We start from the raw sequence: 69,530 nt of genomic DNA, 5'->3' as shown, positions 1-69,530 counted from the left end.
CGTAGTGCAGGGGCTTACAGATGGCAGCATAGCGGTCATAGGACATGATGGTGAGAAGGAAGTACTCTGCTCCAACAAAGAAGAATAAGAGGAAGACCTGTGCAACACACCCTTGATAGGAGATGGCCCTGGTGTCCCAGAGGGCATTGGCCATGGCTTTGGGCAGAATGGTGGAGATGCAGCCCAGGTCGAGGAGGGCGAGGTTGAGGAGGAAGAAGTACAGGGGGGTGTGGAGGTGGTGGTCGCAGGCTACGGCGGTGAGGATGAGGCCGTTGCCCAGGAGGGCAGCCAGGTAGATGCCCAGGAAGAGCCCGAAGTGCAGGAGCTGCAGCTCCTGCGTGTCTGCGAATGCCAGCAGGAGGAACTCGCTCACAGAGCTGCTGTTGGCCATTTCCTGACTCTGGGCATGGGGTCCTGCCGAAGGAACAGCAATACAGCAATAACATACCACAGTGATCTGAGAAAACCATTCCCATTTCTCAGTTAAGTCCCTCAAAGCACTTGCCCAATTGCACGCAGACAGTTGGCAGATCCCTTTCCTGCGTTGGTTTCAGCTGCTCTCGGCTGGCATTTCATTGACTGCTGGACAATTGCACTAAGGAGGTTCTCCTGAGAAGAGCTTGAAGACTGTTGAGGGCAGAAGAAGCCAGGCTCCAAGTGCCCATCTCCAGACCCCTCACCCTGTCCCCATACTCCCCTTCCCCCAAGCACCCCGAGGGCTCACCCCATGGGCAGGTGAAACCCCCATCCCCAGGCAGCCTGGGAACAAGAGCAGCAGCAGCACGGCCAGGTGGAGAAGCCAGGAGGAATGGCAGCGTGCTGCTGCCAGGGGAGGCAAGGCCAGGGAGGGACAGACGGACACTCAGCACACCCTCCTGTGCTGCAGCTCTGCCTGCAGAGGAGGCAGCTCCTGCTGGGGACAGCGGGGGCTTGAGGGCAGAGGCTGTGCTGGTGGCAGAGGAGAGCAGGGGGTGTCCCAGGGAAGGCGCCTGCCCTGCAGGGGATGGCAGGGAGGTGCCTGAGCCCTCCCTCACGCAGCATTTCTGGCAGCAGCTCCCTCTCACCGCCTGCTCATGTCCCTGCTGCCTGCCCGTGTCCCTGCTGCGAGCCGCTTATGTGTCCCCACGTCTCCTCCCTGTCTACACTCACAGAATCCATCCCACAAGCTGTGTACTCAGATTTACTCAGATTCCCCTCCACTGCAGGAATCTGAAAGCACAGAATCCAAAAAAGCCTTTCCCTTCAGATAAACTAAGCCTCAGTCTTACTCTTAAAATTTCCTCTTATAAATGCCATTCTGTACAGCTTCTTCTACACTTTGCTGGAGAAACAGAGAGACCAACCCAGACTGACGTTATCAGGCATCAGATGTGTCAGCTGTAGAAGACCCTTCTGGCAACTGTAGCCGCATGGCCCTGCTGCCAGAGACGTACCTTGTCAAGGGCTGTGCAGATTTCTCCTGCAGGCAGCTCTCAGCATCCTCCCACTGCCAACTGCCTCCAAGCCCTCTCTCCTTCTCTCCTGTCCCCGTGCCAGCTGCGGTCAGAGCCCCCAGCCCTGCTGCGCTGGGCACAGGAGCTGCTCCTGGGCAGAGCTGCCTTTCTGCACCAGGGCCCTCTTGCCATGAGCTCTCTCTGTCCCACGAGCCCGGCCCAGCTCAGCACCAGACGCCCAGCCCAAGGCATTGGAATCCCCCCTCGGGGGGCTTTAGTGAGGAGCCCACGAACCTCAGGCACTGAGAGACAATTGCAGACATCTCTCAACAAGTCCAAGTCAGAGGCAAGTTTCCTGCAGAGTCCCCCTGAGGACCAGCACTGACACAGCCTCCCTTGGAGCTTGTTAGAGCAGAGCATTGGAGGCAGGAAGGACAAGGAGACAAAGGCACTGTGAAGGTGACCCTGATGTCACTTTTCCGAACTGGATGTGTTTCACCAAGCACAAGGGCCAGGCCTTGACCCCCAGCCCCTGGGAAGGGAGATCCTTTCCCTTCACACACTGCTCAGGGCTCTTCGTGGGGCAGGAGGAGATGGGGATGGGCATGGCCAAGTGCAGGAGAATGGTACGAGCCCTGCCTGGTTCATGGGTGGGGGCGAGGAGGCAATGAGGCCCTGGTGCTTTACCGAGAAGCTGTCTCCTCCTAGGCCTCAGTGGCAGAGACAACAGCCAGAGCCATGGACACAAAGCCCTGGGTCCTGTTGGGACTTTCAGCCTTGCCACAGCCCTTGCTCCTCTCCACACCAGGCTGTCCTAGGGACTCCCACACCTGTACCTCTTTCCCTGCTGGTTGTAGACCCTTATCTGTGTGGTGTCACACCGGATCTGAGCTGAGTCTGATACCTCAGATCTTCTTGGTGGCCATGCTCCTCGTAAGGCAGCCCTGGTGGAACTTGGCCTGGTTCCTGGTGAGCAGCACCATTGCTTGTATGGCATCCCTCATGGTGCCTAGGCCCTCCTCCTCCTGAGGAGCATTGGACCTCCTCCTGAGCAGAGCATTGGATGCAGCGAGGACAAGGAGACAAAGGCAATGTGAAGGTGACCCTGATGTGTAGGAAAACTGGATGTGTGTCACCAAGCACAAGGGCCCAGAAAATAATGAATGATTTAACATTTGAAAAGAGAGAAAAGAAAGTTAAAATATTAATAATAACAATAGTAACAATAACAATAATAACAATAATATGTACAAAGCAGGTGATGCACCACGCAATTGCTGAGAAGCCCCTCACCGATGCTCAACCTGTCCCTGAGCATTGGTCCCCCTGACCCTGGCCAGCCTGCAGCAGGATCTCTTGTGCACGTCCCTTGACCTTCATTTCTTTTAGTGCAAAATCAGCTTGCAGAGGAATTTGGAGTATTTTCTTCCCTTTCTCAAACATTTCCTCTGCTCTGTCACCCCACACAACGATGCCATCAATGTACTGCAGGTGTTCAGGAGCTTCCTCCTCTACCAGGCCAGTCTGGATCAGTCCATGGCAAATGGTAGGGCTGAGTTTCCTGCCCTGGGGCAGTCGACTCCAGGTTGAAAGCAAGCTGTGGCCTTCAATCTGCTGGCAGATGCATGGAGAAAAATGCATTAGCGATATCAGTTGTGGCAAAATGCTTGGGTGCCTTTGATCCCAGTTTGCATGGAAGCTCTACCGTGTCCGGCATGGCAGCACTCAGCACTGCATGACTTCCTGCAGGCCATGACAATCCTCTGTCAGCGGACTCGGTTGGTGCTCTACTGACTCAGGTGCACGGCTGTGGCAGTGATTGGCACCAGCTGTCCTTCAGCCCTCATCAACCCCACAACAGAAGGGTCCTGTGAGAGACCAAGGCAAGTGTCCTGGTTCCAGTTAGGACAGAGTTAATTTTTCCTCCTAGTAGCTGGTGGGGTGCTCTGTTTTGGATTAGGATGAGAAGAGCGCTGATAACATGCTGATGTTTTAATTGTTGCAGAGCAGTGCTTACACCAAGCCAAGGACTTCTCAGCTTCTCGCTCTGTCCTGCCCACGGGCAGGCTAGGGGTGCAGCAGGAGCTGGGAGGGGACAGACACAGGACAGCTGACCCAAACTGGCCAAAGGAGTATTCCATACCATCTGACGTCATGCTAAACAATATATAGGGGTGGCTACCGGGGATGGGGGGGCCGGCTGCTCGGGGATAGGCTGGGCATCGGTCAGCGGGTGGTGAGCAATTGCATTGTGCATCACTTGTTTTCTTACACATTATTATTATTAATACTATTATCATTATCACTATTATTATTATTGTTATTATTATATTCCTGTCTTAATAAACTGTCTTTATCTCAACTCACTGGCTTCACTTTCCCGTTTCTCTCCCCCATCCCAGAGAGGGAGGGGGGAGGGTGAGCGAACGGCTATGTGGTGTTTAGCTGCCAGCCGGGTTAAACCACGACAGTCCTTTTGGCGCCCAACGTGGGGCTCGAAGGGTTGAGATATCGACAAATTTGTCCAGAGTGTGTTAAACTAAAATTGGTATAAGTATTGGACCTGCTTAATAGTTGCTAGTCATGATGTTGATTGCCTTAATCTCCAGTCTGCTGTGCCTGTTTTCCAAATTGAGTTTTATAGCGCGTTACTTTCTGTATGTGCTCCCTGTCATGCTGTTTATCCTTTCCGGGCCCTGGTTTAAGATTGTTATGGTACTGTGCAGTGTAACAACGGCTTATGAAATGATGAAATTTCTGGTCATGACTCTAACCATGTATTTGTACTCAGCACTGATGTCGGCTCTATACTTTGGAAACCATATCTCGGAAACTATTAGCAATTACACCTATTGTCTGTTTTCGTTAGGGAGCCAATCTGTGAAGGGGACAGGGGAAGACATGTTTCCCTCCCTGTTCACTCTCCCTTTCTCCTTCACCACCCTCTTATCCCCCGAGCTAGTTACGGTGGTTCTCCGAGATGTTGAATATCCTTGGGATACTCAGACCAGCCTGCTCGTGTTGTTATGTCTCCTGAATGCGCTTCAGGTTTTGTGGAGGGTTAAACAACTACTTAGGAATCTCATCCGGAGATCTGTCTTGAGGCGGGATAGTTGCGAGTGGCAGGGAGTGTGGGAGGATATGGGCAGGTTTCTAGAGCAGTGGTCACCTCCAGTGTTTTGGACATTCACCCCTGAACAACTGCAAAATCCTAAAAAGCTGGCAGAATGCTTGAAAAAAAGGTGTCATGACTCTGGCAGTTCCAAAGTGACACAAATCACTGTAGTGTGCTGGGGTCTGGCTTGTGCCTATCGAGCTGCAATTGATGCTACTAGAAACCTAGTAACAGCTCCTGCAGCTGCTCCAGCTCCTGCAGCCACTCCAGCTCCTGCAGCCACTCCAGCTCCAGCCCCTGCAGCCGCTCCAGCTCCTGCAGCCGCTCCCACTCCTGTGGCTGGGTCAGAGAAACGAGCTGTAGCAGTGCAAGTTGACCCCGCAGAGGGTATTCCAACCCCTGTGGCAGACCCTGTGGCTGGGTCAGAGAAACGAGCTGTAGCAGTGCAAGTTGCCCCTGTAGACAAGGTGAAAAAATGGTATAGAGGCTCAGGTCGTTTAGAACGCAGACAGTCTTCTGCTAAGTCTGGGCATAGTGAAGACGAGGCTGGGCCATCAAAGGTGCAGGAGACTGAAGATGAGGATGGGGATGTCGAAAAATCAACAGTAACTACCCGGACTCTATACCAGCGTGAGCTACGAGATGTGCGAAAAGATTTTGGTCGCTGTATAGGTGAGCAGCTTGTCACCTGGCTGCTCCGGTGCTGGGACACGGGAGCCAATTATGTGGAATTAGAGGGCAAGGAAGCCAGGCGGCTGGGATCCCTTGCTAGGGACGCAGGCATTGACAAAGCAATTGGAGATGGAGCACGATCTCGCAGCCTCTGGAGGCGTCTCCTGTCAGCTGTGCAGGAAAGGTATCCCTTCAAGGAAGAACTTGTATGTCTACCAGGCAAATGGACCACCATGGAGAAAGGAATTCAGTACCTGAGGGAATTGGCCGTACGGGAAGTAATTTATAAGGACCTAGACGACGCACAAACATCCGCAGATCCAGATGCAGTCCGGTGTACACTACCCATGTGGCGGAAGTTTGTACACAGTGCACCATCATCATATGCCAGCTCATTGGCAATACTAGCCTGGAAAGAGGATCAGGAACCCACAGTGAATGAAGTGGCTAAAATACTCCGGCAGTACGAAGGAAATCTCTCCTCTTCCCTACAGGCCTGTGTCTCAGCTGTGGAGAAACTCTCTGAAGAGGTCCACCAACTTAAAGAGAATTTATCTTCCCCTCCACCTGAACGAACCAGTGTCCACCAGCTAAAAGAGAATGCTTTGGAGAAACTTTCTGAAAAGATCCACCAACTTGAAGAAAGATTATCTTCCCCTTCACCTGAACGAACCAGTGTCCACCAGCTAAAAGAGAATACTTTGGAGAAACTTTCTGAAAAGATCCACCAACTTGAAGAGAGATTATTTTCCTCCCCACCTGTACAAACCAGTGTCTCAGCTATTAGGGGTAAACGTTCATCTATGCAAGGAAGACAATGTGGTGGGCACACACACCGCGCCACCCTGTGGTTTTACCTACGTGACCATGGAGAGGACATGAGAAAATGGGATGGAAAATCTACTGCAACCCTAGAGGCACGGGTACGTGAATTGCAAAGGAAAACAATTGGGAAAAAGGAGTTCTCTGAAAAGTTTGCTGCTCCAACTTCCAGCAGGCAGTCCTTTAAACACAGAAACGAAGATTCTGACCAGGACTAGAGGGGCCCTGCCTCCAGCCAGGGGGAGGAAAGGGACAATCGAGTTTATTGGACTGTGTGGATTCGATGGCCTGGCACGTCAGACGCACAGAAGTATAAAGCTTTGGTAGACACTGGTGCACAATGTACTCTAATGCCATCAAGCTATAAAGGGCCAGAGCCCATCTGTATTTATGGTGTGACGGGGGGATCCCAGCAGTTAACTGTACTGGAGGCTGAAGTGAGTCTAACCGGGAATGAGTGGCAAAAGCACCGTATTGTGACTGGCCCAGATGCTCCGTGCATCCTTGGCATAGACTATCTTAGAAGAGGATATTTCAAGGACCCAAAAGGGTTCCGCTGGGCTTTTGGCATAGCTGCCTTGGAGACAGAGGACATTAAACAGTTGTCTACCTTGCCTGGTCTCTCAGAGGACCCTTCTGTTGTGGGGTTGCTGAGGGTTGAAGAACAGCAAGTGCCGATCGCTACCACAACTGTGCACCGGCGGCAATATCGCACCAACCGAGACTCCCTGAGTCCCATCCATAAGCTAATTCGTCAACTGGAGAGCCAAGGAGTGATCAGAAAGACTCATTCACCTTTTTATAGTCCTATATGGCCAGTGCGAAAGTCTAATGGTGAGTGGAGACTAACAGTGGACTATCGTGGCCTGAACGAAGTCACGCCACCACTGAGTGCTGCAGTGCCGGACATGCTAGAACTCCAGTATGAACTGGAATCAAAGGCAGCCAAGTGGTATGCCACAACTGATATCGCTAATGCATTTTTCTCCATCCCTCTAGCAGCACAGTGCAGGCCACAGTTTGCTTTCACTTGGAGGGGAGTCCAATATACTTGGAATCGGCTGCCCCAGGAGTGGAAACACAGCCCTACCATTTGCCATGGACTGATCCAGTCTGCGCTGGAGCAGGGGGAAGCTCCTGAACACCTGTAGTACATCAATGACATCATTGTGTGGGGTGACACTGCAGAGGAAGTTTTCGAGAAAGGGAAGAAAATAGTCCAAATCCTTCTGAAGGCCGGTTTTGCCATAAAACAGAATAAAGTTTAAGGACCTGCACGAGAGATCCAGTTTTTAGGAATAAAATGGCAAGATGGACGTCGTCAAATCCCAATGGATGTGATCAACAAAATAACAGCTATGTCTCCACCAACTAGCAAAAAAGAAACACAAACTTTCCTAGGTGTCGTGGGGTTTTGGAGAATGCATATTCCAAATTACAGTCTGATTGTAAACCCGCTCTACCAAGTAACCCGTAAGAAGAATGCTTTTGAATGGGGCCCTGAGCAACGACAAGCCTTTGAACAAATTAAGCAGGAAATAGTTCATGCAGTAGCCCTCGGGCCAGTCCAAACAGGACCAGATGTAAAGAATGTGCTCTACACCGCAACCGGGGAGAATGGTCCCACCTGGAGCCTCTGGCAGAAAGAACCGGGGGAAACTCGAGGTCGACCCCTGGGGTTTTGGAGTCGGGGATACAGAGGATCTGAAGCCCGCTATACTCCAACTGAAAAGGAGATATTGACAGCATATGAAGGAGTTCGATCTGCTTCGGAAGTGGTCGGTACTGAAGCGCAGCTCCTGCTGGCACCCCGACTGCCGGTACTAGGCTGGATGTTCAAAGGAAGGGTCCCCTCTACACATCATGCAACTGATGCTACATGGAGCAAGTGGGTTGCACTGATTACTCAGCGGGCTCGAATAGGAAACCCCAGTCGCCCAGGAATCTTGGAAGTGATTATGGACTGGCCAGAAGGCAAATACTTTGGGATATCATCAGAGGAGGAGGTGGTCCGTGCTGAAGAAGCCCCACTGTACAACAAGCTACCGGAAAATGAGAAGAAATATGCCTTGTTCACTGATGGGTCCTGTCGTATTGTGGGAAAGCATCGGAGATGGAAAGCTGCTGTTTGGAGTCCTACACGACGAGTTGCAGAAGCTGCTGAGGGAGAAGGTGAATCGAGTCAGTTTGCAGAAGTGAAAGCCATTCAGCTGGCTTTAGATATTGCTGAACGAGAAAAGTGGCCAGTTCTCTATCTCTATACTGATTCATGGATGGTAGCAAATGCCCTGTGGGGGTGGTTACAGCAATGGAAGCAGAACAACTGGCAGCGCAGGGGCAAACACATCTGGGCTGCGGCATTGTGGCAAGATATTGCTGCCCGGGTAGAGAACCTGGTTGTAAAGGTACACCATGTACCTTTGATGCTCATGTGCCCAAGAATCGGGCTACTGAAGAACATCAAAACAACCAGCAGGTGGATCAGGCTGCTAAGATTGAAGTGGCTCAGGTGGACCTGGACTGGCAACATAAAGGTGAATTATTTATAGCCCGATGGGCCCATGACACCTCAGGCCATCAAGGTAGAGATGCAACATACAGATGGGCTCGTGATTGAGGGGTGGACCTGACCATGGACACTATAGCACAGGTTATTCATAATTGTGAAACATGTGCTGCAATCAAGCAAGCCAAACGGTCCAAGCCTCTTTGGTATGGAGGACGATGGCTGAAATATAAATATGGAGAGGCCTGGCAGATTGATTACATCACACTCCCTCAAACCCGCAACGGCAAGCGCCACGTACTTACAATGGTGGAAGCAACCACCGGATGGCTGGAAACATATCCTGTGCCCCATGCCACCGCCCGGAACACTCTCCTGGTCCTTGGAAAGCAAGTCCTATGGTGACATGGCACCCCAGAGAGAATTGAGTCAGACAACGGGACTCATTTCCGAAACAACCTTATAGACACTTGGGCCAAAGAACATGGTATTGAGTGGGTGTATCACATCCCCTATCATGCACCAGCCTCTGGAAAAGTTGAACAATACAATGGACTGTTGAAGACTACACTGAAAGCAATGGGTGCTGGGACATTCCAAAATTGGGATACACATTTGGCAAAGGCCACCTGGTTAGTCAATATGAGGGGATCTGCCAGCCGAGCTGGACCTGCCCAATCAAACCTGTTACGCACTGTAGAAGGGGATAAAGTTCCTGTAGTGCACGTAAGAAACATGTTGGGTAAAACAGTCTGGGCTACTCCTGCCTCAGGAAAAGGCAAACCCATTCGTGGAATTGCTTTTGCTCAGGGACCTGGATGCACTTGGTGGGTAATGCAAAAGAATGGGGAGGTCCAGTGTGTACCTCAAGGGGATTTGATACTGGGTGAGAATAGCCCATGAGTTGAATTGTAGTATGTTAATTATTATATAATACTGTATGTCATCACTACCATGATTGCTATATATCATAGATGAAAATGGTGATTAATTAGAATGTATTGGAAAGAGTGTAACCTGAGCATGACATAAATGGTATGGAATAAGGGGTGGATATCTGTCCTGGTTCCAGTTAGGACAGAGTTAATTTTCCTCCTAGTAGCTGGTAGGGTGCTATGTTTTGGATTAGGATGAGAAGAGCGCTGATAACATGCTGATGTTTTAATTGTTGCAGAGCAGTGTTTACACCAGGCCAAGGACTTTTCGGCTTCTCGCTCTGTCCTGCCAGCGAGCAGGCTGGGGGTGCAGCAGGAGCTGGGAGGGGACAGACGCAGGACAGCTGACCCAAACTGGCCAAAGGGGTATTCCATACCATCTGACGTCATGCTAAACAATATATAGGGGTGGCTGGTCGGGGTGGGGCGCCGGCTACTCGGGGATAGGCTGGGCATCGGTCAGCGGGTGGTGAGCAATTGCATTGTGCATCACTTGTTTTCTTACACATTATTATTATTAATACTATTATCATTATCACTATTATTATTATTATTGTTATTATTATATTCCTGTCTTAATAAACTGTCTTTATCTCAACTCACCGGCTTCACTTTCCCGTTTCTCTCCCCCATCCCAGAGAGGGAGGGGGGAGGGTGAGCGAACGGCTGTGTGGTGTTTAGCTGCCAGCCGGGTTAAACCACAACACATGGATTAATATTAACACAATTATTTTAAATTTCCTGTTAATCAGTGGAAAATAGATCATGTACAGTCATACTTTTGGGAAGGTAAACATCACTGGAGACAACAAAATGAGGAACTTGAACTTTGTTTTATTTTATTTTGAAAATAGCAGCATGATTTCCTGTTGGTTTTACATAGGAAAAACCCTGCTCTTCCTACCTAAGCAGGGCTTCAAAGGAGTAACACTAGACCAATATCTATGGGAAAATGATGCTCCAAACTGAAATGCAACAAAGTTCAGCCTTTAAAATGAGGAATGATTTTGAGTAGATTCTCTTTGAAATCTCCCTCCTTAACTACACCATGAAAGCTCTCCAATTAGCTGCACAAGTCTTGAAGACGTGAAGAAAATCATGGGAGAGATATGGTTGCTTAGGACTTTCTCTGTTTTAATGAGTTCCGTAGTGTATTTTGGTGCTGAGTCAATGAAACTTGGGTACTGAGAGGAGAATGATGCAACTGCTTGAGAAAGTAAAGTCAGAAGGAAAAGTTGAAGTGACTTGGAGTATTAATGGGCCCCACTGAGGGCTCTTACTAACAAAGCCTCCCCAGGGACTTGTTAGGGCAGATAACTGGAGGCCATGATTGCAGACAGGCAAAGCGCTGTGCTGAGAAAAGTCTTGGTTGGTTTTGGTGAAGCAGAAGGGCCAAGGCCTGACCCCAGCCGCTGGGAGGGGAGATCCTGCACCCCCCCGTCTGGCTCAGGGCTCTTCTTGGGGTCTGTATGATGTGGTGGGCAGTGTGATGCCACTAGAAGAACTTCATTAGGACACCTCCCCACCCCTGCACAGGGTATCAAGGAAGCAGTGAGGCCCCATTGCAATGACTATATCTCGTCTCCTCTGAAGCTCTAGGCAAAGGGACAAAAACGTCAGGGCTGTTGGGGCCTTCCCTTATTGTCAGCACCCTCTGCCTTCTCCTCTGCAGGCTTTCCTATGCTGTTCCACACTGTGCCCTATTTCCTTGAAGTCTGCAGACACTCATCTCTGTCCACAACCTTGCTCTCATCCCAGCATTTCCATCATTTCACCAATATCTCGTCAACAGTCACCAGGTGTTCCTTGAAACACAAAGCTAGAGTCTGATTTTTGGGTGACCTCTGACACCACAGCACTACCCTTTGAGGGACATTTCTTCCTCCTTGTGGCCAGTGCCAACCTTTCAAGGTGCATTTTGTGGCAGTTTTTTCTCTCCTGCTCATTCCTACTACCAAAGAAAACTCCATCAGGATGGAAACCACTCCTGAAGGAGGCATCCCAACCCATCAGGCTCCTTACGGCCTGTCAGCCAAGCACACAGAAGTCACCTCAGCAGCATCTCCCAAGGCCAGGGCCTGCTGCTGGCCTTGCAGCTTCTTGGCTAGACACAGCCAAGCCTTGTGCCTCCTGCTGTCCAGTCCTGGCCTCAAGCAGAAGGGACAGGACAAGCCCTCTGCGGGCCTTCTTTGTGTCTGGGTCCTCCTGGGGATGGAGGCAGAGGGGATCCCACAGTCGGCATGCCAAGCAGGGGCCTTCTGCTGGCCTAGCAGGGCCACTGGCAGATGTCGGCCCCAAAGTGCACATCCCAGGGAGAAGCCAAGGGTGAGCTGCCACCTCCAGACACAAGGGACGTCACAGTCCCTTTGCGTGACACGTTCCTGCTGCTGCCCTATCAGCTGCAGAGACAGAAGTGACCTCCCAGTCCCTGCCCCAGTCACATTCCTCCTGTTAGTGTTGGGGAGAATCGAATGGATGTTTTATTAATGTCTCTTAGGTGATGGGTCATACAGTATAATTAAGCATTGCCAAATGTACTTACATTATCAATTAATTTATGTATACTGGGAAGTTTAGGGAGTATATTATCAAATACTGGGAAACTTAGGGAGTATACTGAACAGTCAAATGAATCTTTGAAGGGGAACCCTGGGAGGGAACAGGTACAACCTGACCTTGGATAAGGGCCTGGAAGTGCTGAAATGAGTTGAAGCAGAACCAAGGAGCGGAGGGAGCATGCGTCGAGTGAGAAAGGTGAAAAGTTTAGCAGAGAGGAAGACTCCTTACTTCATCTGGACGACCACCTGGACGACCACCAGAGAGCATCACGCATGTGCAAATGGGAGGAGAGCTAATTAGAATGGAATGCGAGGCTGATGTTGCAACCTGTAATGAATATGTATGCCTTACGTAATGTTGAATGTATAAATAATGGCTGGTAAGTAACAGGACTTGAAGCCAGATTTGGGCACCTGCCCCGGCTTCCAGTGCTGAATAAAGCACCTGCATATAATCACTTGGTGGTTATGTGGTTGCTACGCTAACACTCCTGCTGGGGCAGGAGATCCTGAGGCAGAGCTGAGCTCAGCAGAGCATTCCCACCCATCTCCTCCTTGTGGCCCACAACCTGATCAGATCCATGGCCCCTCACACTCATTTCTGAATGCCATGTGACTGCACAGCAACCTCACTGTTCCTGCCCTGCTCCAAGGGGCCAAGCACCTTAAGTTAAGGGTTAGGAGAGGGGTTGAAGGTGACGATGTTAATGTACAGGAGGACGGGTTTCGGATGTTAGCTGTTCATGTATGGCATTAGGGACTACCGCGAACCTTTCCGGGTGAGAGGTTAAGCAAATATTGAGTGGGAGGGTTTGGTGTTGGGCTTGGGGTGTCAGGTCTGTGGTTAGGGTATGGGCAAGCTCTTTGGTTTAGTGTTTTATTTAGGTCTGCAAGAATATTAGAGTTTATTAGAGCATTTAAATGCTAGTGTTAAGGGCAGGGATCAGGGTGAGCAATAGAGTAAAGGTAATGTAAATGACATTATGGACTAATTTTGGCTTCAATGGATATTGTGGTCAAAACTTAGAGCAGTGGATTCCTGTCAGGGTGTGGAGTGGCATTTAGATTTAGGAATTAATATTACAGGTTAAAATAGGTTAAGGGCCTCACATGACTGCTTTAAGTCAGCTTTATGGTGGGATCGACATTACCTGAGCATCCTTACCTCTCCAAAATCATTAGCTTCTGCTGGCCAAGCTCTTCTTCCCTCCCCCAAATCTCACATCTCCTGGCCAGGCTTCCCCTGACTTCCCCATATCAGTCATCTTCTCAGGGGCAGCTTTCTGATGGCTTTCATGAACAGATATGTGAGTATCTGTCTTCCCTCTGTTGGCTACTCTGCTCCTGAGAAAGAAGCAGCTCCCAAGCCAGCATGGAGAAGCACACAAAGGCTGTAGGAGCACCCTGCACAATGTGCCCAGCAGCTCTGCCCCACCACAAAAGCAGCCCTGAAAGATGAGTTCAGGCAAATGCTGAAACCTCTGACATGACAACCCGTATTCATGACCTCTTCCACTATGGGGGCTACCATCTACTTAGGAAGAGAGGATCTCACAAACTGTGTGCAGAGCAGACGCATCTGGTGGCCTATCATGGAGACCAGCAGATGTGAGCCTAAAGGCACAGATCCCAGCCAGGAGCCAAGGGATGACCTGTCAGCTGCTTCAGAAAAAAGTCACCTCACAGGCCACTTAACAGCCATTAGCTTCCTCCTGGACTTGGAGCTTCTGAGGCACCACTGAGCTCATAATACCACACCTACAAAACACCCCCTTTTTGGCCCAGAATCTGCCCAGGTAGAAGAGATCTGGTTGTGATCCTTCCAGCCCATGGCACAGCTCTTGGGCTCCCAGCCTCTCTGACACACAGGAGCCAGTGCCGTGCCAGTTCTGGGAGGTGCTAGGGCAGGAGGGACCTTGCAGTGAAATCACTCGCCAGACTCCTTGGCTGGGGCTGCTGCGTGCCCTGGGGCTGCAGAGCTCTCCTCTGCCTGCTCACAGCAGACTGAGCCCTTGAGCTGTGGTGAGTCCACCTTGGAGGAGATCCCCCCTTAGGAGGGAAGTGCTGCAGCGCAGGCCGGCTGTGCCACTGCCGTGCCCACTGCCTGTCCCTGCCTGCAGTCCCAGCACAGCCCCACAGCAGCACTGGCACCAAGCTACAGGAGCAGCCGGGCCTGACCCCACCAGCAGGGCTCAGCACGAGAGGGGGGCAGTGGCAAGAGAGCAGCTCGGCATGCCCCAAGCGCTGGTGCTCCCTGGCCATGCTGCTGGGATGGGACTCTTTTCCTCTGCAGCCCTGCACATGGCACTGCCCCTGCAGAGCCAGAGCAGCTCTCAGAGGAAGGACGTCACACAAGGAAGGCAGTGCAGGCTCCTTTCTTTTATTTCAATTCACAGAGGGCCTGGCTCCTCATATACAGCATCTCTGAGCTATACTCGACAGGTACATACTGTAAAAGAAATCAGATGAATCATACCATTTTAATGGGCAACTTTAGCTCTATTAAAAAAAAGAAAGTCCTGTAACGAAAACACTCATAAATATACAAACACACACAAAAATAATCATATCTATAATATTAGATGTTCTTGTAGTCATTGACATTATTAGTCATCTGCAGAGGTAGAATGGAAATTTATTGCTTCCGAAACACATCTAGTCATCAATTTCCAGAGCACATGATTGAGCTCCTTGTTCCTCATGCTGTAGATGAGTGGGTTCAAGGCTGGAGGCACCACTGAATACAGAACTGCCACCAGCAGGTCCAGGGATGGGGAAGAGATGGAGGGGGGCTTCAGGTAGGCAAATGTGGCAGTGCTGACAAACAGGGAGACCACGGCCAGGTGAGGGAGGCACATTGAAAAGGCTTTGTGCCGGCGCTGCTCAGAGGGCATCCTCAGCACGGCCCTGAAGATCTGAATATAGGACAAAACAATGAAACCAAAACAGCCAAAAGCTAAAGAAACACTAAAGACAAGTGCCCCAACTTCCCTGAGGTAGGCATCTGAGCAGGAGAGCTTGAGGATCTGGGGGATTTCACAGAAGAACTGGTCCACAGCATTGCCTTGGCAGAGGGGCAGGGAAAATGTAGTGGCCGTGTGCAGGACAGCATTGAGAAAGCCACTGCCCCAGGCAGCTGCTGCCATCTGGGCACAAGCTCTGCTGCCCACGAGGCTCCCGTAGTGCAGGGGCTTGCAGATGGCAACGTAGCGGTCGTAGGACATGATGGTGAGAAGGGAATACTCTGCTCCAAGCAAGAACACAGAAAAGAAGACCTGTGCAGCACACCCTTGATAGGAGATGGCCCTGGTGTCCCAGAGGACATTGGCCATGGCTTTGGGCAGAGTGGTGGAGATGCAGCCCAGGTCGAGGAGGGCGAGGTTGAGGAGGAAGAAGTACATGGGGGTGTGGAGGCGGTGGTCGCAGGCTACGGCGGTGAGGATGAGGCCGTTGCCCAGGAGGGCAGCCAGGTAGATGCCCAGGAAGAGCCCGAAGTGCAGGAGCTGCAGCTCCCGCGTGTCTGCGAATGCCAGCAGGAAGAACTCGGTGATGGAGCTTTTGTTGGCCATCTGCTGTTTAGTCGCATTGGGTTCTGCTCAAAGAATAGAAAGACATTAATAATGTACATCCTACTTAGCAGAGGAAAACTCCCACTATTTCTCATTTAAATCTCCCCAAATGATTCCACATCCAGGCAGGCATATGGCAGGTCCCTTTCCTGAGTTCTATTTGGTCCTGCCTTAGGGTGTCCCTGGGAGCAGGAGACTTTGCTGTGGGCAATGGAAGAGTCAGTCCTGTCCTACAGCCAGACATAGAGAGGATTTTGGTGTCATCTCAGCTTTACTTTACTCCTAATATCGAAGACTTTTGCCCCAGTTTGGCTCACATTCAAACCAACTGCTCAGGAGTGCTGTTGGGATTTTTATTTTTATATATATTTTTGTATTTTTTATTCTAGCTGCCCCAAGACACCTGAAGGCTGCTTTTAAGTCAGAAGTCCTGGCATCTCTCCTGCACTCCAAGTAAGACCCTGTGGATCCTCAGAGACAAAGGGACTGTACCCTTACAGCCCAGAGTCCTTTAGAGTGTTAAGACCCTAAGTCCATCAGTCCTGCTATCAGCTGCCTTCTGCTGGCATTTCTTTGATCTACAAGACAGTTAAACTCAGAAGTGCACCTGAAAAAACCTGGACGCTGCCAAGAGCAGAGGAATCCAGGCTCCAAGTGCCCATCTCCAGACCCCTCACCCTGTCCCCATACTCCCCTTCCCCCAAGCACCCTGAGGGCTCACTCCATGGGCAGGTGAAACCCCCATCCCCAGGCAGCCTGGGAACAAGAGCAGCAGCAGCACGGCCAGGTGGAGAAGCCAGGAGGAAAGGCAGCGTGCTGCTGCCAGGGGAGGCAAGGCCAGGGAGGGACAGACGGACACTCAGCACACCCTCCTGTGCTGCAGCTCTGCCTGCAGAGGAGGCAGCTCCTGCTGGGGACAGCGGGGGCTTGAGGGCAGAGGCTGTGCTGGTGGCAGAGGAGAGCAGGGGGTGTCCCAGGGAAGGCGCCTGCCCTGCAGGGGCTGGCAGGGAGGTGCCTGAGCCCTCCCTCACACAGAATTTCTGGCAGCAGCTCCCTCTCACTGCCTGCTCATGTCCCTGCTGCCTGCCCGTGTCCCTGCTGGGAGCCCCTTCTGTGTCCCCACGTCTCCTCCCTGTCCATGTTCACAGACTCCATCCCACAAGCTCTGTGCTCAAATTCACTCACATTCCCCTCCACAGCAAAAATCTGAATGCACAGAAACCAAAAAAGCCTTTCCCTTCAGATAAACCAAGCCTCAGTCTTCCTCTGGAAATTTCCTCTTGTAAATGCCATTCTCTACAGCATCTTCTACACTTTGCTGGAGAAACAGAGAGACAGACCCATCCCGACAGATGCTGTCAGGCATCGGATGTGCCAGCTGTAGAAGACCCCCCTGGCAACCCCACCTGCATGGCCCTGCTGCCAGAGACTCACGGTGCCAAGAGCCTGCAGATCTGTCCTGCCACACGCTGCCCTCTGTTGCTGCGCTCCTCACTGCCTCCAAGCCCTCTCTCCTTCTCTCCTGTCCCCGTGCCAGCTGCGGTCAGAGCCCCCAGCCCTGCTGCGCTGTGCACAGGAGCTGCTCCTGGGCACAGCTGTCTCTCTGCACCAGGGCCCTCTTGCCACGAGCTCTCTCTGTCCCACGAGCCCGGCCCAGCTCAGCACCACACGCCCAGCCCAAGGCATTGGAATCCCCCCTCGGGGGGCTTTGGGGAGGAGCCCACGAACCTCAGGCACTGAGAGACAATTGAAGACATCTCTCAACAAGTCCAAGTCAGAGGCAAGTTTCCTGCAGTGTCCCCCTGAGGGCCAGCACTGACACAGCCTCCCTTGGAGCTCGTTAGAGCAGAGCATTGGAGGCAGTGAGGACAAGCAGAAAAAGGCAATGTGAAGGTGACACCGATGTGTAGGAAAACTGGTTGTGTGTCACCAAAATAAAGGACCAGGCCTTGTCCCCTGGCCCCTGGGAAGGGAGATCCTTTCCCTTCACACACTGCTCAGGGCTCTTCGTGGGGCAGGAGGAGATGGGGATGTGCATGGCCAAGTGCAGGAGAATGGTACGAGCCCTGCCTGGTTCATGGGTGGGGGCGAGGAGGCAATGAGGCCCTGGTGCTTTCACGATAAGCTGTCTCCTCGTAGGCCTCAGTGGCAGAGACAACAGCCAGAGCCATGGGCACAAAACCCTGGGTCCTGTTGGGACTCTCAGCCTTGTCACAGCCCTTGCTGCTCTCCACACCAGGCTGTCCTAGGGACTCCCACACCTGTACCTCTTTTCCTACTGGCTCTAGACCCTTTTCTGTGTGGTATCTCACAGGATCTAAGCTGGGTCTGATAACTCAGATTTTCTTGGTGGCCATGCTCCTTGTAAGGCAGCTCTGTAGGAAGCTGGCCTGGTTCGTGGTGAGCAGCACCACTGCTCGTATGGCATCCCTCATGGTGCCCAGGCCCGACTAGGGCCAGCACTGACATTGCCTCTCTTTGAGCTCATTAGAGCAGAACACTGCTCTATTAGAACACTGGAAGCAGTGAGGACAAGGAGACAAAGGAAATGTTTGTGGAAAGGAAAAAAAGGAAATGAAAAGTGACAGTGATATGTTGGAAAATTGGATGTGTTTCACCAAGTAGAAGGGACCAGATGAGGAAAACCAGGTAAGGGGAAAATCTGCTGTGGAATAGCATCTGGGAGAGAGAGATGAGTGAGAAACAGCCTTGCAGACACCAAGGTCAGTGAAGAAGGAGGGAGAGAGGTGCTCCAGGAGCCGGAGCAGAAGTCCCCTGTGGCCCGTGGTGAGGTCCAATGTGAAGCAGGCTGTGTCCCCAGCAGCCCATGGTGTACCACAGTGGAGCAGGTTTTTAGGGTATGCTGTGCACCGGTACCCACTAGAGCCTTATATCTTCTGTGGGTCCCATGTGCCAGGCCATGGAATTCTCAAAGTCCAATAAACCCAATTGTCCCTATCCTCCCCGTGGCTGGAGGCCAGGTGCCTCTAGTCCTGCTCATAGTATTCATTCATCAGGTTAGATGAGGCCCTGAGCAACCGGATCTAGTGGGTGGTGACCCTGCCTATGACAGGGGGTTTGAAACTTGAAGATCTTTGAGGTCCCTTCCAACACAAACCATTCTATGATTTTATAACTACTCTGTCTGGAGGACTGCCTGATGGAAACTGGAGCAGCAATTTTCTCAGAAGAACCCCTTTTTGTGATTGCATTTCCTTGCAATTCATGGATCCGTGCCTCTAGGGTGGAGGTAGATTTTCCATCCCATTTTCTCATGTCCTCTCCATGGCAGAACCACGTGTTGGCACATGGTGTGTACCCACTAATTTCTCTTTCTTGAGCAACTTTCTTTTACTTACTCCTGGCAGCTTACATATTGGTTTCTACAGGTAGGGAGAAAGATGCATTCTCTTGTTCTTCCTGGACCTCTTGAGAAAGTTTATCCACAGCTAAAATGCAGGCCCATAAGGAAGAAGAGAGACTTCCTTCATACTGCCAGTGTTGGCTAGCTGATTCATCCACTCTGGGTTTCTCTTGGCCTTTCCAGGTCATTTCTGCCAATGAGTTGGCATATGAGGATGGTGCACTCTATACAAACTTCCACCACATGGGTCATGTACACTTTACTTCATCAGGATCTTTGGATAGTTGTTCATTGGCTAGGTTTTTATATATCACCTCCAGCATGACTAATTCCATCGGGCACCAGATACCCAACTCCACTGTTGTCCACTTGCCTGGTTGACATACAAGATCTTCCTTCAGGGGTTACCTTTCCTTCACACCTGACAGGAGTATGTTCCTTCTGCCCATTTTCCAATTGTTTGTCAGTCACCCCTTCCCTACAGGGGGGATCCCAGCTGCTTTGCATCCCTGCCCTCTAATTCCAGGCTATTAGCCCCTTTCTCCCAGCAGCCAGGTGGCAATGTGCTCACGTAGATGGTGGCTGAAATCTTTCCACAAATCTCCTAGCTCACCCTGGAATAGAGATGCTGTGGTTACTGATGTTGTTATGATCTCTTCCTCTTTGCCCTCCTGCTTCCACGATGGCCCAGCTTTACTGTAACATTCCACATCTTCTTCCTCCTTTCTTGTCTGGGTAGGAGTTTCTTTCCTTTTTAAAAACCCTGACTTTCACATTCATTGTTTTCTCTTGCATATAGGAGTAACCAATAGTGGCACAGGTTGGTTCTCTGGCCCAGCCCTGAAGCCCATCACAGCCGTTGGAGTGGCTGCAGGGCCTGTTGCAGGAGTTGCTGGGGCTGCAGGGCCCATCACAGGACTTGTTCAGGCTGCATGGCCTGTTGCAGGGGTTTGGAGTGGTTGCACGGCCCATTGTAGGAGTTGCTGTGGCTGCAAGGCCATTAAGAGGAGTTGCAGCGGCTGTGGGGCCTGTCACAAGGGTTGGAGTGGCACTGACTGCAGCTCAGTAGGCACAGGCCAAGTTGCACATTGCAGTGATTTGTGTCTCTTTGGAATTGCCAGGCTGATGACAACCCTTTTTCTAGAATTCTGCACTTGTTCAGGAATGATGTTCCAAAGCACTGGAGGTGCCCACTGATCAAGGTGCCTGCTCGTATCCTCCCACAATCCCTGCCACTCTTAGCTCTCCTGCCTTGGGGCAGATCTCTGGAGGGCATTATTAATAAGTTGGTTAATGTTAAACAAAGCCTGAAACACATTCAGGAGACATCACAATAGGAACATGCTGGTTTGACCATCCCAAGGATATTCAAAGCTTTGAAGAGCTAGTGTAACTATCCTGGAGGAGAAGGAGGAGGTGAAGTAGAAAGGGAGAGTGAAGAAGTGGGCAAAAGTGTCCCCCCATTGCCCTCTCGGTGTCCTTATCCACCAGCTCTGGGGGCTGAGTACCAGGGGAACAAATGGTCCAGCTGATAAAGACTGAGGCAAAGAAGTCATTAAGTAACTCAGCCTTTTCCTCATCACTTCTCACTAGGTTTCCTCCCACATCCAATAAAGGTTGAAGACACTTCTTAATCTTCCTTTTCAATTTTTTATTTATTAATAAAATCTTTTTTACTGTCTTAGAAACTAATAGCCAGACTGAGCTAGAGTAGAGCTTTAGCCCTTCTAACTTTGCCTTGCACAGCCTCACAACATTTAGGACACCGCTCCAGGCAAAATGAGAGCATGTCTGAGAAGGAAGCACAGAAGAGGTGGAACCTGGCAGCCTTCCGTCCCCTGCCCTTCTGTGACTCTGTGCTGCAGTTCCATTCAGGTGGTTACTCCTGTATTATCCAAACTTCCCTGCAGCTCCTGATGCCGCTGTCTCGTCAGAGATAGCACAATGACGGTGAGTCATCTGCACACAGACATTAACAGCTGACAGAATGGAGCATCTGTCTAGGGGCAAATTGAGACACTGCATGAATTTGCCTAGAGAAACCTCTTGAGAGTCGCAGGAAGAATGAGGTTGTGCAATGGAGGAAGAGGAACCCCACACATCAGGGCAGACTGGGACCCTGCTGAGTGAGCAGTGCCCAGGAGGAGGAGGGCCTGGGCACCACGAGGGATGCCATACGAGCAGTGGTGCTGCTCACCAGGAACCAGGCCAGCTTCCTACAGAGCTGCCTTACAAGGAGCATGGCCACCAAGACAGCCTGTTGTGGAGAGCAGCAAGGGCTGTGACAAGGCTGAGAGTCCCAACAGGACCCAGGGCTTTGTGCCCATGGCTCTGGCTGTTGTCTCTGCCACTGAGGCCTAGGAGGAGACAGCTTATCGGTAAAGCACCAGGGCCTCATTGCCTCCTCGCCCCCACCCATGAACCAGGCAGGGCTCGTACCATTCTCCTGCACTTGGCCATGATCATCCCCATCTCCTCCTGCCCCACGAAGAGCCCTGAGCAGTGTGTGAAGGGAAAGGATCTCCCTTCCCAGGGGCTGGCGGTCAAGGCCTGACCTTTGTGCTTGATGAAACACATCCAGTTTTCCTACACATCAGGGTCGCTTTCACATTGCCTTTGTCTCCTTGTCCTCACTGCCTCCAATGCTCTGCTCTAACGAGCTCCAAGGGAGGCTGTGTCAGTGCTGGCCCTCAGGGGGACACTGCAGGAAACTTGCCTCTGACTTGGACTTGTTGAGAGACGTCTTCAATTGTCTCTCAGTGCCTGAGGTTCATGGGCTCCTCAGCAAAGCCCCCCGAGGGGGGATTCCAATGCCTTGGGCTGGGCGTCTGGTGCTGAGCTGGGCCGGGCTCCTGGGACAGAGAGAGCTCGTGGCAAGAGGGCCCTCGTGCAGAGAGACAGCTCTGCCCAGGAGCAGCTCCTGTGCACAGCGCAGCAGGGCTGGGGGCTCTGACCGCAGCTGGCACGGGGACAGGAGAGAAGGAGAGAGGGCTTGGAGGCAGTTGGCAGTGGGAGGATGCTGAGAGCTGCCTGCAGGAGAAATCTGCACAGCCCTTGACAAGGTACGTCTCTGGCTGCAGGGCCATGCAGCTGCATGTCCTGGAAGGGTCTCCTGCTGGGTCTTGTTTCTGGGAGGGCAGTGGGCAATGCAGTAGGCTTTGAGAGTCCTGCTGGATGGCACTGCGAGGTGAGGAAGTCTGGCAGAAGCCCCTTGGGGTGTCATAACCCAGCTGCCCCTGGTCAGCCAAGATTGGAATGACCAATCCTCCTCCAGACACTGCAGGGGATGCAGATGGGATAGTGGAACAGGCCAGCTTGCAGATATTCATGTCTGTCTGTGGGGTGTTCTTCTGGGCTGGAGGCTGCTCTCCAGCAGGATGCAGCTCTCTCGTGGCATCCTTGTGTTATGCAGGTGCCCCAAGGAGGAGACACCTCTGTGCTAAGGCCATGTCCGTGCTGCTGGATGGCTGTCTGTGGGCAGCTGGAGTGAGGCCTCTGCAGCCCTGGCAAAGAGGGAAAAGCTGAGATCCTGCTCATGCAAGACAAGGTGAGGATTCTGTCCAACTGCACTTGGTCTGGGGCTTCTCTGCTCTCAGCTTTCGGTAGTTTCTTCTCATGGGAACACCAAATAGATGGTTCTCCCTAAACATTACAGGTGTAGCTACCAGAACATAAAGCAAATAAATGCCCCTTGTTCTACACAGTCGTTGGATACTTTCCTTGAAGCAACACTGCAAATTTCCTGGTATGACCAGTCGACTGAACTTGAGTTTCCCCCATGTTCCTGCCTCCCTCCTGCTGCACAGCAGGAAGGACTCCTCTGGAGCCCACAGCAGCCCCTGCTCCCAGTGCCACTCTCAGCGCCACTTCTCAGCCAGCACGAGCCGCAGCTCAAGCAGGAGAGATGCAGAAAGGTTCTCCTGCAAAGAGAGAGGCTTGGGTGGGGGGTGCTCTAAGGCTTGCAATAGGTTTTCCTCAGAGAAGTCTGTTTTAACATTTTTCTGCCTTCTCCTGTTCAACAGACTACTGCGCCCAAATTCAGGAAATGGCCAACAGCAGCTCTGTGAGCGAGTTCCTCCTGCTGGCATTCGCAGACACGCGGGAGCTGCAGCTCCTGCACTTCGGGCTCTTCCTGGGCATCTACCTGGCTGCCCTCCTGGGCAACGGCCTCATCCTCACCGCCGTAGCCTGCGACCACCGCCTCCACACCCCCATGTACTTCTTCCTCCTCAACCTCGCCCTCCTCGACCTGGGCTGCATCTCCACCACTCTGCCCAAAGCCATGGCCAATGCCCTCTGGGACACCAGGGCCATCTCCTATCAAGGGTGTGCTGCACAGGTCTTTCTGTTTGTCTTCTTGATTGTGTCAGAATTTTATGTTCTCACCATCATGTCCTACGACCGCTACGATGCCATCTGCAAGCCCCTGCACTACGGGAGCCTCGTGGGCAGCAGAGCTTGTGCCCAGATGGCAGCAGCTGCCTGGGGCAGTGGCTTTCTCAGTGCTGTCCTGCACACGGCCACTACATTTTCCCTGCCCCTCTGCCAAGGCAATGCTGTGGACCAGTTCTTCTGTGAGATCCCCCAGATCCTCAAGCTCTCCTGCTCAGATGCCTACCTCAGGGAAGTTGGGGCACTTGTGTGTAGTGTTTCTTTAGCCTTTGGCTGTTTTGTTTTCATTGTGTTGTCCTATGTGCAGATCTTCAGGGCAGTGCTGAGGATGCCCTCTGAGCAGGGCCGGCACAAAGCCTTTTCCACGTGCCTCCCTCACCTGGCCGTGGTCTCCCTGATGGTCAGCACTGCCGTGTTTGCCTACCTGAAGCCCCCCTCCATCTCCTCTCCATCTTTGGACCTGGTGTTGTCATTTCTGTACTCGGAGGTGCCTCCAGCAGTGAACCCCCTCATCTACAACATGAGGAACCAGGAGCTCAAGGATGCAGTAAGGAAACTCTTTGGATACATGCTTCTTCAGAATCAGTAATGACTTTGAGTTCCCTTATGATTTCAGAAACTGTGAGGAAAAATTTTGTTATTATATGCCTCTATAAATATCTTCTACTAATTATTTGTTTTCGTTTAAATAATGTTATCCTTTACCTGCTCCCAGATTATTTTTTTCATTTACAGTGACCCAATCATCTAATTACCTAAAGAAGCAGGCTTGCCATGTAGGTAAACACAATAAAAAAACCATCAGAACTACATTGGTCTCAGCTGCCATCTCTTCCCATCTCCTCTGCATCTGGGGGAACAGCCCCAGCATGTAGGAGGGGCTCAGGGCCCCTGCTGCTTCCCTGGAGCCATGGCCATGGCCAGCAGCAGGACATGGCCTTTTTGCTGCTGCTGTCTTCTGGCCTCCAGTGTGTTCTCCTGTGCTCTTTTATTTGGATAAGCCCTCAGATCTCATGTATGTTGGTGACGGTACTGTTCTCTCTGCAGTGACATCCCTGTGGCTGCAGGCAGCAGCAGGCACTGTGCAGCCCTGGGTCACAGCTGGCCTCCGGGCTAGCACCACAGTAACAAAAGGGGCTGCTCAGAAGCCTGGACACCTCTTCTATATGTGCTATCAGGAATAGAGCCAAGGGGTTGCTCCCTGCTCTTCTGTTTTCTGGGGTTCTTCATGGAGGGAAGGACACAGGCTGAAAGTCCCAGGGCGGTCTGTGAAGGAAAAAAGTGATGGACCAAGAGCTCAATTTGTGGCGGCACTTCCCCAAGCAGATGACAACTGGTCTTGGACTCATCTGCGTGGGACTGTGCCCCCTACAGTGGGGCTGATGGCAGATTCCAGCCTGGAGAGGAATCTGGAGCTGGCAGTAGATGTCAGGGGATCTGCAGGGACAATGTGCTCCGTGGGTAGTGATTAGGACCTCTTAAAATGAGTGACCATCCAAGGAAGAGTCTTTTAGGGGGAAAAGCGAATCTGAGGTGTCCAGGGGCTAAGGAGGGCTCTGCAACGCCAGGGGAGGCCGTGAAGAGGCAGCAGGTGAAGGCCCATAAGACTGCATAATAACTGGGGAGACCTTATTTAAAGCCTTGATGAAGACGCAATACTTCATCATCTCTGCAGCCTGCCCCCGAGAAATTTCTACCCTCTCTTGGAAAGATGACCCCATTATTTATTGCTGAGCACCACGTTACTGAGTTCCACCTGGAAGGCAGGGCTAGGCAGTGGGGATGGCAGGAGGAAGACTTGTGTGAAGACTATGAAAAACATGGAAATTGAGGGCTTTAGCAGATCCTTAAAGTCCTGCCTGGGTCCCCAAATGGAAAGCGATGTATGTCTGTGGGTGGAGGAGGAGGAGGCGAGTCCCAGGACAGGGGCAGGGCTGAAGGGCCCTGCGCGAAGCTGGGCTGATGGAGAAGTGTCCACCTTGCGTGTGTGCCTCAGCCTGGGAGAAGGGGCCTGCCCGCGGTGCGGGATGGCTGGGCTGTGCTCAGCCATGCCCCAGGAGCTGACCTTGCTCTCTTCCTCCCCACCACTCCCTACACAGGGCAGGCCCTCAGGAAACACCCCTGAGCCTGGAGATGCACCAACCTGCTCTGGTGAGGTGCCACTACTGCAGGGGAAGAGGGGAGGGTTGGAGAGACACGTGGGGCCTGCGGGCAAGAGTGGTGTGGCCTGGGGAAGTGAGGGCCTGGGAAAAGTTACCCTGGATCCATAGGAGCCATTCTGGAAAGAAAACTTGTAGGCAGGAACAGCACATTTCTGGAGGTGCAGAGCTGCTGGGCACATTGTGCAGGGTGCCCTGATGGACTTTTGTGTCCTTTTCCATCGTGTCTTCAGTGCCACTTTTCTCAGAAATAGAGTAGCCAGAAGAGGTGTGATGGATACGCTGAGATCATGAAAGCCATCATCAACATACCCCTAAGAAGATGACTGATATGGGAAGGTCAGGAGAAACCTAGGACAGGAGAGATGTGACATTTCGAGGAGGGAATAGGGGCTTGGCCAGCAGAAATTAAGGATTTTGTAGAGGTCAGAAGGTTCAGGTTTTTGCTGATGCTGTTGTAACTGTGACTTAAAATAGTCACACGAAGCCCTTCACTGGCTTCAACCAGTAAACTTAATTCCTAAATTTAAATGCTACTCCACACCCTGACAGGAATCCACTCCTCTTATGCCTGACCTCAAAGTATGCACTGAAGCCAAAACTCAGCCCGTAGCCTCTTTCCCTTGCCCTTACTCTCTTGCTTACCTTGATCCCTACCCTTAAAACAAGATTTAAATGCTCTATTTAAGCCTAGATTCTTGGAAGAACTAAACAAAACCTTAAATCACAAGGCTAGTCCATACCCTAACCACAGGCATGACACCCCAAGAAGAACACCAAACCCTCCCACTAAATCTTTTTTAATCTCTAACCCAGAAATATGAGAGGTAGCCCCTAATCCCATTCATGAAAATATAACACATAAAGCCCCTTTTCCTGTGCATTAACCTCCTCACCTTCAGCCCCTCTCCTAACCCTTAACTTAAGGTGCTTGGCCCCTTGGGGCAAGGCAGGAATTGTGAGACTTCTCTGCAGTCCCATGGCATTCAGAGATGGATGTGAGGGGCCATGGATCTGATCAGCTTGTGGGCCACAAGGAGGAGATGGGTGGGAATGCTCTGCTGAGCTCAGCTCTGCCTCAGGATCTCCTGCCCCAGCAGGAGGAATGGGACCGGGGCAGTGACTGGGAGGTCACTTCTGTCTCTGCAGCTGATAGGGCAGCAGCAGGAACGTGTCACGCAAAGGGACTGTGAGGTCCCTTGTGTCTGGAGGTGGCAGGTCAGCCTTGGCTTCTCCCTGGGATGTGCACTTTGGGGCTGCCATCTGCCAGTGGCCCTGCTAGGCCAGCAGAAGGCCCCTGCTTGGCATGCCGACTGTGGGATCCCCTCTGCCTCCATCCCCAGGAGGACCCAGACAGAAAGAAGGCCCGCAGAGGGCTTGTCCTGTCCCTTCTGCTTGACGCCAGGACTGGACAGCAGGAGGCCCAAGGCTTGGCTGTGTCTAGCCAAGAAGCTGCAAGGCCAGCAGCAGGCCCAGGCCTTGGGAGATGCTGCTGAGGTGACTTCTGTGTGCTTGGCTGACAGGCCGCAAGGAGCCTGATGGGTTGGGATGCCTGCTTCAGGAGTTGTTTCCACCCGGATGGAGTTTTCTTTGGTAGTAGGAAAGAGCAGGAGAGGAAAACTGCCACAAAGTGCACCTTGGAAGGGTGGCACTGGCCACGAGGAGGAAGAAATGTCTCTCAAAGGGTCGTGCTGTGGTGTCAGAGGTCACCCAAAGAGTGTCTGTAATCAGACCATGGCTTTGTGTTACAAGGAACAGCTGATGAGGGTTGACGAGACATGGCTGAGATGATGGAAAGTCCTGGATGAGAGCAAGGTTGTGGACAGAGATGGGTGTCTGCAGACAGGAAACAGCCTGAGAAGAAATTGGAGACAGCTGAGAGCAGAGAAGCCCCAGTCCAAGTGCAGCTGGGCAGAATCCTCACCTTGTCTGTGGGTTTTGAGCAAGATCTCAGCTCCTCCCTCCTAACCCGGGGTGCAGAGGCCTCACTCCAGCTGCCCACAGACAGCCATCCAGCAGCATGGACATGGCCTTAGCATGGAGGTGTCTCCTCCTTAGGGCACCTGGATAACACAAGGATGCCAGGAGAGAGCTGCATCCTGCTGGCGAGCAGCCTGCAGACCAGGAGGATGCAGCACAGACAGAGCTGGATATTTGCAACCTGGGGTGTCCCAATATCCAGTCTTCATCCCCTGCAGTGTCTTGGCTGATGAGGGGCAGCTGGGTTATGACACTCCAAGAGGCTTCTGCCAGACTGCCTCACCTCACAGTGCCATCCAGGAAATAGGGCAAAGTGTGGGACAGCAGAGGAAAGCCTGCAGAGGAGAAGGCAGAGGGTGCTGGCAGGAATGGAAGGCCCCAACAGCCCTGACGTTTTTGTCCCTTTGCCTAGAGCTTCAGAGGAGACGAGATATAGTCATTGCAATGGGGCCTCACTGCTTCCTTGATACCCTGTGCAGGGGTGGGGAGGTGTCCTAATGAAGTTCTTCTAGTGGCATCACACTGCCCACCACATCATACAGACCCCAAGAAGAGCCCTGAGCCAGACGGGGGGGTGCAGGATCTCCCCTCCCAGGGACTGGGGTCAGGCCTTGGCCCTTCTGCTTCACCAAAACCAACCAAGACTTTTCTCAGCACAGCGCTTTGCCTGTCTGCAATCATGGCCTCCAGTTATCTGCCCTAACAAGTCCCTGGGGAGGCTTTGTTAGTAAGAGCCCTCAGTGGGGCCCATTAATACTCCAAGTCACTTCAACTTTTCCTTCTGACTTTACTTTCTCAAGCAGTTGCATCATTCTCCTCTCAGTACCTGATCTTCATTGACTCAGCACCAAAATACACCATGGAACTCACTAAAACAGAGAAAGTCCTAGGCAGCCATACATCTCCCACAGTTTCCTTCACGTCTTCAAGACTTACAGAGCTAATAGGAGAGCTTTCATGGTGTAGTTAAGGAGGAAGATTTCAAAGAGCATCTAATAGAAATCTTTCCTCATTTTAAAGGCTGAATATTTTTACATTTCAGCTTAGAGCATCATTTTCTTATAGATATTGGTCTACGGTTACTCCTTTAAAGCCCTGCTTAGGTTGGAAGAGTAGGGTTTTTCCTATTTAAAAAAAAAAAAAAAAAAAAAAAAAAAAAAGGAAATCATGCTGCAATTTTCAAAAGAAAACAAAACAAACAAACAAACAAAAAAAACCAAAGTTCAAGTTCCTCCTTTTTTTCCCTCCAGTGAAGTTTACCTTCCCAAAGGGATGACTGTACATGATGTATTTTACACTGATTAATAGGAAATTTAAAATAATTGTGTTAATATTAATCCATACCATACTAATTCAATGAGAAACAATGAGTTTCTTGCTAAGGAAACCATTAGACAGACTGCTGAGAGATGGGCGAGCTGGAACTCACTGAAACTCAAAGCAACAACTGGGTTAGTGAGAGCGGTCTGAATGATCAAAGAGTAAGGGGAGGGCAAAGCAGGAGAACCATGGGAAGTGCATAGGTCCAGACAGGCAGCTGGAAAGGGGACATTCAGAAGGGTCTGTGTAATCAAGATGGGTTTTGTGCCTGGAAGATGAGGGAGCACACCATGATAGACAAAGTGATGACAATGCAAGTACAGGTGAACACCAGTATTTCTTCTCCTGCAATGAACATATATCCTAAAAATGCATATTTCTTCATGATAGAAATTATACATCACGTGAGGCATTTAACAGAAAGGATTGAATCAATTGGACTGATGAGTAGTTGCTTTATTAGATAAGTACTAAAAAAATTACGGGGTATGGAGGCAGAGCTTTGCTGTCTGACTATAAGGATTACCAGGGAAAACCTCCTGTGGCCCAGTTGTGTTTGAGGCACTTCCCTGGACCAGCAGATGTCAGAAAAGACCTGCAGGAGACCGGAGCCCTTTGGGAAAATGAGGTGGAGCCAGGTGGAGTTCCCAGGGCACCTCCACTGTCAGCAGTGGTCTTTGCCCCTGTAACTGCAGCCCAGCCCAGCACAGGAAACCCCTTCAAAGACAACACCCTAGTTCAGTGGGTTCCTGGGACTAACCTAGATTTGAAATGGCCTTTGGAAACCCATGATATTCTTATTCCTACTTAACCCATGACACCCCTTATTCCTACGAGACACTTGAACATCCATTTACCTTCCTGATTCATCTTTAGGAAATTCAGCCTGAAAATCTGGAGTATGGCACGCTTCAAATGGCTGAGGCAGAACCCATCAGCTTTCCCCACTTTCGAAATAGTTCCCGTCCAACTGAGGTTTTGAAAGTGAAAAATGTGAAATGACCCGTCAGGTCAATGCGCAGAGTAAGGGAATGTAATAGGCATTGTGCTGGAGTGTCAGAAGGCAAAAAGCACTGCATTTTGCCTCAGAGTAATCAAGGAGACCTAATCCAGTTCATCCGTGAGATAAAGCAGAGTGAAGGACGTTGAGTTGTGTCCTAACATGAAGAAGGATGTACATCACTGGTGAAGGAACTCTCTTTTTGTGCCATCTTCAATGCAAATTACACAAAACTATATCAAATAAAGGTAACAAGCCCCACTCTGGCTCTGTCACCCCACAGGGCAGGGGAGAGGGAGCTGACAGCCAAGGGACGCATTTGGGTGTGGAAGGTGGGGCCCAGCAGAGACAAGGAGCCAAGGCAGTAGCTGGGGGAGGCCAGGAGAAGCAGCCCAAGGGGTGGTGCTGCCTGTGAGGACACGTTTGTGCCAGCAGCCTGAGTGGGCAGCAGCTGTGCGCAGGCGAGGGGAGGCCAGGAAGCACATGCCAGGAGTGCTCCTGGCAGCAGAGACAAGGCCGAGGCCGATGGCAAGGAGAGGGGCAGGCCCAGGGCAGGGGGCTGCAAGGGCCATGCTGAGCTCCCTGCCCCTGCAGCAGCCGCACTGGCCCTCAGCAGATGTGCTGGCCGGCACGCACGGGGAGGTGCTGGCGTGCATCAGAGAGCGGCAAGGAGGGCGCTGGAGAGGGCCGGTGTGAGGCGGGTGGCAGAGCCCCATGCAGGGGCTGGCTGGGGGTCCCCTCTGCTGCAGCCACCGCACGCGGCGTGGCAGGAGGAGGGCTCCCTGTGCACCACGGGGCAGAGCCTGGCCCTGGGCTCTTCCTGACGTCCCTGCAGCTCCTGGCAGGCTGCGGTGAGGTGCCCCTCAGCCTTCCCTCCTGTGCTGCCAGGGCACACGGCTGCCTCCTGCCCAGCTCACTGCCCACCAAGAATGTCCGACAGGGCTGCTTCCCAAGCTGGGCCTTGCCCAGGCTCAGTCCCCTGCAGGGGCGGAAAATGGCCCTTGTCCTGGTGGCTTTTCATGGCCTTCCTCTCAATACATGCTCTTCTCATGCTTGATCTCTTTTACTGAATTCAGAGGCCTAGGAGAACTTTTTGGTACAGACTAATACAGAAAATACTTGGAGTCCCTCAGCCACATCTCTGCTTTTCCTCCACATTGCAGCTGGGCTCTTCAATCCCACAGCCTCTGCTGTAACTGAAGAGAAATCATGAGAAACAAGAGTCACAGAAAATGACTACCTGCTGGTTCCTTTATTTCCTTAATTACCAAGAGATTATCAGCACCTGTACATGAGGTCTCTGGGTTAAAAATAAATAAATAAATAAATAAATAAAAGTTAGAAGAAGTGAGATAGAAGTGAGATGAAAAAATACTTTAATTGGAATAATATTGCAAAGATTGAAAGGCAATTTTGAAATACATGAACAAAGGTGTTTCTGCCTTGCCCGGGTATATGTGAGGAAGATGTGCAGGTACCTCATTGATGGGGAAATGCTGTATATTAGAATAACATCCTCAGTGCCTCCTTTAGCTCCTTGTTCCTTGTGCTGTAGATGAGGGTTTCACTGCTGGAGGCAACACTGAGTACAGAACTGAAACCGCCAGGTCCAGGGATGGGGAGGTGATGGAGGGAGGCTTCAGGCAGGCAGCCATGGCAGTGATGCTACACAGGGAGACCACTTTGACCCAAAACACAGCACATCTTTACACCTGCTGAGGGTGCACTCACTCTATTCCATCATCCAAGTCATTGACAAATAAGTTGACCAGGACTGGACTCAGTGTAGATCCCTGGGGGACACTGCTGGCTACAGGCCTCCAACTAGACTCTGCTCCACTAAGCACAACCCTCTGAACTCTGCCATCCAGCCAGCTCACAATCCACCTCACTGACCGCTCATCCATCCCACACTTCCTGAGCTGGCCTGTGAGGATGTTATGGGAGACAGTGCTGAAAGCCTTGCTGAAGTCAAGGTACACAACATCCACTGCTCTCCCTCACCCACTCACCTAGTCAGTCCATCATAGAAGGCTATCAAGTTGGTGAAGCACGGTTTCCCTTGGTGAACCCATGCTGACTACTCCTGATCACCTTCTTGTCCTCCACATGCTGGAGATGACCTCCAGGATGAGCTGTTCCATCGCCTTTCCAGGGATGGAGGTGAGGCAGACCAGCCTGTAGTTGCCTGGGGCCTCCTTCTTGCCCTTTTTGAAGAGCAGCATGACATGAGCTTTCTTCCAGTCTTCAGGCACCTCTCCTGTTCTCCATGACCTTTCAAAGGTGATGGAGAGTGGGCCAGCAGTAACATCCACCAGCTCCCTCAGCCCTCATGGATGTATCCCATCGGGGTCCAAGGACTTGTGGGTGTCAGGTTTGCCTAAGAGATCTCTGAGCTGATCCTCTTCAACCAAGGGAAAGTCCTCGTTTCTCCAAAGTTCCTCCCTTGTCCCTAAGGTCACAGATTCCAGAGGACTGGTCTTAGCAGTGAAGGCTGAAGCAAAGGAGGCATTCAGTAATTCTGCCTTCCCTTTGTCCTTTGTCACCAGGGCACCCACCTCATTAAGCAGTGGGCCCACATTTTCCTTTGTCTTCCTTCTGCAACTGATGTGTTGGAAACAGCCCTTTTTGTTGTCCTTGACACCCCTTGCAAGATTTAACTCCAAATGGGCCTTGGACTTCCCTGTCGCTTCCCTGCATCCTCGGACAAGGTCCCTATATTCTTCCCAAGTGGCTTGTCCCCTTTTCCACATTATATATGCTTCCTTCTTCCATTTCAGTCACTCCAGGATCTCCTTGATCATCCAAGCAGGTCTCCTGCCCCCTTTGCCTGACTTTTTGCTCACAGGAATACACAGCTCTTGAGCTTGGAGGACTTGGAGGTCAGTGCGCTATTGCTGCCGGTGCACCGTTGTGGCAGCCATCGGCACCTGCTCTGCTTCGGCTCTCAGCAACCCCACAACAGAAGGGTCCTGTGCGAGACCAGGCAAGGTAGACAACTATTTGACGTTCTCTCTATTCAAGGCAGTTATGCCAACAGCCCTCTGGTGCCCTTTTGCTTAGTTGTTTACCCTTGGAAAAAGCCAGAAACACAGTCTGGAGGCATGTCGTTAGGGTTACCCAATGATGTTCACGTTACTCACGAGCTATCATGACTGGCCCCAAAGAAAGAAGGGGAAGGTGCCCTGCCTTGTGCCCTCCACCAAGTGGATTCATGAGTGTCGTACCAGTAGCACCTCAAATAGTATTTATTGGTGCAGATTTAGGGAAAGCATCACAAGCCCATATTTGCTTTCCTAGTGGTAACTTAGAAGTTTCTTGCAACATGTAGTTGCTTTACAGGTAGGGATCTGTAGCAATTTGTAATAAAGACGTTCATGAAGACAGAGCAACGAGGTGTCCGTGTCCTTGTGTACTATGGAATCCTACCAACCTCCTGCTGCGATCCATGGGTGGGCTGACCCTCCTAGGTCCTGAGCATCGTTACTGTGATGCCCTTGGAGTGGTCCTCAGAGCTGCAGGAGCAACCACAGACCTGGGGCTTGGTGACAGCCCTTTGCTGCAGAGAACAGACCCAGCCACAGGGGCTGGACCCTTCAGGTGCCCCAGTGCCATGAAAATGGCTTTTTTTCTGCTCAAGTCTGCTGCTCCCTCACACACAGCCAGGCTTGTGGCTCATCTCCCTGTGGAGGAGGACGAGGCATAGCACTGCAAGTGCGCGAGTAAGGGAGAAATACTCCACCTGTGGGAGGGCAGGGCTGGCGGGGAGGTGGCACAGGACAGGCACTGGCCTCTTTCTCCTATTCCCCACCCAGGGAGCCTTGAGACTGCAGGTCAGTGTCCGTACTGCCCACAGGTGCCTGCAGTCCTGTATCCTTAGGATCCATCTTCTCTCCTTCTGTATGTAACATTTTTACTTTTTTCTCAAAGTTTGGGGCCAGCATTGGTGGACCTGGTACCTGGCACTGCAAGGCTGTGTCTCACACCATGTTTTTTTGGTGAGTTTTTCCCATTGCAGCAGCAGAGCAGCAGCTAATTCCTTCTGGAAGACAACTGAAACAGTTTCTTCAGTGCATGCTTGAGCTCCTGGTTCCTCATGCTGTAGATGAGCGGGTTCACTGCTGGAGGCACCACCGAGTACAGAAATGACAACACCAGGTCCCTGGATGGGGAGGAGATGGATGGGAGCTTCAGGTAGGTAAACATGGCAGTGCTGACAAACAGGGAGACCACAGCCAGGTGAGGGAGGCACGTGGAAAAGGCTTTGTGCAGGCCCTGCTCAGAGGGGATCTTCTGCACGGCCCTGAAGATCTGCACATAGGACAGCAAAATGAAAACAAAGCAACCAATACCTAAACAGAAGCCGACTGCGTTAAGTCCAACCTCCCTGAGGTAGGCATCTGAGCAGGAGAGCTTGAGGATCTGGGGGATTTCACAGAAGAACTGGTTCATAGCATTGCCTTGGCAGAGGGGCAGGGAAAAGGTAATGGCCGTGTGCAGGACAGCATGGAGAAAGCCACTGCCCCAGGCAGCTGCTGCCATCTGGGCACAAGCTCTGCTGCCCACGAGGCTCCCGTAGTGCAGGGGCTTGCAGATGGCCACGTAGCGGTCGTAGGACATGACAGTGAGAACATAAAATTCTGACACAATCAAGAAGACAAACAGAAAGACCTGTGCAGCACATCCTTGATAGGAGATGGCCCTGGTGTCCCAGAGGACATTGGCCATGGCTTTGGGCAGAGTGGTGGAGATGCAGCCCAGGTCGAGGAGGGCGAGGTTGAGGAGGAAGAAGTACATGGGGGTGTGGAGGCGGTGGTCGCAGGCTACGGCGGTGAGGATGAGGCCGTTGCCCAGGAGGGCAGCCAGGTAGATGCCCAGGAAGAGCCCGAAGTGCAGGAGCTGCAGCTCGAGCGTGTCTGCGAATGCCAGCAGGAGGAACTCAGTGATGGAGCTGCTGTTGGACATCTGCTAATTCTGGTCATCAGGTCCTGTACAAGGAGGAGAAAGGCAGTGAGAATGTACCACAGGCATATCAGAGGAAAACTCTTTCCATTTTCTCATTTAAAATCACCAAAAATTGCCCATTTCCAGGCAGATATTTTGAAGGTCTCTTTCATTGATTCTGCCTGAGAGTGTCTCTGGGAGCAGGGGACTCATCTGTGGGCAATGGAAGAATCAGTCCTGCACTACAGCCAGAGGTAGTAGCATGGTAGTAACATGGTAGTAACATGGTAGGAACATGGGGTAGTCTCAGATTCACTTTACTGCTGATATCAAAGAGATTTCCCCAGTTTTGCTCCTACTTCACCTAACTGCAGAGCAGAGGTGTGAAGATTTAGTTATATAATTATTTGTTTTCTATTTTTGTTTTTTACCTGCCCCACCACACCTGAGGAGTGATACTAAGGCACAAATCCTCGGCGTTCTGCTGCACTCCAAGCAAAACCTTTTAGATCCTCAGAGGCAAAGAGACTGTCCCTTTAGTGCAGAGCATCCCACAGAGACGACAGCCAGTCTGTCCATCAGTGCTGGTCTCAGCTGCGCTGGCATCTCTTCGACTGCAGGACAATTGCACTAAGGAGGTTGTCCTGAGAAGAGCTTGAACACTGCTGAGAGCAGAGGAATCCTGGCTCCAAGTGCCCATCTCCAGACCCCTCACCCTGTCCCCGTACTCCCCTTCCCCCAAGCACCCCAAGGGCTCACTCCATGGGCAGGTGAAACCCCCATCCCCAGGCAGCCTGGGAACAAGACCCGCAGCAGCACGGCCAGGTGGAGAAGCCAGGAGGAATGGCAGCGTGCTGCTGCCAGGGGAGGCAAGGCCAGGGAGGGACAGACGGACACTCAGCAAACCCTCCTGTGCTGCAGCTCTGCCTGCAGAGGAGGCAGCTCCTGCTCATTGCAAACGATCTGTGCTCACCTCAAGCCCGCAGACACCTCCCAAAGGCAGGGCACTGGGCATCGGAGGGTTCGCAGCTCCCAAAGATCAGCTAGGATAAAGCCTGTGAGGACCACAATGATGATGTTGGTGCAGTCTGTGGGCTGAGGTGTTGGAAGGGACTTCATGAAGTTCATTGATGACATATTGGTCCCTCACTGCAATGCTCCAGGAGTCTCAGTCTTCTGCAAAATCCTGAAAGCTCATTACCATGAAACCTGCCTTCCCTGCACTGCAGGATTCTTCAACCACAGGCTACAGACAAAATCTTGCCTTTCTGGTAGCCCCTGCCTTGGTCTTTCTCTTGAAAAATGCAATCATAAATGCCATTCTCTATAGCATCTTCTACACTTTGCTGGAGAAACAGAGAGACCCATCCTGATTGTTGCTATCAGCCATCGGATGTGCCAGCTGTAGAAGACCCCTCTGGCAACCCCACCTGCATGGCCCTGCTGCCAGAGCCTGATGGTGCCAAGAGCCTGCAGATCTGTCCTGCCACACGCTGCCCTCTGTTGCTGCGCTCCTCACTGCCTCCAAGCCCTCTCTCCTTCTCTCCTCTCCCCGTGCCAGCTGCGGTCAGAGCCCCCAGCCCTGCTGCGCTGTGCACAGGAGCTGCTCCTGGGCAGAGCTGTCTCTCTGCACCAGGGCCCTCTTGCCACGAGCTCTCTCTGTCCCACGAGCCCGGCCCAGCTCAGCACCACATGCCCAGCCCAAGGCATTGGAATCCCCCCTCGGGGGGCTTTGGGGAGGAGCCCACGAACCTCAGGCACTGAGAGACAACTGAAGACATCTCTCAACAAGTCCAAGTCAGAGGCAAGTTTCCTGCAGTGTCCCCCTGAGGGCCAGCACTGACACAGCCTCCCTTGGAGCTCGTTAGAGCAGAGCATTGGAGGCAGTGAGGGCAAGGAGACAAAGGCACTGTGAAGGTGACCCTGATGTGTAGGAAAACTGGATGTGTTTCACCAAGCACAAGGGCCAGGCCTTGACCCCCAGCCCCTGGGAAGGGAGATCCTTTCCCTTCACACACTGCTCAGGGCTCTTCGTGGGGCAGGAGGAGATGGGGATGTGCATGGCCAAGTGCAGGAGAATGGTACGAGCCCTGCCTGGTTCATGGGTGGGGGCGAGGAGGCAATGAGGCCCTGGTGCTTTACCGATAAGTTGTCTCCTCCTAGGCCTCAGTGGCAGAGACAACAACCAGAGCCATGGACACAAAGCCCTGGGTCCTGTTGGGACTCTCAGCCTTGTCACAGCCCTCTAACCTCTCAAAACTAGGCTATTTGAAGGACTCTCAGACCTGCACCTCTTTCCCTGCTGGCTGCAAGCCTTTCTCCATGTGGTGTCACACCGGATCTGAGCTGAGTCTGATACCTCAGATCTCCTTGGTGGCCATGCTCCTTGTAAGGCAGCTCTGTAGGAAGCTGGCCTGGTTCCTGGTGAGCAGGCACCACTGCTCGTATGGCATCCCTCATGGGGGATGTTCACGAGTCTATGGAGCTAGATGGGATCCCCCTCTTGGTACTGAGGGAGCTGGCAGAAGTGCTCACCAAGCCGCTTTCCATCATTTATCAACAGTCCTGGCTGTCAGGGGTGTTCCCAGTCAACTGGTGACAAGGAAATATGATGCCCACCTACCAAATGGCTGGAAGGAGGATCTGGGGAACTACAGGCCTGTCAGTCTGACCAGTGAGGGGGAAGTTCATGGAGCAGATTATCTTGAGTACCATCATGCAACACTTAGAAGACAACCAGGTGATCAGGCCCAGTCAGGAGGGCTTTATCAAAGTCAGGTCCTACTTGACAAATCTAAACTCCTTCTATGACAAAGTGATGCACTCAGTGGATGACGTAATGGCCATGGATATGGTTTATCTAGACCTCAGTAAGGATTCTGAAACTGTTTCCTACAGCGTTCTCCCAGAGAAACTGGCTGCTCGAGGCTTGGACGGTGTTGTGGTTTAACCCGGCTGGCAGCTAAACACCACACAGCCGTTCGCTCACCCTCCCCCCTCCCTCTCTAGGATGGGGGAGAGAAACGGGAAAGTGAAGCCGGTGAGTTGAGATAAAGACAGTTTATTAAGACAGGAATATAATAATAACAATAATAATAATAATAGTGATAATGATAATAGTATTAATAATAATAATGTGTAAGAAAACAAGTGATGCACAATGCAATTGCTCACCACCCGCTGACCGATGCCCAGCCTATCCCCGAGCAGCCGGCCCCCCCACCCCGGCCAGCCACCCCTATATATTTTTTAGCATGACACCAGATGGTATGGAATACCCCTTTGGCCAGTTGGGGTCAGCTGTCCTGGGTCTGTCCCCTCCCAGCTCCTGCTGTACCCCCAGCCTGCTCGCTGGCAGGACAGAGCGAGAAGCCGAAAAGTCCTTGGCCTGGTGTAAACACTGCTCTGCAACAATTAAAACATCAGCATGTTATCAGCGCTCTTCTCATCCTAATCCAAAACATAGCACCCTACCAGCTACTAGGAGGGAAAATTAACTCTGTCCTAACTGGAACCAGGACACTACCCCAGGGAAGTGTTCACAGCGCTGAGGCTGTCAGAATTCAACAAATATTTGGGCAACCCCTCAGGCATATGGACTGATTTTTGGGTGTTCATGTACAGATTCAGGGGTGGGATCTGATGATCCTTGTGGAACCCCTCCAAGTCAGGATATTCTATGATTCTACAACTCTAGGAACATAGGAGGAGAATTGTCCTGGAGCTCAAAGACCTGCCAACACAGGGCAGATGAGACCAGGACTGGTGGAATGACTGGCTCTCCTCACTGAAGGGCAGTCTGCTCTAACAAGGCAGTATCTGTGACTCTGAGGACCTACAGGGTTTCACTTGGAGTGCAGCAGAACGCCCAGGATTTATGCCTTAGAAGCACTCCTCAGGTGTGGTGGGGCAGCTGAAAAAAGAGGACAAATCAAACAAACAAAGAAACAAATAAATAAGTAAATCTCCACACGTCTGCTCTGTGATGAACTAGGAGCAAAACTGGGGAAATCTCTTCTATATCAGGAGTGAAGTGAATCTGAGACTACGCCATGTTCCTACCATGTTGTTACCTTGAGCTGTAGTGCACGACTGATTCTTCCATTGCCCACAGAAGAGTACTCTTCTTGCAGAGAAACTCAGAAGCAGTTGGAAGTCATTAAAGGGAACTTCAAAATAACTGCCCGCAATTGGACAATCCTCTTGATGTTTTTTAATGAGAAAATTAAATTTTCCTCAGGTAAATCTGTTGTACATTATTACTATTCTTTCTCTTTGTGCAGGACCACATCCCAAAAAAGCAGATGTCCAACAGCAGCTCTGTGAGCGAGTTCCTCCTGCTGGCATTCGCAGACACGTGCGAGCTGCAGCTCCTGCACTTCGGGCTCTTCCTGGGCATCTACCTGGCTGCCCTCCTGGGCAACGGCCTCATCCTCACTGCCGTAGCCTGCGACCACTGCCTCCACACTCCCATGGACTTCTTCCTCCTCAGCCTCGCCCTCCTCGACCTGGGCTGCATCTCCACCACTCTCCCCAAAGCCATGGCCAATGCCCTCTGGGACACCAGGGCCATCTCCTATCAAGGATGTGCTGTCCAAGTCCTCTTTTTAGTATTCTTGCTTGGAGCAGAGTATTGCTTTCTCACCATCATGGCCTACGACTGCTACGTTGCCATCTGCAAGCCCCTGCACTACGGGAGCCTCGTGGGCAGCAGAGCTTGTGCCCAGATGGCAGCAGCTGCCTGGGGCAGTGGCTTTCTCAATGCTGTCCTGCACACGGCCACTACCTTTTCCCTGCCCCTCTGCCAAGGCAATGCTGTGGACCAGTTCTTCTGTGAAATCCCCCAGATCCTCAAGCTCTCCTGCTCAGATGCCTACCTCAGGGAAGTTGGGCTTAATGCAATCACCTTCGGTTTAGGTATTGGCTGTTTTGTTTTCATTGTGCTGTCCTATGTGCAGATCTTCAGGGCAGTGCTGAGGATGCCCTCTTCTCAGGGCTGGCACAAAGCCTTTTCCACGTGCCTCCCTCACCTGGCCGTGGTCTCCCTGTTTGTCAGCACTGTCCTGTTTGCCTACCTGAAGCCCCCCTCCATCTCCTCCCCATCCCTGGACCTGGTGATGTCATTTCTGTACTCAGTGGTGCCTCCAGCAGTGAACCCCCTCATCTACAGCATCAGGAACAGGGAACTAAGGAATTCAGTGAAGACGGTTCTAGAATACACAATTCTTCAATATATTTACATATAATAATATGCATAAAATCAAAATTCTTATGTTTCCTCAAAAAAACATAAGACAATTTTTTGTTAATATTTGTCTGTATTATTATATTCTGAAAATATTGTTTCTGATTTAAATAATATATTTTTTATTTTCCTATTTGTTAATCATTTTCCCAGAGATGCCAGTTTCCTGTATAGATATACCCAGTAAGGAAGTCATCAGAAGCTCATTGCACTGAGTTGCTGTCTCTTCCCATCTCCTTTGGAGCTTGGGGAGCAGCCCCAGCACGCAGGAGGGGCTCAGGGCCCAGAGCCCAGCTGCCACAGGGAGGAGCAGCCCCGCTGGCCCTCGCGGCTGCCCCTCACTGCCCGCTGGGCTCTGCCTCTCTGCTGCCTTCGGGTCGGGGCTGCTGCTTCCCTGGAGCCATGGCCATGGCCACCAGCAGGACGTGGCCTTTTCACTGCTGCTCTCTTTTGCCTTCCAGTGTGTTCCTCCTGTGCTCTTGTATCTGTGTTAGTCCTGAGGTCTCATGTACCTTGGTGACAGTCCTGTTCTCTCTGCAGTGACATCCCTCTGGCTGCAGGCAGCAGCAGGCACTGTGCAGCCCTGGGTCACAGCTGGCCTCCGGGCTAGCACCACAGTAACAAAAGGGGCTGCTCAGAAGCCTGGACACCTCTTCCAAATGTGCTATCAGGAATAGAGCCAAGGGGTTGCTCCCTGCTTTTCTGTTTTCTGGGCTTCTTCATGAAGGACACTGGCTGAAAGTCCCAGGGTGGTCTGTGAGGGACCAAGGGCTGGGCCAAGAACTCCCTTTGTGGTGGCACTTCCCCAAGCAGACGACAACTGGTCTTGGACTCATCTGCATGGGACTGTGCCCCCTGCAGTGGGGCTGATGGCAGATTCCAGCCTGGAGAGGAATCTGGCACTGGCAGTAGATGTCAGGGGATCTGCAGGGACAATGTGCTCCGTGGGTAGTGATTAGGACCTCTTAAAATGAGTGACCATCCAAGGAAGAGTCTTTTAGGGGGAAAAGCGAATCTGAGGTGTCCAGGGGCTAAGGAGAGCTCTGCAACGCCAGGGGAGGATGTGAAGAGCCAGCAGGTGAAGGCCCATAAGACTGCAGAGTAATTGAGGAGACCTTATTTAAAGCCCTGAAGAAGACGCAATACTTCTTCATCTCTGCAGCCTGCCCCCGAGAATTTGCCTACCCCCCGAGAAATTTCCCCCCTCTCTTGGAAAGATGACCCCATTATTTATTGCTGAGCACCACGTTACTGAGTTCCACCTGGAAGGCAGGGCTAGGCAGTGGGGATGGCAGGAGGAAGACTTGTGTGAAGACTATGAAAAACATGGAAATTGAGGGCTTTAGCAGATCCTTAAAGTCCTGCCTGGGTCCCCAAATGGAAAGCGATGTATGTCTGTGGGTGGAGGAGGAGGAGGCGAGTCCCAGGACAGGTGCAGGGCTGAAGGGCCCTGCGCGAAGCTGGGCTGATGGAGAAGTGTCCACCTTGCGTGTGTGCCTCAGCCTGGGAGAAGGGGCCTGCCCGCGGTGCGGGATGGCTGTGCTGTGCTCAGCCATGCCCCAGGAGCTGACCTTGCTCTCTTCCTCCCCACCACTCCCTACACAGGGCAGGCCCTCAGGAAACACCCCTGAGCCTGGAGATGCACCAACCTGCTGCGGTGAGGTGCCACTACTGCAGGGGAAGAGGGGAGGGTTGGAGAGACACGTGGGGCCTGCGGGCAAGAGTGGTGTGGCCTGGGGAAGTGAGGGCCTGGGAAAAGTTACCCTGGATCCATAGGAGCCATTCTGGAAAGAAAACTTGTAGGCAGGAACAGCACATTTCTGGAGGTGCAGAGCTGCTGGGCACATTGTACAGGGTGCTCTGATGGACTTTTGTGTCCTTTTCCATTGTGTCTAAAGTGCCAATTTCTCAGAAATAGAGTAGCCAGCAGAGGTGTGATGGATACGCTGAGATCATGAAAGCCATCATTAACATGGCCCTAAGAAGATGACTGATATGGGGAGGTCGGGAGAAACCCAGGACAGGAGAGATGTGAGATTTCGAGGAGGGAATAGGGGCTTGGCCAGCAGAAATTAAGGATTTTGTAGAGGTCAGAAGGTTCAGGTTTTTGCTGATGCTGTTGTAACTGTGACTTAAAATAGTCACACGAAGCCCTTCACCGGCTTCAACCAGTAAACTTAATTCCTAAATTTAAATGCTACTCCACACCCTGACAGGAATCCACTCCTCTTATGCCTGACCTCAAAGTATGCACTGAAGCCAAAACTCAGCCCATAGCCTCTTTCCCTTACCCTTACTCTCTTGCTTACCTTGATCCCTACCCTTAAAACAAGATTTAAATGCTCTATTTAAGCCTAGACTTATTGGAAGAACTAAACAAAATCCTAAATCACAAGGCTTGTCCATACCCTAACCACACACCTGACACACCAAGCAGAACACCAAACCCTCCCACTAAATCTTTGTTTAAGCTCTTACCCAGAAATATGAGACCTAGTCCCTAATCCCATTCATGAAAATCTAACACATAAAGCCCCTGTCCCTGTGCATTAACCTCCTCACCTTCAGCCCCTCTCCTTACCCTTAAGGTGCTTGGCCCCTTGGGGTAAGGCAGGAATTGTGAGACTTCTCTGCAGTCGCATGGCATTCAGAGATGGATGTGAGGGGCCATGGATCTGATCAGCTTGTGGGCCACAAGGAGGAGATGGGTGGGAATGCTCTGCTGAGCTCAGCTCTGCCTCAGGATCTCCTGCCCCAGCAGGAGGAATGTGACTGGGGCAGTGACTGGGAGGTCACTTCTGTCTCTGCAGCTGATAGGGCAGCAGCAGGAACGTGTCACGCAAAGGGACTGTGAGGTCCCTTGTGTCTGGAGGTGGCAGGTCACCCTTGGCTTCTCCCTGGGATGTGCACTTTGGGGCTGACATCTGCCAGTGGCCCTGCTAGGCCAGCAGAAGGCCCCTGCTTGGCATGCCGACTGTGGGATCCCCTCTGCCTCCATCCCCAGGAGGACCCAGACACAAAGAAGGCCCGCAGAGGGCTTGTCCTGTCCCTTCTGCTTGAGGCCAGGACTGGACAGCAGGAGGCACAAGGCTTGGCTGTGTCTAGCCAAGAAGCTGCAAGGCCAGCAGCAGGCCCAGGCCTTGGGAGATGCTGCTGAGGTGACTTCTGTGTGCTTGGCTGACAGGCCGCAAGGAGCCTGATGGGTTGGGATGCCTGCTTCAGGCGTGGTTTCCACCCTGATGGAGCTTTCTTTGGTAGTAGGAAGGAGCAGGAGAGAAAAACTGCCACAGAATTCACTTTGGAATGTTGGCACTCACCATGAGGAGGAGGAAAAGTCCACGGGAACATCTGGTCTTGCTGCTAGAGCCTGAGGCAAAGAAGGCATTAAGTGCCTCAGCCTTTACCTCATCTCTTGTCACCAGGTTTACCCCCACATCCATTAAAGGATGATGAGTCTTCTTAATCCTCCTTTATTAAAGTGTTTATATAAACGGTTTTTATTGTCTTTGACAGTAGTAGACAGATTGAGCTCTGTTGTGGTTTAACCCGGCCGGCAGCTAAACACCACACAGCCGTTCGCTCACCCTCCCCCCTCCCTCTCTGGGATGGGGGAGAGAAACGGGAAAGTGAAGCCGGTGAGTTGAGATAAAGACAGTTTATTAAGACAGGAATATAATAATAACAATAATAATAATAATAGTGATAATGATAATAGTATTAATAATAATAATGTGTAAGAAACAAGTGATGCACAACGCAATTGCTCACCACCCGCTGACCGATGCCCAGCCTATCCCCGAGCAGCCGGCCCCCCCACCCCGGCCAGCCACCCCTATATATTGTTTAGCATGACGTCAGATGGTATGGAATACCCCTTTGGCCAGTTGGGGTCAGCTGTCCTGGGTCTGTCCCCTCCCAGCTCCTGCTGCACCCCCAGCCTGCTCGCTGGCAGGACAGAGCGAGAAGCCGAAAAGTCCTTGGCCTGGTGTAAACACTGCTCTGCAACAATTAAAACATCAGCATGTTATCAGCGCTCTTCTCATCCTAATCCAAAACATAGCACCCTACCAGCTACTAGGAGGAAAATTAACTCTGTCCTAACTGGAACCAGGACAAGCTCTACCAGCGCTTTGGCCCTTCTAACTTTGACCTGCACAGCCCCATAACATTCCGGACACAGCTCCAGACAAACTGACAGCGTGCATGAGAAGGAAGCACAGAAGAGGTGGAAACTGGCAGACTTCTGTCCCCTGCCCTTCTGTGACTCTGTGCTGCAATTCCATTCAGCTGGTTACTCCTGTATTATCCAAACTTCCCTGCAGCTCCTGATGCTGCTGTCTTGTCAGAGATAGCACAAACACAGGAAGGTTGAACTGTCTGCCTGCAGATGTTAACAGCTGACAGAATGCAGCATCCATGTGGGAGAACCCTGAGAAACTGCAGGATTTTGCCTACAGAAACATCATGGCATTTACAAGGAGAAGAGCCCAGTCCTGCAACAGAAGAACAATAACCCCACACATCAGGGCAGACTGGGACCCTGCTGAGTGAGCAGTGCCCAGGAGGATGAGGGCCTGGGCACCACGAGGGATGCCATACGAGCAGTGGTGCTGCTCACCAGGAACCAGGCCAGCTTCCTACAGAGCTGCCTTACGAGGAGCATGGCCACCAAGAAGATCTGAGTTATCAGACTCAGCTCAGATCCTGTGAGATACCACATGGACAAGGGTCTACAGTCAGCAGGAAAACAGGTACAGGTCTGGAAGTCCCTAGGACAGCCTAGTGTGGAGAGCAGCAAGGGCTGTGACAAGGCTGAGAGTCCCAACAGGACCCAGGGCTTTGTGTCCATGGCTCTGGCTGTTGTCTCTGCCACTGAGGCCTAGGAGGAGACAGCTTATCGTGAAAGCACCAGGGCCTCATTGCCTCCTCGCCCCCACCCATGAACCAGGCAGGGCTCGTACCCTTCTCCTGCACTTGGCCATGCACATCCCCATCTCCTCCTGCCCCACGAAGAGCCCTGAGCAAGGTGTGACAGGAACAGGTCTCTCTTCCAGGGTTCCAGGGGTCAAGGCCTGAACCTTGTGCTTGGTGAAACTCATCCAGATTTCCTACACATCAGGGTCACCTTCACATTGCCTTTGTCTCCTTGTCCTCACTGCCTCCAATGCTCTGCTCTAACGAGCTCCAAGGGAGGCTGTGTCAGGGCTGGCCCTCAGGGGGACACTGCAGGAAACTTGCCTCTGACTTGGACTTGTTGAGAGATGTCTTCAATTGTCTCTCAGTGCCTGAGGTTCGTGGGCTCCTCAGCAGAGCCCCCCGAGGGGGGATTCCAATGCCTTGGGCTGGGCGTCTGGTGCTGAGCTGGGCCGGGCTCGTGGGACAGAGGGGAGCTCGTGGCAAGAGGGTCCTGGTGCAGAGAGACAGCTGTGCCCAGGAGCAGCTCCTGTGCACAGCGCAGCAGGGCTGGGGGCTCTGTCCGCAGGTGGCACGGGGAGAGGAGAGAGGGAGAGAGGGCTTGGAGGCAGTGAGGAGCGCAGCAACAGAGGGCAGCGTGTGGCAGGACAGATCTGCAGGCTTTTGGCACCGTGAGTCTCTGGCTGCAGGGCCATGCAGGTGGGGTTGCCAGAGGGGTCTTCTATAGCTGGCAAATCCGATGCCTGACAGCATCTCTCTGGACAGTTGTCTCTCTATTTCTCCAGCAAAGTGTAGAAGATGGTGTAGAGAATGGCATTTACAAGAGGAAATTTCAAGAGGAAGACTGAGGCTTGGTTTATCTGAAAGGGAAAGACCTTTTATTGGATTCTGCGCTTTCAGACTCCTGTTCTGGAAGGGAATCTGAGTGAATCTGAGCGCACAGCTTGTGGGATGGGTCTGTGAGCATGGACAGGGAGGAGACATGGGGACACAGAAGCGGCTCCCAGCAGGGACACGGGCAGGCAGCAGGGACATGGGCAGGCGGTGAGAGGGAGCTGCTGCCAGAAATGCTGTGTGAGGGAGGGCTCAGGCACCTCCCTGCCAGCCCCTGCAGGGCAGGCGCCTTCCCTGGGACACCCCCTGCTCTCCTCTGCCACCAGCACAGCCTCTGCCCTCAAGCCCCCGCTGTCCCCAGCAGGAGCTGCCTCCTCTGCAGGCAGAGCTGCAGCACAGGAGGGTGTGCTGAGTGTCCGTCTGTCCCTCCCTGGCCTTGCCTCCCCTGGCAGCAGCACGCTGCCATTCCTCCTGGCTTCTCCACCTGGCCGTGCTGCTGCGGGTCTTGTTCCCAGGCTGCCTGGGGATGGGGGTTTCACCTGCCCATGGAGTGAGCCCTCGGGGTGCTTGGGGGAAGGGGAGTATGGGGACAGGGTGAGGGGTCTGGAGATGGGCACTTGGAGCCTGGATTCTTCTTCCCTCAACAGTTTCCAGGTTCTTTTCAGATGAACAACTGAGTACAGCTTTCCTGCAGCTCTCACAGGGCAGCTGAGACCAGCACTGATGGACAGACTGCCTGTCCTCACTAAAGGACACTGCACTATACGGCCAGTCCCTTTTTCTCTGAGGATCCACAAAGTTTCCCTTCAAGTGCAGGAGAAATGCCCAGGATTTCTTTTTTAGAAAAACTCATCAGGTGTGGTGGGGTGGCAACAAGACACAATATGACCCCATGAAAGGAAAATGAAAAAAAAAAAAATCCATATATATATATCTGCTCTGCAGTTGGGTGACCTGGGAGCAACACTGGGGCAAAGTTCTTTGATATCAGGCCTGAAGTGAATCTGAGATAACCCCATGTTCCTCTTTACCTCTGCCTATAGGGCATAACTGACTCTTCCATTGCCCACAGAGGAGTCCCCTGCTCCCAGGGATACCCTCAGGCAGCATCAGGAACAACTTATGAAAAGGACCCGCCAAATGTCTTCCTGGAAGTGGACAATGTTTTTGGCAATATTAAATGAGAAATGGGATGAGTTTTCTTCTGGTAAGTCTGTTGTACATTATTACTGTTCTTTCCCTTCCTTGTGCAGGACCACATCCCAAAACAAGCAGATGTCCAATAGAACTGCCATCAGTGAGTTCCTCCTGCTGGCATTCGCAGACACGCGGGAGCTGCAGCTCCTGCGCTTCGGGCTCTTCCTGGGCATCTACCTGGCTGCCCTCCTGGGCAACGGCCTCATCCTCACCGCCGTAGCCTGCGACCACCGCCTCCACACCCCCGTGGACTTCTTCCTCCTCAACCTCGCCCTCCTCGACCTGGGCTGCATCTCCACCACTCTGCCCAAAGCCATGGCCAATGCCCTCTCTTCTTTGTATAAGCAGAATTTCATGTTCTCACCATCATGTCCTACGACCGCTACGCTGCCATCTGCAAGCCCCTGCACTACGGGAGCCTCGTGGGCAGCAGAGCTTGTGCCCAGATGTCAGCAGCTGCCTGGGGCAGTGGCTTTCTCAATGCTGTCCTGCACACAGCCACTACCTTTTCCCTGCCCCTCTGCCAAGGCAATGCTGTGGACCAGTTCTTCTGTGAAATCCCCCAGATCCTCAAGCTCTCCTGCTCACGTTCAGAATACCTAAAGGAAGTTAATCTTCTGGTGGTTAGTGCATGTTTAGCATTTGGCTGTTTTGTTTTCATTGTGCTGTCCTATGTGCAGATCTTCAGGGCCATGCTGAGGATGCCCTCTGAGCAGGGCCAACACAAAGCCTTTTCCACGTGCCTCCCCCACCTGGCTCTGGTCTCCCTCTTTCTCTGCACTGTCATCGTTGCCTACCTGAAGCCCCCCTCCATCTCTTCCCCATCCCTGGACCTGGTGTTTTCATTTCTGTACTCGGTGGTGCCTCCAGCAGTGAACCCCCTCATCTACAGCATGAGGAACCAGGACCTCAAGGAGGCAGTGAGGAAACTCTTTGGACACATGCTTTTGTGAACCATTAATGTTCACTTGAGTTCCAGGTTTATTTCAGTAACAGGAAAATATTTTTTTATTATTTGCCTTTATGAATATTTTCTCCAAGTTGTGGTTTTTGTTTAAATAAAGTTATTCTTAACATTCTGCCCGTTATATTTTCTAACTTACTTTAACCGAATAGTCTCATGTACTTATAAAACTAGGCTTCACATGTAGATAAATACAGCAAAGAAGCCAGGAGAAATTCATTGTTATCAGCTGCCGTCTCTTCCCATCTCCTGTGCAGCTGGGGGAGCAGCCCCAGCTACACAGGAGGGGCTCAGGGCCCAGAGCCCAGCTGCCACAGGGAGGAGCAGCCCCCGCTGGCCCTCGCGGATCCCCTCACTGGGCTCTGGCTGGGCTCTCACTGGCTGGGCTCTGCCTCTCTGCTGCCTTCGGGTCGGGGATGCTGCTTCCCTGGAGCCATGGCCATGGTCAGCAGCAGGACGTGGCCTTTCCACTGCTGCTCTCTTCTGGTTTCCACATTGTACTTCTTGTATTTGGATAAGCCCTGAGATCTCATGTATGTTGGTGACAGTCCTGTTATCCCTACATTGGCATCTCTTCTATATCTCTGCACGATTCTTGCAAACCTGGTTTCAGGAATACACCCAAGGAGCTGCTTCCTGAACAGACCTCTTGCTTTTCTGGGCCTCACAATGGATCAGAACCCCAGAGGGATCAGTGAAGGACCAAGGGCTGGACTGGGAGCTGTCTTCTTGCTTGCCTATGGCCCAGCAAACAACAACTGGACTTTGAATTACCTGCTTGGGACTGTCCCAGTGGTGCTGGGTCTGATGGCAAATGGCATCCTGGAGAGGAATCTGGATCTGCTCTGTGCCTGGGCCAGGCCTCTTGTGCTGGCCTGGGGAGCGGGGCTGGCCGTGCGGGGCACAGGCACTCTGTGCTGGGGATGTCCCAGGCAGGAGAGCAGGGCTCCTGCAGCTTCACGGCCCTCCATCTCCTGAGCCGTGGCTGGCCCCAGCGTGGGGGCTGCTGGGGAGGCCCAGAGCCGCCTTTGTGCCAGCAGCTGCGGTGCCTTGCGAGGGGCTGGGGCTGTGCTGGCCGTGCCCAGAGCCCTGCAGCAGCCTGCGGTGGGCACTGGCCTGGGGCCAGCCCAGCCTGGGCTGCTGGGTTGGGAGAGGTCCGGGAGGTGGGGAGAGGTGGGCAGGGGCTGGGCTGGGCTGGGCAGTGCCCGTCAGAGGGCAGCAGCAGCGTCAGGGAGCGGTGGCAGCATGCAGGGGAGGGCTCCCAGCAGGGCTTGGTGCTGCAGAGCCAGGGCTGGGGAAGGGAGCCCCGAGCTGCAGGGGCAGGGGACACGAGGCTGCTCGGGGCCCTTGCTGGCCTGGGCAGAGCAAGAAGGGGGCCCAGGGCATTCGTCCCCTCACCGCAGCCTGCCACGACCTGCACGGCGCTCAAGCACCGTCCAGGGCCAGGCTCTGCCCCGTGGTGCGCAGGGAGAGGGCAAAACCTCTCTGAAAAAGAGGCTGAAAGTGAAAAAGGTCCCTCCGCTGCCCCATGGTGTGACAGGGCCAGGGTGGGACAGGTTACCTTTATTTGATGTAGTTCTTGTATAATTTGCATTGGTGATGGCACAAAAAGACAGCTCCTTCACCAGTGATGTACATCCTTCTTCATGTTAGGACACAACTCAACGTCCTTCACTCTGCTTTATCACACGGGTGAACTGGATTAGGTCTCCTTGATTACTCTGAGGCACAGTGCAGTGCTTTTTGCCTTCTGCTACTCCAGCACAATATGTGTGACTTTCCCTTACTCTGCGTATTGACCTGACGGGTCATTTCACATTTTTGACATTCATATCCCTAGTTGGAAGGGGATGATTCCCCAAAGTGGGGCAAGCTGATGGGTTCTGGCTCAGCCATTTGAAGCGTGCTATACTTGAGTTTTGAAGCCTGAGTTTTCTGAAGATGAGCCAGGAAGCTTAATGGGTTTTCATGTATCTCGCAGGAATAAGGGAGAGTATGATGGGTTTCCAATGGCCATTTCAAATCTAGGCCAATCCCAGGAACCCACTGAACTAGGGTGTTGTCTTTGAAGGGGTTTCCTGTGCTGGGCTGGGCTGCAGTTACAGGGACAAAGACCACTGCTGGCAATGGAGGTGCCCTGGGAACTCCACCTGGCTCCACCTGATTTTCCCAAAGGGCTCCGGTCTCCTGCAGGTCTTTTCTGACATCTGCTGGTCCAGGGAAGTGCCAAAAACACAACGGGGCATCAGGAGGTTTTCTCTGGTTATGCTTATGGTCACACAGCAAAGCTCTGCCTCAATGCCCAATAATTTTTTTAGTACTTAACTAATAAAACAACTACTCATCAGCTCAAATGATTCAATCCCTTCCATAAAAAGTCTCACGTGAAGTGGAATTTCTATCATGAAGAAATGCTAATTTCCATGATCTCTATTCAGCACTCGAGAAGAAATACTGGTGTTCACCTGTACTTGCATTGTCGTCGCTTTGTCTATCATGATGTGCTCCCTCATTTTACAGGTACAAAACCTGACTTGATTACACAGACCCTGCTGAATGTCCCCTTTCCAGCTGCCTGTCTGGACCTATGCACTTCCCATGGTTCTCCTGCTTTGCCTTCCCCTTACTCTTGGATCATTCAGACCGCTCTCACCAACCCAGTTGCTGCTTTGAGTTTCAGTGAGTTCCAGCTTGCCCATCTCTCAGCAGTCTCTCTAATGCTTTCCTTAGTAAGAAACTCATTGTTTCTCATTGGATTAGTATGATGTGGATTAATATTAAAAATATTATTGTAAATTTCCTATTAATCAGTGTAAAATACATCATGTACAGTCATCCTTTTGGGAAGGTAAACATCACTGGAGGCAACAAAACGAGGAACTTGAACTTTGTTTTTTTTTTTTGTTTGAAAATTGCAGCATTGTTTCCTATTCATTCTTTTTACATAGGAAAAACCCTGCTTTTCCTACCCTAAGCAGGGCTCCAAAGGAGAAACACTAGACCAATATCTATAGGACAATGCTGCTCTAAACTGAAATGCAACAAAATTCAGCCTTTAAAATGAGGAAAGATTTCTATTAGATGCTCTTTGAAATCTTCCTCCTTAACTACACCATGAAAGCTCTCCAATTAGCTACAAAAGTCTTGAAGACGTGAAGAAAACTGTGGGAGAGATATGGCTGCTTAGGAGATTCTCTGTTTTAATGAGTTCCACGGTGTATTTTGGTGCTGAGTCAATGAAACTCAGGTACTGAGAGGAGAATGATGCAACTGCTTGAGAAGGTAAAGTCAGAAGGAAAAGTTGAAGTGACTTGGAGTATTAACGGGCCCCACTGAGGGCTGTTACTAACAAAGCCTCCCCAGGGACTTGTTAGGGCACATAATTGGAGGCCATGATTGCAGACAGGCAAAGCGCTGTGCTGAGAAAAGTCTTGGTTGGTTTGGGTGAAGCAGAAGGGCCAAGGCCTGACCCCAGCCCCTGGGAGGGGAGATCCTGCACCCCCCCGTCTGGCTCAGGGCTCTTCTTGGGGTCTGTGTGATGTGGTGGGCAGTGTGATGCCACGAGAAGAACTTCATTAGGACACCTCCCCACCCCTGCACAGGGTATGAAGGAAGCAGTGAGGCCCCATTGCAATGACTCTATCTCGTCTCGTCAGAAGCTCTAGCGAAAGGGACAAAAACGTCAGGGCTGTTGGGGCCTTCCCTTCTTGCCAGCACCCTCTGCCTTCTCCTCTGCAGGCTTTCCTATGCTGTCCCACACTTTGCCTATTTCCCTGAAGTCTGCAGACACCCATCTCTGTCCAGCCCCTTGCTCTCATCCAGGACTTTCAGTCATCTCAGCCATGTCTCGTCAACCCTCATCAGGTGTTCCCTGATGAACACAAAGCCTGGGTCTGATCATAGACTCTCTTTCAGTGACCTCTGGCACCACAGCACGACCCTTTCAGGGACATTTCTTCCTCCTTGTGGCCAGTGTCACCCTTCCAAGCTGCACCTTGTGGCAGTTTTTTCTCTCTTGCTCTTTCGTACTACCAAAGAAAGCTCCATCAGGGTGGAAACCACTCCTGAAGCAGGCATCCCAACCCATCAGGCTCCTTGCGGCCTGTCAGCCAAGCACACAGAAGTCACCTCAGCAGCATCTCCCAAGGCCTGGGCCTGCTGCTGGCCTTGCAGCTTCTTGGCTAGACACAGCCAAGCCTTGTGCCTCCTGCTGTCCAGTCCTGGACTCAAGCAGAAGGGACAGGACAACCCCTGTGCGGGCCTTCTTTCTGTCTGGGTCCTCCTGGGGATGGAGGCAGAGGGGATCCCACAGGCAGCATGCCAAGCAGGGGCCTTCTGCTGGCCTAGCAGGGCCACTGGCAGATGTCAGCCCCAAAGTGCAGATCCCAGGGAGAAGCCAAGGGTGAGCTGCCACCTCCAGACACAAGGCACCTCACAGTCCCTTTGCGTGACACGTTCCTGCTGCTGCCCTATCAGCTGCAGAGACAGAAGTGACCTCCCAGTCACTGCCCCAGTCCCATTCCTCCTGCTGGGGCAGGAGATCCTGAGGCAGAGCTGACCTCTCTAGTCTCTTTGGGACTTGGGCTCACTTTTCTGGGTTAGATATTTAGGAAATTTGTTGGTCTGCTAACGGTGTCAGGTCTTTGATTAGGTTATGGGCAAGCTTTGTGTATTAGCTTTTTGTTCTACATCTGCCTAGAAGTCTAGGTTTAATAGAGGATTTAAATGCTAGTGTTGAAGGCAGGAATTAGGGTGAGCACAAGATTAAAAGCAAGGGAATGGGCTATGGGCTGAGTTTTGCTTCATAGAATACTTTGAGTTCAAGCATTAGACTAGTGGATTCCTGTCAGGGTGTTGGAGTAGCATTTAGGTTTAGGGATTTAGGTTACTCTTTAAAATTGGGTAACAACCTTACTTCGATGTTTTGATTCAGTGTTAAAGCAGCATTAACATTACCTGAAGCCTCTTACCTCTACAAAATCACTGTAGAGGTTCGCTCACTCTTCCCCCTCCGTCTCTAGGATGGGGGGAGAGAATTAGAAAGAAATGAAAACTTGTGGGTTGAGATAAATAGAAAGGGTTTATTAGGACAGGAAATAAGGGATAAAAATAATAATAATAATTATAATAATAATAATAATGTGTACAAACAAGTGATGCACAATGCAATTGCTCACCACCTGCTGACCGATGCCCAGCCTATTCCCGAGCAGCCGGCCCCCCACCCCGGCCAGCCACCCCTATATATTGTTTAGCATGACGTCAGATGGTATGGAATACCCCTTTGGCCAGTTGGGGTCAGCTGTCCTGGGTCTGTCCCCTCCCAGCTCCTGCTGCACCCCCAGCCTGCTCGCTGGCAGGACAGAGCGAGAAGATGAAAAGTCCTTGGCTTGCTGTAAGCACTGCTCTTCAACAATTAAAACATCACCATGTAATCAGTGCTCTTCTCATCCTAATCCAAAACAGAGCACCCTACCAGCTACCAGGAGGAAAATTAACTCTGTCCTACTTGAAACCAGGACAAATTCTATACCTAAAGGTCACAACTTGCCTGAGATTAACTTCAGTTAAACTAGAAAAGGGAGATAGACAATTCCTTACTAAGTAAATACTACAACCAGAATCAGTTTCTTCAGTGTGGCTTTCAGCTCCTGGTTCCTCATGCTGTAGATGAGGGGGTTCACTGCTGGAGGCACCACCGAATACAGAAATGACACCATCAGGTCCAGGGATGGGGAGGAGATGGAGGGGGGCTTCAGGTAGGCAAACATGACAGTGCTGATAAAGAGGGAGACCACGGCCAGGTGAGAGAGGCACGTGGAAAAGGCTTTGTGCCGGCCCTGCTCAGATGGAATCCTCAGCACTGCTCTGAGGATCTGCACATAGGACACCACAATGAAAACAAAGCAACCGAATGCTAAACATGCACTAACCACCAGAAGACTAAGAAGACTAAGACACCAGAAGCTGGCCCCAGGGCAGTGCCCACCGCAGGCTGCTGCAGGGCTCTGGGCACGGGCAGCACAGCCCCAGCCCCTCGCAAGGCACCGCAGCTGCTGGCACAAAGGCGGCTCTGGGCCTCCCCAGCAGCCCCCACGCTGGGGCCAGCCACGGCTCAGGAGATGGAGGGCCGTGAAGCTGCAGGAGCCCTGCTCTCCTGCCTGGGACATCCCCAGCACAGAGTGCCTGTGCCCCGCACGGCCAGCCCCGCTCCCCAGGCCAGCACAAGAGGCCTGGCCCAGGCACAGAGCAGATCCAGATTCCTCTCCAGGATGCCATTTGCCATCAGACCCAGCACCACTGGGACAGTCCCAAGCAGGTAATTCAAAGTCCAGTTGTTGTTTGCTGGGCCATAGGCAAGCAAGAAGGCAGCTCCCAGTCCAGCCCTTGGTCCTTCACTGATCCCTCTGGGGTTCTGATCCATTGTGAGGCCCAGAAAAGCAAGAGGTCTGTTCAGGAAGCAGCTCCTTGGGTGGATTCCTGAAACCAGGTTTGCAAGAGGCGTGCAGAGATATTGAAGAGATGCCAATGTAGGGATAACAGGACTGTCACCAACATACATGAGATCTCAGGGCTTATCCAAATACAAGAAGCACAATGTGGAAGCCAGAAGAGAGCAGCAGTGAAAAGGCCACGTCCTGCTGCTGGCCATGGCCATGGCTCCAGGGAAGCAGCATCCCCGACCCGAAGGCAGCAGAGAGGCAGAGCCCAGCGGGCAGTGAGGGGCAGCCGCGAGGGCCAGCGGGGCTGCTCCTCCCTGTGGCAGCTGGGCTCTGGGCCCTGAGCCCCTCCTGCGTGCTGGGGCTGCTCCCCCAGCTGCACAGGAGATGGGAAGAGACGGCAGCTGATAACAATGAATTTCTCCTGGCTTCTTTGCTGTATTTATCTACATGTGAAGCCTAGTTTTATAAGTACATGAGACTATTCGGTTAAAGTAAGTTAGAAAATATAACGGGCAGAATGTTAAGAATAACTTTATTTAAACAAAAACCACAACTTGGAGAAAATATTCATAAAGGCAAATAATAAAAAAATATTTTCCTGTTACTGAAATAAACCTGGAACTCAAGTGAACATTAATGGTTCACAAAAGCATGTGTCCAAAGAGTTTCCTCACTGCCTCCTTGAGGTCCTGGTTCCTCATGCTGTAGATGAGGGGGTTCACTGCTGGAGGCACCACAGAGTACAGAAATGAAAACACCAGGTCCAGGGATGGGGAAGAGATGGAGGGGGGCTTCAGGTAGGCAACGATGACAGTGCAGAGAAAGAGGGAGACCAGAGCCAGGTGGGGGAGGCACGTGGAAAAGGCTTTGAGTTGGCCCTGCTCAGAGGGCATCCTCAGCATGGCCCTGAAGATCTGCACATAGGACAGCACAATGAAGACAAAACAGCCAAATGCTAAACATGCACTAACCACCAGAAGATTAACTTCCTTTAGGTAGTCTGAACGTGAGCAGGAGAGCTTGAGGATCTGGGGGATTTCACAGAAGAACTGGTCCACAGCATTGCCTTGGCAGAGGGGCAGGGAAAATGTAGTGGCCGTGTGCAGGACAGCATTGAGAAAGCCACTGCCCCAGGCAGCTGCTGCCATCTGGGCACAAGCTCTGCTGCCCACGAGGCTCCCGTAGTGCAGGGGCTTGCAGATGGCAGCGTAGCGGTCATAGGACATGATGGTGAGAACATAAAATTCTGCTGATACAAAGAAGAGAGGGCATTGGCCATGGCTTTGGGGAGAGTGGTGGAGATGCAGCCCAGGTCGAGGAGGGCGAGGTTGAGGAGGAAGAAGTACATGGGGGTGTGGAGGCGGTGGTCGCAGGCTACGGCAGTGAGGATGAGGCCGTTGCCCAGGAGGGCAGCCAGGTAGATGCCCAGGAAGAGCCCAAAGCGCAGGAGCTGCAGCTCCCGCGTGTCTGCGAATGCCAGCAGGAGGAACTCACTCTCCGAACTGCTGTTGGCCATTTGCTGTCTTTGGACACAGCTTTCTGTTGGAGAGGATAAGGCAGAAAAATTTTAGAAAAGGCTTCAATGAGGAAAACCTATTCCACCCAGACGATCCTCTCTCTTGGCAGAAGAACCGGTATGAATCTCATTGCTTCCATACGGATCTCCCAGTGCAATGCTTCAGAGTTCTCTGAGGAAAACATGATGCAAGTGTTAGAGCACTCTCATTACAAGCCTCTCTCTTTGCAGAAGAAACTTTCTGCAGCTCTCCTGCTTGAGCTGCGGCTGGTGCTGGCTGAGAGTGGCACTGGGAGCAGGGGCTGCTCTGGGCTCCAGAGGAGTCCTTCCTGCTGTGCAGCAGGAGGGAAGCAGGAACATGGGGGAAGCTCAACTCCATTCGACTTGTCGGTTCCTGCAAACAAGTCATCTGAACGCCGAGCTGAGCTGTAGGGATTTTGTTTGCTTTATTTTATCCTAGTAGCCCCTGTAACGCTTAGGATAGGTATTGGATGGTTGAATGCCCTCACATTTCCTGGACACTCCTGCTGATATTTTATGGTTTGTCCATTAGTGAAGACTGAGAAGAACACTTCTGTCCACCAGTCCTGTTCTCAGCTCCCTTGTGTCGCCCATCTCTGAGCTGCACTGTCATCCCATTCAGGTGTTTCCCTGAGAAGGAACAGGAGAATGCTGCTGAGGAAGAAGGGCCACAGCAATCCAGACGGAGCTTGGGAGCTTCTCTTCTTTCCATGGCTGCAGGAGCTCCGGGGCAGCTGGCAGAGAGCCTGGCCTGGCCAGCCAGGGCAGGGTGTTCTGGTCTGACCGGGGGCACCTGGCTTCGGGCAATCCGAGGGGCTTCTGCCAGACTTCCTCACCTCACAGTGCCATCCAGCAGGACTCCCAAAGCCTACTGCATTGCCCACTGCCCTCCCAGGAACAAGACCCAGCAGGAGACCCTTCCAGGATGTGCAGCTGCATGGCCCTGCGGCCAGAGACGTACCTTGTCAAGGGTTGTGCAGATTTCTCCTGCAGGCAGCTCTCAGCATCCTCCCACTGCCAACTGCCTCCAAGCCCTCTCTCCTTCTCTCCTGTCCCCGTGCCACCTGCGGTCAGAGCCCCCAGCCCTGCTGCGCTGTGCACAGGAGCTGCTCCTGGGCACAGCTGTCTCTCTGCACCAGGGCCCTCTTGCCACGAGCTCTCTCTGTCCCACGAGCCCGGACCAGCTCAGCACCAGACGTCCACCCCCAGGCCTTGGAATCCCCCCTCGGGGGGCTTTGGGGAGGAGCCCACGAACCTCAGGCACTGAGACACAATTGAAGACATCTCTCAACAAGTCCAAGTCAGAGGCAAGTTTCCTGCAGTGTCCCCCTGAGGGCCAGCACTGACACAGCCTCCCTTGGAGCTCGTTAGAGCAGAGCATTGGAGGCAGTGAGGACAAGGAGAAAAGGCAGTGTGAAGGTGGCACTGGTGTGTAGGAAAACTGGATGTGTGTCATCAAGCACAAGGGCCAGGCCTTGACCCCCAGCCCCTGGGAAGGGAGATCCTTTCCCTTCACACACTGCTCAGGGCTCTTCCTGGGGCAGGAGGAGATGGGGATGTGCATGGCCAAGTGCAGGAGAATGGTACGAGCCCTGCCTGGTTAATCAGTGGGGATGAGGAGGTCCTGGTTCTTTAGCAATACGCTGTCTCTTCATAGGCCTCAGTGACAGAGACAAAAGCCATAGCCTTGGACACAAAGATCTCGGTTTGTTGGGACTTTCAGCCTTGCCTATTTCCTTGCTCCTCTGATTACCAGAGTATCGTAGCGTCTCCCAGACATACACCTCTTTCGCTGCTGGCTGTAGACCCTTGTCTGTGTGCTGTCATATGGGGTCTTAGCTGAGTAGCTCGTGTGAGACCACTCGTGGTGCCCAGGCCCTCCTCCTCCTGGGCACTGCTCACTCAGCAGGGTCCCAGTCTGCCCTGATGTGTGGGGTTCCTCTTCCTCTGCTGCGGGACTGGGCTCTTCTCCTTGTAAAGGTCAAGAGGTTTCTGTAGGTAAAATCCTGCAGTTTCTCAAGGTTCTCCCACTCTGATGCTCCATTCTGTCAGGTGTTCATGTCTGCAGGCAGACAGTTCCACCTTTCTGTGTTTGTGCTATCTCTGACAAGACAGCAGCATCAGGAGCTGCAGGGAAGTTTGGATAATACAGGAGTAACCAGCTGAATGGAATTGCAGCACAGAGTCACAGAAGGGTAGGGGATGGAAGGCTGCCAGGTTCCACCTCTTCTGTGCTTCCTTCTCATGCATGGTTTCATTTTGTCTGGAGCTGTGTCCTAAAAGTTATGGAGCTGTTCAGGGAAGTATACAGATGGGTTAAAGCCCAGGTGGATGTCAATCCATCTATTACTGTCAAAGACAATAAAAACTCTTTATAGAAACACTCTAATAATGGAGGATTCAGGAGCTTCATCATCTTTTATTGTCTGTGGGAGGAAACCTGGTGACAAGAGATGAGGTGAAGGCTGAGGCACTTAATGCTGCCTTTGCCTCAGGCTCTAGAAGCAAGACCAGTTGTTCCCCTGGACATTTCTTCTTCCTCATGGCCATTGCCAACCTTCTAAGGTGCACTTTGTGGCAGTTTTTTCTCTCCTGCTCTTCTCTACAACAAAACAAAGCTCCATCAGGGTGGAAACCACTCCTGAAGTAGGCATCCCAACCCATCAGGCTCCTTGCGGCCTGTCAGCCAAGCAGACAGAAGTCACCTCACCAGCATCTTCCAAGGCCTGGGCCTGCTGCTGGCCTTGCAGCTTCTTGGCTAGACACAGCCAAGCCTTGTGCCTCCTGCTGTCCAGTCCTGGACTCAAGCAGAAGGGACAGGACAAGCCCTCTGCGGGCCTTCTTTGTGTCTGGGTCCTCCTGGGGATGGAGGCAGAGGGGATCCCACAGTTGGCATGCCAAGCAGGGGCCTTCTGCTGGCCTAGCAGGGCCACTGGCAGATGGCAGCCCCAAAGTGCCGATCCCAGGGAGAAGCCAAGGCTGACCTGCCACCTCCAGACACAAGGGACCTCACAGTCCCTTTGCGTGACACCTTCCTGCTGCTGCCCTATCAGCTGCAGAGACAGAAGTGACCTCCCAGTCACTGCCCCAGTCCCATTCCTCCTGCTGGGGCAGGAGATCCTGAGGCACAGCTGAGCTCATCAGAGCATTCCCACCCATCTCCTGCAGCTCCCGCGTGTCTGCGAATGCCAGCAGGAGGAACTCACTGATGGAGCTGCTGTTGGGCATTTCCTGCTTCTGGGCATGGGGTCCTGCCCAAGGAGCTAAAGCACAGTAGGATAGTACAGAATTACCTGATAATAACTAATTCTGTTTCGTCCTCTCAAGCAGACATCGGTCAGGTCCCTTTCATGAGTTTTAATTGACACTGACTGAGGATGTCCCTGGAATAAGGGGACTTTACTGTTGTCAATGTAGTGATCAGTCCTCACCTATAACAATAAGGAAAGGGGAACATGTGGTCATCCCTGATTAAATTCACTCCTGATATCAAGAGATTATCCACATTGCTGTTCCAAATTCACCCAACTGCATAGCAGGGCTGTGAGAATTGCTGTTTCTTTAATATTTTCATTCCTTCTGCACTCCAAGTGAAATGTTGTCGATCGTCAGATACAAGGGACTGTCCTTTTAGTGCAGACTGCCCTTCCGAGGGGCAGCCAGTCTGTCAAAAAAAGGCTGGTGTCTTCTGCTGGCATGTCTATGAGCTGCAGAAGAACCACATGTTCACCTGAAAAGAACCAGGACACTGCTGAATCAGGGCTCCAAGTGCCCATCTCCAGATCCCTCAACCTGTCCCCGTACTCCCCTTCCCCCAAGCACCCCGAGGGCTCACTCCATGGGCAGGTGAAACCCCCATCCCCAGGCAGCCTGGGAACAAGAGCAGCAGCAGCACGGCCAGGTGGAGAAGCCAGGAGGAATGGCAGCGTCTACCTCATATTGGAGAAACAGAGAGATTTATCCTGTCAGATGCTATCCACCATGAGCTGTGTTGGCTTCAAAAAAACTCTTTGGAAATCCCATTTACATGTTCTGCTGCCAGAGACTCACGGTGCCAACAGCCTGCAGATCTGTCCTGCCACACGCTGCCCTCTGTTGCTGCGCTCCTCACTGCCTCCAAGCCTTCTCTCCTTCTCTCCTCTCCCCGTGCCAGCTGCGGTCAGAGCCCCCAGCCCTGCTGCGCTGTGCACAGGAGCTGCTCCTGGGCACAGCTGTCTCTCTGCAGCGTTGACCGCTTGCCACGAGCTCCCCTTGGGCCCAGGAGCCCGGCCCAGCTCAGCAGCACAGCACCCGACCATGGCATCGCTTGCTCTGTGCCATTGGGCTCCCTCGAGGTGTCCCCAAGGCCTCAGGGCTGACAGCTCCCGAAGGCAGCAGGGTCTCTGCTGGGCTGTGGTGTTTGAAGCAGACTGAAGGCATCACCGACTGCTCCTCTCTGAACATGGGAGAGACTGGTTTTAGAAGTGAGATTTGTGCTATTATAGTGTGGTTGTCAAACATGAGAAGAAATGATTCCCTCCCTTAACACCTATTCCCTTCCCACTTCAGGGAGGACACTGCAGCCATGAGAGCCAGGGATCATTTTATCCCTCTGAACACCCTTCACCAGTTCTTTTAGGAACTGAGAAAGAAACATCTTGCTCATTGGTGTCCTAACAAGAGAGGGGGGACCAGAATGCTCTAAAAGGGTTTCCATAAGTGGAAAGGGACATTAAGGTAGCATTGGTTGAGTTTCAACTACTGTGAATATGGAAGGTCTACCCACACACAAATCTCTCCTTCCTCTTTCTCATGACCAGCACGGTGACTGGGATGTGGAACCCCCTCATCATTGTGCTGGTGGCTACAAGCAAACACCTGCAGATGCCTGTGGCCTTCTTCCTTGGGGATTTGTCCTCCCTGCACCCTTGTAGAGCTCCACCACCCTGCGCCAGATGCTGGCCAGCTTCCTGGCTGGGGACAGCACCCCCTTTGCTCACAGAGGTGGGAGCACTGTCAGCTGCACCTTCTGCATGACCGGAGTGCTTCCTGCTGGGGGCCATGTCCTACGGTCAGCCCTGGGCTGTACGCCATCCCTGTTCTCTGCAAGGCTTGTGAAGTGGAAAGTCTGACTCCAGAAGGCAGCTGTACCTGAACCAGGGGAATTTCTCTCATGTACAGTAATTATTTCTCCTCCTCCCAGCTACAGTGCTTTGGCCCCAGTGTTGTGGACACCTTCTGTGGTTTTGTCCCATTGTTGCGCCTCTCCTGCAGTGCCACGGTGATACTCATGGTCTTTGCTTTCACGATCTGTATTTTGGATCCAATCTTCCTCTTCGCTGTCGTGCAGTTTTCATGTGTGTGCACCCTGTGTTGCCAGGCCCAAGGCCTTATCCACGTGCTCTTCTGTCCTCACGAGTGTCACTGTTTCCTACGACACCATCATCACTGTATGTGAAGTGCAGAACAGCCCTCCTCAGAGATCTTAATCAAGGCCTTTCCCAAACCTTCATCATCCTCCTGGTCAGTCCTCAGGTTGCTTAGAGGTGGTTTTGGAAGGTTGAGAGATGGGTCTGCAGGTGGAGAGGTGGATCTGCAGACATCGTCATAAGACCTATCTCAAAGACCTTGGAAAGGACGGATTGATCAAAGACGTTCCCCGGGACTTGGAAAAGGCAGATATTAAACCCATTTTCTACTAGAAGAGCAAGCAGAAGGATGATTAAGTCTAGCCAGCTTAATCCCAGACTTAACCCTAGCCCTCAACCCAGAACTAAACTATAAGACTCAAAGCTTGCCCTTGTCCTAAACCTTGAGCAGGATCCTTGAGCAGAACACCAATCCCTCCCTTAAAGCCCTTGCCATTCCCTTAACCCCGGAGGGTGGCCTTTAATCCCTAATCTTTGTCCTGAACACCTAAACCCCAAAGCCCTCCACCATGAACACAGCACATCTCAGCTTCAACCCCACTCCTACCTCTAACTTCAGCTCTTTGTCCCCTTGGGGCAGGGCAGGGGCTGTGAGGTCCTGCAGCAGTCACATGGCATTGGAAGAGGCATGTGAGGTGACAGGTATGTGATCAGAGCAGAGGCCACGAGGAAGAGCTGGCTGGGAATGCTGTGATGGGATCAGGTGTGCCTCAGGATCTGCTAGGCCTGCAGGAGGCACGTGGCTGGGAAGGAGGCTGGGAGGTCACTTCTGTCTCTGGAGCTGACGGACCAACAGCAGGAATGTGGCCCAGACAGGGACCGTAAAGGGCAGAGGCATGCACATGGCACTGAAGATGATGGCGAGGCACCTTCTGTTCTGGTCAGGTGAGAGACCACAGGAAGGCTGATGGGATGGGAGTCATGCTTGAGATATAGTTTGTGAGACCATCGAATCACAGAATGGCCCATGCTGGAAGGGACCTTAAAGATCATCTTGATCATCTGAAGTCGAAGTAGATGACATTGGTCGGTCTTCCCTTGTCGTCTGATGTGGTCACTCCATTGTAGAAAGCCACCAGATTTGTCCGGCACAACCTACCCTTTGGTGAAGCCATGCTGGCTGTCTCGGATCACATCTTTCTCTTGCATGTGCCTTGACATTGATTCCGGGAGGATCTTTTCCATGGTCTTGCCAGGCACAGAGGTGAGGTTCACTGTTATGGAGTTCCTTGGGTCTTTCTTTCTACCCTTAATCAAAAGGGGAGTGATGTTTCCCTTTTCCCAGTCACTAGGGACTTCACCCGACTGCCAGAATTCTTCAAATATGATGGAGAGAGGCTTGGCAACTACATCGGCCAGTTCCTTCAGGACCTGGGGTGCAAGTTATCATGCCCCATAGACTTGTACTCGTTAAGTTTCATCAGGTGGTTTCGAACCTGCTCTTCATTTACAGAAGGTGGGACTTTGCCCCCCCCCCCAACCTCCATCTCTGGGTTCAGGGAAATGAAAGACTTGGGAAGCCTGACTGGCAGGGAAGACTGAGGAGAAGACGTTGTTGAGGCAAAGACGTTATTGAGTCCCTCAGCCTTCTCCATGTCTGTCATTACCAGTTCACCCTTCTCATCCATCAGAGGGGGTACACTCTCGTTGCCCTTTCTTTTCTGAGCAATGTATCTGTAGAATCTCTTCCTGTTATTCTTTGCTTCACTTGATAAGCTCAGTTCCATCCGTGCCTTCGCTTTCCTTATCGCATCCCTGTACATCCGAAACAAAACCATGCATGAGGGCATGGAAAAATGAACCCTGCACCATAGAAGCCATTCTGAAAACAATACTTGTAGGTAGGAAACACAGTTTTGTGGAGGTGCAGAGCTGATGGGCACGTTGAGCAGGATGATCCTAGTGACCTTTGTGCCCTTTCCCTCCTGACAACAATGCCACTTCCTTCTCAAGACTAGAGTAGCCAACAGAGGCGAGACAGATACTCTGGGATCAAGAATGTCATCAGAAAGCTGATCCCAATAAGATATGGGGAGGTCAGGAGCAGCCTGAACAAGAGAGATGTGAGATTTCAGGGTGGGAAGAAGAGCTTGGACAGCAGGAACTTATGATTTCATAGAGGTAAGAGGGGTCATGTAATGTAGATGCTGCTTTAACACTGACTTAAAACAGTCATGTATGGCCCTTACCTTACTTGAACCAGGAATTTTAATCTCTAAACCTAAATGCTACTACAACACTCTGAAAGGAATCCATTTTCGCTCTTCATCCCTTTCCTTTACACTAGCATTAAAATGCTCTATTTAACCCCAGACATCTTGGGAGACCTAAAAAACCCTAAACCACAGAGCTTCTCCATACCTTAACCGGACACCTGACACCACAAACAGAATAGCAAACACTCCCACTAAAACTTTCCTAAATCTCTAACACAAAATGTGAAAAATAGGTACCGAGGGGGCTAGAGAGAGGTCAGCTCTGCCTCAGGATCTCCTGCCCCAGCAGGAGGAATGGGACTGGGGCAGTGACTGGGAGGTCACTTCTGTCTCTGCAGCTGATAGGGCAGCAGCAGGAACGTGTCACGCAAAGGGACTGTGAGGTCCCTTGTGTCTGGAGGTGGCAGGTCAGCCTTGGCTTCTCCCTGGGATGTGCACTTTGGGGCTGACATCTGCCAGTGGCCCTGCTAGGCCAGCAGAAGGCCCCTGCTTGGCATGCTGCCTGTGGGATCCCCTCTGCCTCCATCCCCAGGAGGACCCAGACAGAAAGAAGGCCCGCAGAGGGCTTGTCCTGTCCCTTCTGCTTGAGTCCAGGACTGGACAGCAGGAGGCACAAGGCTTGGCTGTGTCTAGCCAAGAAGCTGCGAGGCCAGCAGCAGGCCCAGGCCTTGGGAGATGCTGGTGAGGTGACTTCTATCTGCTTTGCTGACAGGCCGCAAGGAGCCTGATGGGTTGGGATGCCTGCTTCAGGAGTGGTTTCCACCCTGATGGAGCTTTCTTTGGTAGTAGGAAAGAGCAGGAGAGAAAAAGTGCCACAAAGTGCACCTTGGAAGGGTGGCACTGGCCATGAGGAGGTAGAAATATCCAGGGGAACAACTGGTCTAGCTCCTAGAGCCTGAGGCAAAGGCAGCATTAAGTGCCTCAGCCTTTACCTCATCTCTTGTCACCAGGTTTCCTCCCCCATCCAATAACGGATGACGATTCTCCTTAACCCCCTTTTTTAAAAATTATCTCTATAAAGAGTTGCTTATTTTCTTTGACAGTGATATACGGATTGAGCTCTAGCAGGGCTTTGGCACTTCTAATTTTGACCTGCACAGCCCCATAAGATTCAGGACATAGCTGCAGACAAACTGACAGCATTCATGAGAAGGAAGGACAGAGGAGGTGGAACCTGGCAGCCTTCCATCCCTTACCCTTCTATGACTCTGTGCTGTTCATCCAAACAAACTCTGTGCTGTTTTATCCAAATATTCCTGCAGCTCCTGATGCTGCTTGTCAGAGATAGCACAATCACACAAAGGTTGAACTGTCTGCCTGCAGATGTTAACAGCTGACAGAAGGGAGCATCTGTCCAGGGTAAACTTGAGAAACTGCAGGATTTTGCCTACAAAAACATCTTGACATTTAAAAGAAGGAGAGCCCAGTCCTGCACCAGAGGAAAAGGAACCCCACACATCAGGGCAGTCTGGGACCCTGCTGAGTGAGCAGTGCCCAGGAGGAGGAGGGCCCGGGTACCACGAGTGGTCTCATATAAGCTACTCAGCTAAGACCCTGTATGACAGCTCATGGACAAGGATCTAGAGCCAGCAGAGAAAGAGGTGCAGGTCTGGGAGATGGTAGGATACGCTAGTCATCAGAGGAGCAAGGAAATAGGCAAGGCTGAAAGTCCCAACAGGACCCAGGGCTTTGTGTCCATGGCTCTGGCTGTTGTCCCTGCCACTGAGGCCTACGAGGAGACAGCTTATCGGTAAAGTGCCAGGGCCTCATTGCCTCCTCGCCCCCACCCATGAACCAGGCAGGGCTCGTACCATTCTCCTGCACTTGGCCATGCACATCCCCATCTCCTCCCGGCCTCCTGCCCCAGGAAGAGCCCTGAGCAAGGTGTGAAGGGAAAGGATCTCCCTTTGCAGGGGCTGGGGGTCAAGGCCTGGCCCTTGTGCTTGGTGAAACACATCCAGCTTTTCTACATATCAGTGTGCCTTGATGTTGTCTTTCTCTATTTGTCCTCCCTGCCTCCAATGCTCTGCTCTAACGAGCTCCAAGGGAGGCTGTGTCAGTGCTGGCCCTCAGGGGGACACGGCAGGAAACTTGCCTCTGACTTGGACTTGTTGAGAGATGTCTTCAATTGTCTCTCAGTGCCTGAGGTTCGTGGGCTCCCCAGCAAAGCCCCCCGAGGGGGGATTCCAATGCCTTGGGCTGGGCGTCTGGTGCTGAGCTGGGCCGGGCTCCTGGGACAGAGAGAGCTCGTGGCAAGAGGGCCCTGGTGCAGAGAGACAGCTGTGCCCAGGAGCAGCTCCTGTGCACAGCGCAGCAGGGCTGGGGGCTCTGACCGCAGCTGGCATGGGGAGAGGAGAGAAGGAGAGAGGGCTTGGAGGCAGTTGGCAATGGGAGGATGCTGAGAGCTGCCTGCAGGAGAAATCTGCACAGCCCTTGACAAGGTACGTCTCTGGCTGCAGGGCCATGCAGGTGGGGTTGCCAGAGGGGTCTTCTACAGCTGGCACATCCGATGCCTGACAGCATCTGTCGGGATGGGTCTCTCTGTTTCTCCAGCAAAGTGTAGAAGAAGCTGTAGAGAATGGCATTTATAAGAGGAAATTTCGAAGGGAAGACAGAGGCTTGGTTTATCTAAAGGGAAGAGATTTTTTGGAGTCTGTGCTTTCAGATTCCTGCAGTGGAGGGGAATCTGAGTGAATCCGAGTACACAGCTTGTGGGATGGGTCTGTGAGCATGGACAGGGAGGAGACATGGGGACACAGAAGCGGCTCCCAGCAGGGACACGGGCAGGCAGCAGGGACATGGGCAGGCGGTGAGAGGGAGCTGCTGCCAGAAATGCTGTGCGAGGGAGGGCTCAGGCACCTCCCTGCCAGCCCCTGCAGGGCAGGCGCCTTCCCTGGGACACCCCCTGCTCTCCTCTGCCACCAGCACAGCCTCTGCCCTCAAGCCCCCCCTGTCCCCAGCAGGAGCTGCCTCCTCTGCAGGCAGAGCTGCAGCACAGGAGGGTGTGCTGAGTGTCCGTCTGTCCCTCCCTGGCCTTGCCTCCGCTGGCAGCAGCACGCTGCCATTCCTCCTGGCTTCTCCACCTGGCTGTGCTGCTGCTGCTCTTGTTCCCAGGCTGCCTGGGGATGGGGGTTTCACCTGCCCATGGAGTGAGCCCTCGGGGTGCTTGGGGGAAGGGGAGTACGGGGACAGGGTGAGGGGTCTGGAGATGGGCACTTGGAGCCTGGCTTCTTCTCCTCTCAGCAGTACCCAGGTTCTTCTCAGGAGAACCTCCTTAGTGCAATTGTCCTGTAGCTCAAAGAGATGCCAGCACAGCTGAGACCAGCACTGATGGACAGACTGGCTGTCGTCTCTGTGGGACGCTCTGCACTAAAGGGACAGTCTCTTTGCCTCTGAGGATCCACAAGGTGTTTCTTGGAGTGCAGCAGAACGCCCAGGATTTTTGACTTAGAATCACTCCTCAGGTGTGGTGGGGCAGCTAGAACCAAAAATACAAAACAAATAATTATATAACTAAATCTCCGCACCTCTGTGCTGCAGTTGGGTGAACTAGGATCAAAACTGGGGAAATCTCTTTGATATCAGCAGTAAAGTGAATCTGAGACTACCCCATGTTCCTACCATGTTACTACCATGTTACTACCTCTGGCTGTAGTGCAGGACTGATTCTTGCATTGCCCACAGATGAGTCCCCTGCTCCCAGAGACACTCTCAGGCAGAATCAATGAAAGAGACCTTCAAAATATGTGCCTGGAAATGGGCAATTTTTGGTGATTTTAAGTGACAAAATGGAAAGAGTTTTCCTCTGATATGCCTGTGGTACATTATCACTGCCTTTGTCCTCCTTGTACAGGACCTCATGACCAGAATTAGCAGATGTCCAACAGCAGCTCCATCACTGAGTTCCTCCTGCTGGCATTCGCAGACACGTGGGAGCTGCAGCTCCTGCACTTCGGGCTCTTCCTGGGCATCTACCTGGCTGCCCTCCTGGGCAACGGCCTCATCCTCACCGCCGTAGCCTGCGACCACCGCCTCCACACCCCCATGTACTTCTTCCTCCTCAACCTCGCCCTCCTTGACCTGGGATCCATCTCCACCACTCTCCCAAAAGCCATGGCCAATGCCCTCTGGGACACCAGGGCCATCTCCTATCAAGGGTGTGCTGCACAGGTCTTTTTCTTTCTCTTCTTCATATCAGCAGAATATTATACTCTTACAGTCATGGCCTACGACCGCTACGTGGCCATCTGCAAGCCCCTGCACTACGGGAGCCTTGTGGGCAGCAGAGCTTGTGCCCAGATGGCAGCAGCTGCCTGGGGCAGTGGCTTTCTCAATGCTGTCCTGCACACGGCCACTACCTTTTCCCTCCCCCTCTGCCAAGGCAATGCTGTGGACCAGTTCTTCTGTGAAATCCCCCAGATCCTCAAGCTCTCCTGCTCAGACGCCTACCTCAGGGAAGTTCGGCTTACTGCAATCACCTTCGGTTTAGGTGTCGGTTGTTTTTTTTTTGTTGTGCTGTCCTATGTGCAGATCTTCAGGGCAGTGCTGAGGATGCCCTCTGAGCAGGGCCGGCACAAAGCCTTTTCCACGTGCCTCCCTCACCTGGCCGTGGTCTCCCTGTTTGTCAGCACTGTCCTGTTTGCTTACCTGAAGCCCCCCTCCATCTCTTCCCCACCCAGGGACCTGGTGGTGGCAGTTCTGTACTCGGTGGTGCCTGCAGCACTGAACCCCCTCATCTACAGCATGAGGAACCAGGAGATCAAAGATGCAGTGAGGAAACTATTACTATACATGCTTTTTCATCATCAAGAATGACTTCATTATTGAGATTATTATCATATCATTTTTTGTCATTATACTTATTATCAAAATGTAATATTAGAAATAATCCTAACAGGACTACCTGGTTATTTGGGAAAATGAGAGAATGATTTCCTTAAGTATATTTTTATTAATATTTTAGCAACATTTTATATTGATAGAAATAATGTTATTCTTATCCTTCTGCGTAACAAGTTTTAAAAATATTTTTAACCAATCATAGAATCGCGGAATCACAGAATGGCCTGGGCTGGAAAGGACCTCAAAGATCATCTAGTTCCAACCCCCCTACCATGGGCAGTGACACCTCCCAGTAGAACATGGTTGCTCAGGACTTCATCTAATTTGCTCTTGAAGACCTGCAGGGATGGGGCATCCAATATCTCTGTGGAAAACCTGTTCCAGTGCCTCACTATCCTCTGAGTGAAAACTTCCCTGGTAACCTCTAATAGGAATTTCCCCTTTCTTTTAATTTAAAACCACTTCCCCTTGTCCTATCATTATCTACCTGAGTAAAGAGTCCTTCTCCATCCACTTTATAAGACCACTTTAAGTATTGAAAATCTGCAATGACGTCACCCCGGAGCCTTCTCACCTGGTAGGCTGAACAGCCCCAGCTCTCTCATCCTTTCTTCATAGGAGAGGTGCTCCAGCCCCTTGATCATCTTTGTGGCCTCCCTTTGGACCCGCTCTAACAGCCCACATCCTTCTTGTGCTGGGGGCCCCAGACCTGGATGCAGGACTCCAAGTGGGGCCTTACAAGGGCAGAGCAGAGGGGGACAGTCACCTGCCTCCACCTGCTGGTCGCCCCTCTCTTGATGCAGCCCAGGATGCACTTGGCCTTCTGGGCTACAACCACGCACTGCTGGCTCATGTTGAGCTTTTCATCCAGCAGAACCCCCAAGTCCTTCTCTGCAGGGCTGCTCTCAATGAGTTCTTCTCCCAGCCTATCCCCATGTCTGGGATTTCCCTGGACCAGGTGCAGCACCTTGCACTAGGACTTGTTGACCCTCCTTAAGTTAACATGGGCCCAAATTTCAAGCTTGTCCAGGACCCTTTGGATGACATCCCTTCCTCTGTTGCATCCACTACACCCCTCAGCTTGGTGTCATCTGCACACTTGCTGAGGGTGCACTCTACCCCACTGTCCCTGTCATTGATAAAGATATTAAACAGTACTGG

At 52.1% G+C, this 69,530-nt stretch overlaps 5 protein-coding genes and 1 pseudogene across 6 annotated transcripts in view; 2 read left to right on the top strand and 4 right to left on the bottom strand.

Moving 5' to 3' along the window:
* The window catches only part of LOC310890595 (olfactory receptor 14C36-like), a 1,945-nt gene extending 965 nt beyond the window's left edge, over window positions 1-980 (bottom strand). The window contains exon 1 of the mRNA XM_083852911.1: window positions 1-980. This exon is cut by the window's left edge and continues 965 nt beyond it. Within this exon, the coding sequence (XP_083709037.1) occupies window positions 1-391 (391 nt within the window). The 5' untranslated portion in view covers window positions 392-980.
* Window positions 981-14,647: 13,667 nt separating this feature from the next.
* Window positions 14,648-15,697, bottom strand: LOC310890519 (olfactory receptor 14C36-like; the record flags this gene model as incomplete). Its single annotated transcript, XM_083852849.1, has 1 exon — window positions 14,648-15,697. Exon 1 carries the CDS (start codon window positions 15,608-15,610, stop codon window positions 14,648-14,650), a length of 963 nt encoding a protein of 320 aa, XP_083708975.1. The 5' UTR covers window positions 15,611-15,697.
* A 7,227-nt stretch (window positions 15,698-22,924) lies between these two features.
* On the top strand, window positions 22,925-24,194 carry LOC310890671 (olfactory receptor 14C36-like). The gene has a single exon (XM_083852982.1). The coding sequence runs from the start codon at window positions 23,020-23,022 to the stop codon at window positions 23,953-23,955; it is 936 nt and encodes a 311-aa protein (XP_083709108.1). The 5' UTR covers window positions 22,925-23,019; the 3' UTR covers window positions 23,956-24,194.
* A 9,663-nt stretch (window positions 24,195-33,857) lies between these two features.
* LOC310890518 (olfactory receptor 14C36-like) lies at window positions 33,858-35,499 on the bottom strand (the record flags this gene model as incomplete). The annotated part of the gene is made up of 1 exon (XM_083852848.1): window positions 33,858-35,499. Exon 1 carries the CDS (start codon window positions 34,788-34,790, stop codon window positions 33,858-33,860), a length of 933 nt encoding a protein of 310 aa, XP_083708974.1. The 5' UTR covers window positions 34,791-35,499.
* Window positions 35,500-53,523: 18,024 nt separating this feature from the next.
* On the bottom strand, window positions 53,524-55,955 carry LOC310890517 (olfactory receptor 14J1-like; annotated as a pseudogene). The gene is made up of 2 exons: window positions 55,281-55,955; window positions 53,524-53,799 (listed from the first exon to the last, which is right to left on the bottom strand). The product of its transcript is annotated as an olfactory receptor 14J1-like (transcript).
* An 11,371-nt stretch (window positions 55,956-67,326) lies between these two features.
* LOC310890497 (olfactory receptor 14C36-like) lies at window positions 67,327-68,916 on the top strand. The gene has a single exon (XM_083852835.1). It carries the CDS (start codon window positions 67,404-67,406, stop codon window positions 68,340-68,342), a length of 939 nt encoding a protein of 312 aa, XP_083708961.1. The 5' UTR covers window positions 67,327-67,403; the 3' UTR covers window positions 68,343-68,916.
* Window positions 68,917-69,530: the final 614 nt, after the last annotated feature.

This window comes from Anser anser (assembly GCF_964211835.1).
Source record: "Anser anser genome assembly, contig: HAP1_SCAFFOLD_32, whole genome shotgun sequence".
NCBI lineage: Eukaryota > Metazoa > Chordata > Aves > Anseriformes > Anatidae > Anser > Anser anser.
Note: the sequence above shows the minus strand (reverse complement) of the source record. Positions and strands in the feature narration are given on the sequence as shown.

What these genes read in the sequence shown, in the direction of transcription:
- LOC310890671 (XM_083852982.1), top strand. Translation starts at nt 23,020, where the DNA reads ATGGCCAACAGCAGCTCTGTGAGCGAGTTCCTCCTGCTGGCATTCGCA.
- LOC310890497 (XM_083852835.1), top strand. Translation starts at nt 67,404, where the DNA reads ATGTCCAACAGCAGCTCCATCACTGAGTTCCTCCTGCTGGCATTCGCA.